General features: G+C 43.2%; 1 protein-coding gene across 1 annotated transcript; it reads right to left on the reverse strand.

The window, feature by feature from the left end:
• Nucleotides 1-22,606: 22,606 nt before the first annotated feature.
• Nucleotides 22,607-60,519, reverse strand: LOC110490198 (putative helicase mov-10-B.1). Its single transcript, XM_021563446.2, has 23 exons — nt 60,224-60,519; nt 52,034-52,133; nt 51,388-51,635; nt 51,003-51,099; nt 50,037-50,181; nt 46,612-46,882; nt 45,909-46,034; nt 45,638-45,800; nt 45,304-45,458; nt 44,472-44,645; nt 44,258-44,370; nt 39,398-39,594; nt 39,208-39,305; nt 35,923-36,020; nt 35,407-35,505; nt 35,135-35,243; nt 33,758-33,875; nt 33,345-33,536; nt 31,860-31,931; nt 29,198-29,323; nt 26,250-26,338; nt 23,745-23,863; nt 22,607-23,646 (listed from the first exon to the last, which is right to left on the reverse strand). Exons 1-23 carry the CDS (start codon nt 60,346-60,348, stop codon nt 23,585-23,587), a joined length of 3,096 nt encoding a protein of 1,031 aa, XP_021419121.2. The 5' UTR covers nt 60,349-60,519; the 3' UTR covers nt 22,607-23,584.
• Between the last annotated feature and the right edge of the window lie 429 nt (nt 60,520-60,948).

The raw sequence follows: 60,948 nt of genomic DNA on the forward strand, positions 1-60,948 counted from the left end.
AGGTGTTTCAGTCTGCCGCCACAAAGGACCCATCAGCCAACAGTAGCCTGCAGCCAGCCGCTGTTCCAGAGTTTCCACCCGCTCCTGCTACAGAGCCAAAGTTAATCAACGAGGTGGACTCTTCAGCTGCTCCTGCTACAGAGCCAAAGTTAATCAACGAGGTGGACTCTTCAGCTGCTCCTGCTACAGAGCCGAAGTTAATCAACGAGGTGGACTCTTCAGCTGCTCCTGCTACAGAGACAAAGTTAATCAACAAGGTGGACTCTTCAGCTGCTCCGGCTACAGAGCATCAGCCAGCAGTAGCCCCCGTGGTGCTCCAGACCAACATGGTGCTACAGCCCTATCCAGCCACAGGGGCTCTGCCTAACTCTGTCTTGAGGCCCAGACCAGCTACCACAGATGGGGCCTCTGCCCCAAGGTCCCATCCAGTCCTTGCCAGCAAGGTCCTCTCCGACCCTGTGGGGGATCCTCCGTCTGCTCCTTGTCGGAGACCTTCAGCGACACCTCCTGAGAGGCCAGAGCTCGACCCTGACATCTGATCCCTTAAGTCCTCTGCCCTGCAACCTCCACTAGTCCCTGCCTGTGAGGTCCACCCTGGCACCATTGGGAGCCCGAACCTGCAAGTCTTCGAGAACCCTCTGTAGCTCTAGCCCAGGGTCCACAGTCACACCCTGCCTGGGGAGCTCGGCTGTCTTCTCTGGAGAACATGTCTGTCCCTGCTGTGAGACCTCAGCTCAGCCCAATTATCAGCTCGGATCAGGCTCCTGACGCTAAGATCAGGCAGGGACCTCGTCTGGAGGTCCCTGCCTGATCCGGTTGGGCAGTCTCCGCGCTTTACGCTGTCGGCCATAGAGCTACTACCTGGCCCTGCTCTATGGGACAAGCCAGCTCCTGCCAATGGATCCCAGCGTTCTCTCTCCTTCGAGTCTTAGACTGTGTCAGCCCCAGAGACTGTTTCCTCTGACCTGTTGGACCACGTAGTTGGACCTGTCTGCCAGCCTTTACTTGCCGCAGTGTCCTACCCTTAGTTATTAGTCAGGCCATGTTGCCAGGCCTTTAGGTGGCCCTGTCCTTAGCTCCCCAATCACCAGATACTCAGGTGTCCCTGGTGCCCTACTAGCTAAGCAGTCAGGTGTTCCCCCTAGTTTCCTGCCTTAGTAGTTCGGACTGTTTTCTGCTGTTGGAACAATGCAGCATTCCAACAATGATATTCACCCCTCTCCCAGGAGGACATTCTCACCACAGTGTGCCCCTGATGGACTAAGTGTTCCTGCCCGGCTGTTACGGACAGCAGCTCTTCTACTCTACTAGTACAGAGAACCCTTTCCATCGTTTAAGTACTGGACTAGAGTTTATTTGTTATTAGTGGTTATACCTAGCCAGGTCATCTGTTGATGGGGTGGCTAGACACCCCATGACATCTAGTTTCATGCCTGTTAAGTTTGGGTAAGCTATGCAAGTAAGAGTTAAGTAAGTCAAGATAGTCAAGTTAACTATTGAGCCTTTCTTAGGAGTGAATTAATATAGTGAATTCAGGGGCGGCTGTACAAAAGGCTGTGAAGACTTTGCAGTTAACCATATCAGTAATGTTAGTTCATCATATCAGAGCTGTAGCTCCGCCCAGTGGTGAAGTGGAGCAGAGCATGCTGGGCAATCTCCAGCTCAGAGAAGATCAACTCATGAGAAGTAAAGTGAGAGAAAGTTCCAGCCATCCTTGCAGCCATTCCCACTAGTCAGATTTCATAGTGTTAGCCAAGGCCAGTCTGTGTCCTTGTTGATATGTTAGTAAATATTGAATGTCTTTCAGGTATTTATGTCTGAATATGCACTTTGCAACGATAATGTCAAATGTATGGTTATGCTAATTAGTCGTTTCTACTGCGAGCTAGCTAGTATTGTGAGGTGGCTAGCTCTGCTTTGGTTGTCAAATAATTTCGGACATTTTAACCCAGTATTTGTATAGGATAATGTCCCCCCGTGCGTCATTTATATGCCCTGTAATTCTATACGTGTATGGTACATCATTATATGAGTATTACATAGTATTTTACTGTTTAGAGGTATTCAAGTTCATTGTGCATTTGTCTGAATATGCACTTTGCAACGATAATGTCAAATGTATGGTTATGCTAATTAGTCGTTTCTACTGCGAGCTAGCTAGTATTGTGAGGTGGCTAGCTCTGCTTTGGTTGTCAAATAATTTCGGACATTTTAACCCAGTATTTGTATAGGATAATGTCCCCCCGTGCGTCATGTATATGCCCTGTAATTCAATACGTGTATGGTACATCATTATATGAGTATTACATAGTATTTTACTGTTTAGAGGTATTCAAGTTCATTGTGCATTTGTAGCCCTGGAATGAAGATGGTGCAATGCTTTGTAGTACAAGTGCAGCGTTGTGAAGGGTCGTTCGCGAACGAGTTGGCTCTAAGAGCCGGCTCTTGTAAGTGAACGTTGGGAGCCGGCTCGCATATCAGAAGAGCCGAATCTATTTATAAAAATAAATAAAAAATGGAGATATGAATAATCAAAAGATTTAAATGAATAGAATGAACTAATTCAAAGAACGAAAAAATAAATTAAATAATATAGGCCTAAATGCTCAAGCGCGCACACATTCGTTCTGACTGTCTACTCAGACAAACAGCCTCACCTGTTGTTCCTGTCAATCAGACACGCAGTGTCAACCAATGAACCAAAGATGCGTGTGGGAGGGCCGAGCCAACTCACTCACACACTTAGCAGCTAAGGCGAGAGAGGAAGGACAGCTGTGAAAACAACAGCTGGAAAATGAGTCGGAAGCACAGTAGCATCTGGATGCAGTTTAATAATGTAGACAATGTTAGAGCACAGTGTAGAATTTGCCAAAACAAAATCTCATATAAAGCCGGTTCTACGCACAACCTACACCAGCATATTCGAACTGTGCACCCAACTGTGAAGCTAGCTGTAGCGGAGCTTCGAGAAACTAGCGGGCCTGCTAGTGATAGTGGTGGAGTCAGCACCTTCACACGTGGAGATGTATCCACTCAGTCAAGTAGGCCTACTCCGTGACCCACATTAACGCAGTCTTCTATGGACCAGTGTATGCCAAAGACTATGTCTGTCCCAAAATAAGGCAACATTGATATTGCATTGGCTAAAATGATTGCCACTGATTTCCAAACATTTTCGATCGTGGAGGACAGAGGTTTTAGAAATGATAGCAATAGTCTCATTCGAATGTACACAATTCCAAGCAGGAAAACCCTTTCAAAATCACCTGATTGTAAGAGATGCTCTGAAGGTGATGAAGCCAACTGTGGACAAAGTGAAAGCAGCTGTGGAATACTTCAACCACAAGAGCACAGTTGTTGCTGAAAAACTAAAAGTCTACACAATGCCAGATGGGGATGCCTGAGCTGAGGCCTAAACAAGACTGCACTACAAGGTGGAATTCAACATTTTATATGTTGAAGCGGCTTCTTGAGTCAAAGGATGCCATCATCTCTACCCTGGCCATTGTCACAATGCACCTGCTGATGCTCTGACCCAAGAGGAAAGGGAGGTGGTGGAGGAGGTGTGCAGAGTCCTGGAACCCTTTGAGCAGGTCACTGTGGAGATCAGTGGAGAGAGGTACAGTAAGCAGTTATTACTACATCATTATTTAATCCAGTATTATATATGTATATGAGCAGTAGATGAGAATGTAGTATCAGTAGACAAAACATGAACCTGAACTAATAAGTTACTGTTCTCTCTATTCAGCTATGTGACTGCCTCAAAAATTATACTCCTGTGTAAGGGTCTGCAGCGAATCACAGCCAGCCACCAGAGAGAAGCAAATGTAACCACAGGACATGTGACAAAGTTGATGGACACCCTATGTCCATCAATGGACAGAAAGTTCCACAGAATGGAATATAATCACGTGCTATCAGAAACCGCTGCACTTGACCCCAGGTTTAAGAAGTTAGCCTTCAGTGATGCCAGAGCGATTGATGAGGCTCTTCAAATAATAACCTCAGCAGCAGGGAGGGACAGCCCCAGAAGTCAGCTGGCTCAGGAACCAGGGCAACAGGAAGAAGAGGGTTCAGATGGAGCAGAAGCACCAGCAGTAGTGCCACTATCGTCTGCTGTTTGACGAGAGAGCAACTGGGGATGCAGCACAAAGCAATCCCTCAGCAGATGTCATAATGAAGGTCCGATCTTATTTGGAGGAGCCCCTCCAAATATCTGCAGATCCTCTGATCTGGTGGAAGAACAAGGCCTCTGTCTACCCATGGCTTACTAAAGTCATGACAGGGAGACTTTGCATAGTGGCCACATCCGTTCCCTCTGAGAGGGTCTTCTCGAAAACGGGACAAATAATTACTGAGAGAAGAAACCGCATCAGCCCCTCAAAAGTGAGGCAGCTTGCATTTCTGAAAGCAAATCTCTCATAAGAGCTAAATGTGGTAAGCATTGCTGTGTGCTGCTGGTTATAACATGGCAATAAAGGAGAGAGAAAAGAGGGACCAGTTTAATGTTTTAAGTGGGATGCTGCAGTTTTGCACATTGTTATCTATTTTTCTTTGATATGGTGCAATATTCTATTATTATGTTGTTCAGATTGCATTAATTAGGAATTGTTACATTTATATGCACTTTGTTTATATACATTAAAAAGTTATACTTTAAATGCAAATGTTTAATAGCATTCTTTTTCATAACAAACCAATGCATTTTTAAATACATTGTGGTTAAGGTAGAGCATGATATAATTTAATTAGAATTGTTTTAACACCAATCATAGTCAAACTATCTGACTTGAAAAAATACAAAATATTTTTTTAAAGAGTCGTTTGGGAGCCAAAAGAGACGGCTTTTTTTGGTGAGCTGAGCCAGCCGAACGAACCGACTCACTGAAAAGAGCCGGAATGCCAATCACTAGTGCAGCGGCACCACTTTAATCTTAAATTAGTGTCACATTCACGTTTGATTGCGCTGAATGGTCCTGTATATCATTAAGTCATCACAGTCATGTTATAACCATGCATATTGTTTATAGGATATTTGTTTTGTATTCTGTAATTTACTATTGTATCTTTATTTCTCTCTTTATTTGCGGACAACACACACACACACACTTTGGCTGAAGCAAGATGCCAGACCACTAAGAAAGAGCCTTATAGCCCATCGACTACATACATTGTGCGTTGCTGTTCCATGCCTGTGCATCTTCAGCGTTATTAAACCACCTCAACTGGAATCCTACCTGTATGTCATCTGTGCCTTTACCAGCACACGGGAGCAAACACATAAAGTAAAACCTAATCTGAAGAATATACAGTCCACCAACATCTGCAAGATTTGAGTAACACTAATGTAATCTGTTGTTGAATATTGCTGGCAATAATTTTGGGGGACATTTTCCACAGTCACGATACCCACCAAAGGATAGACCGAGTGATGGGATGATTGATACCGGAGTTCCGACGTAGTTTTCAAAGCACTACTGATCCAAAACAATGTACCGAAGCTGGTTTCAAAGTAACATTTTCACGCGATCAATGACATCAGAAGCTTTGTTTGATCACGTGGTTTTGCAAACTATATTTAGCAAAATGCAAGATCCCCCTGAATTCTGCTGGCGTTCCGGGGCTTTCTTCGATTCCAAATTGCTTTCAAACACCTGTGATTTTTTCATATAGTGTCACCTGAACGGTAGCTCAGCAGGTGAACAAGGGAATGGGGTTGAATACCAGTCAAGGCATATTATGTAGAAAATCGTTTTATGTGAAACCACACCAAACATTGTTTAAACAATTCGTTTTATTTAGAAAAGTATAAGCTTATGTCTTTAGCATCGTCAATAATGCCATAGATTGTTTGACAGAAAAATGATGGCTATTGTTTTGGAATTCGTTTTTTTGTCAAGAAATTAGCTCCAATTAATAATGGCAGAGATGAAAGGAATTAAGATTGAACGATCTATCATGTAGTTATTCTCAATAGTAATTAGTGAGAATAGGTGAGTATATCTGTGCAGAAATACAGTGCATTCAGAAAGTATTCAGACCCCTTGACATGTTCCACATTTTGTTACTACACAACCTTATTCCAAAATGTATTAAATATAATTTTTTACTCATCAATCTACACACGATACCATAATGACAAAGTGAAAAGATTGTGTTTTTTTGTGCAAATTTACTAAAAATAAAAAACAGAAATACCTTATTTACATAAGTATTCAGACCCTTTGCTATGAGACTCAAAATTGAGCTCAGGTGCATCCTGTTTCCATTGATCATCGTTGAGATGTTTCTATAACTTGGTTGGAGTCCACCTGTGGTAAATTCAATTGATTGGACAGGATTTGGAAAGGCACACACCTGTCTATATAAGGTCCCACAGTTGACAGTGCATGTCGAAGCAAAAATTAAGGTTGAAGTAATTGGCCGTAGAGCTCAGAGACATGATTGTGTCGAGGCACAGATCTGGGGAAGGGTACCAAAACATGTCTGCAGCATTGAAGGTCCCCAAGAACACAGTGGCCTCCATGACTCTTAAGTGGAAGAAGTTTGGAACCACCAAGACTTTTCCTAGAGCTGGCCGCCAGGCCAAAATGAGCAATCGGTGGAGAAGGGCCTTGGTGACTAAGAGCCCAATAATCACTCTGACAGAGCTCCAGAGTTCTTCTGTGGAGATGGGAGAACCTTCCATAACGACAACCATCTTTGCAGCACTCCACCAATCAGGCCTTTATGTTAGAGGGGCCAGACGGAAGCCAAAACGCACCTAAATTACTCTGACCATGAGAAACAAGATTCTCTGGTCTGATGAAACCAAGACTGAATTCTCTGGAGGAAACCTGGCACCATCCCTAAATCAAATGAAATCACATTTTATTGGTCACACATGTTTAGCAGATGTTATTGCGGGTGTGGCGAAATGCTTGTGTTTCTAGCTCCAACAGTGCAGTAATATCTAACAAGTAATATCTAACAATTTCACAACAATACACACAAATCTAAAGTAAAGAAATGGAATTAAGAATATATAAATATTTGGATGAGCAAGTCGGAGTGGCATAGACTAAAATATAGTAGAATAGAATACAGTATATACATATGAGATGAATAATGCAAGATATGTAAACATTATTAAAGTGTCCAGTGATTTCAAGTCTATGTATATAGGGCAGCAGCCTCTAAGGTGCTAGTGATGGCTATTTAACAGTATGATGGCCTTGAGATAGAAGCGTTTTTTCAAAACCAGTTTTGAACCAGTTTTTGCTTTGTCATTATTGGGGTATTGTATGTAGATTGATGAGGGAAAAAAACTATTTAATCAATTTTAGGAAAAGGATGTAACGTAATAAAATGTGGAAAAGGTAGAGAGGGGTCTTAATACTTTCTGAATGCACTTTATTTAGGTGGGCATACTGCATCTGGCCACTACTACACCTGCACCAGTGGGTGAGATTGAAGCTGGCAGTGTTGACAGTGACACTGCACAAATAGGCAGGCACAACACTTCTCCCACCCCTGCCTTGCATGATAGGGCTTTTTATATACTAGAGCCCTCAAACTACACTCTGGATCTCAAAGCCAGTTCCACCACATTTTTTCATTGTTCCCCTCTAATCAGGGACTGATTTATATCAGAGACTGATACCCCTATGACATATTTCCCTCAGTTTTTCGAGAGGGACAGACACACTGTAATTTGTGATTCACTAAAAGGACTTTGTATTTGACTCGCGTTGTGTAGAATCTTCATTGTTCCTTACATCCCCTCATATCCTACACATGTTCAGTAGAGAAGAACATCCATAGACATGGAGCTGCTGCAGCAGCTAGACCATTTCCTACAGATAACACACACACACACACACACAGGAATGGATGAACACACACATTGTCATAATTTCCACATAGAAAGGCTTAAAGTCTGCACTGAGAACCTTATGAGATGTATTTTTGTTTATTTGTGTGTGTGTGTGTGTGTGTGTAGGGAGTGAGGAGGCATACTCTCGTACCCTTTTTCCTCTCTGAAGGGGTTAGTGTACGAGAGCTCTAACCTGCTGCTTCTGATGCTGCTCCCTCTGAGGAAGAACATCCTGAAAACAATGACCTTCCTCTTCTTTCACCGGGACACACATCTTAACCTCCATATGTGAGTGTGTCCGTGTGTATTTATTATGGATCCCCATTAGCTACTCTTCCTGGGGTCCAGCAAAATAAGGCAGTTATACATTTAAAAAAAACATTACAATACATTCACAACAGATTTCACAACATATTAAGTGTGTGGCCTCAGGCCTCTACTCTACTACCACATACAGTGGGGCAAAAAAGTATTTAGTCAGCCACCAATTGTGCAAGTTCTCCCACTTAAAAAGATGAGAGAGGCCTGTAATTTTCATCATAGGTACACTTCAACTATGACAGACAAAATGAGAAAAAAAATCCAGAAAATCACATTGTAGGATTTTTAATGAATTTATTTGCAAATTATGGTGGAAAATAAGTATTTGGTCAATAACAAAAGTTTATCTCAATACTTTGTTATATACCCTTTGTTGGCAATGACAGAGGTCAAACGTTTTCTGTAAGTCTTCGCAAGGTTTTCACACACTGTTGCTGGTATTTTGCCCCCTTCCTCCATGCAGATCTCCTCTAGAGCAGTGATGTTTTGGTCATTGTCATGCTGAAACGCCCCAGCCACATTTCATCTTCAATGCCCTTGCTGATGGAAGGAGGTTTTCACTCAAAATGTCACGATACATGGCCCCATTCATTCTATCCTTTACACGGATCAGTCATCCTGGTCCCTTTGCAGAAAAACAGCTCCAAAGCATAATGTTTCTACCCCCATGCTTCACAGTAGGTATGGTGTTCTTTGGATGCAACTCAGCATTCTTTGTCCTCCAAACACAACGAGTTGAGTTTTTATCAAAAATATATATTTTGGTTTCATCTGACCATATGACATTCTCCCAATCTTCTTCTGGATCATCCAAATGCTCTCTAACAAACTTCAGACTGGCCTGGACATGTACTGGCTTAAGCAGGGGGACACGTCTGGCACTGCAGGATTTGAGTCCCTGGCGGCGTAGTGTGTTACTGATGGTAGGCTTTGTTACTTTGGTCCCAGCTCTCTGCAGGTCATTCGCTAGGTCCCCCCGTGTGGTTCTGGGATTTTTGCCCACCGTTCTTGTGATCATTTTGACCCCACGGGGTGAGATCTTGCGTGGAGCTCCAGATCGAGGGAGATTATCAGTGTCTTGTATGTCTTCCATTTCCTAATAATTGCTCCCACAGTTGATTTCTTCAAACCAAGCTGCTTACCTATTGTAGATTCAGTCTTCCCAGCCTGGTGCAGGTCTACAATTTTGTTTAAGGTGTCCTTTGACAGCTCTTTGGTCTTGGCCATAGTGGAGTTTGGAGTGTGACTGTTTGAGGTTGTGGACAGGTGTATTTTATACTGATAACAAGTTCAAACAGGTGCCATTAATACAGGTAACGAGTGGAGGGCAGAGGAGCCTCTTAAAGAAGAAGTTACAGGTTTGTGAGAGCCAGAAATCTTGAAATAAATTCATTAAAAATCCTACAATGTGATTTTCTGGATTTTTTTTTCTCATCTTGTCTGTCATAGTTGAAGTGTACCTATGATGAAAATTACAGGTCTCTCTCATCTTTTTAAGTGGGAGAACTTGCACAATCGGTGGCTGACTAAATACTTTTTTGCCCCACTATATCTACAACACAAAATCCATGTGTATGTGTGTGTATAGTGTGTATGCTATCATGTATTTGTATGCATGTGTCTGTGCCTATGTTTGTGTTGCTTCACACTCCCCGCTGTTCCATAAGGTGTATTTTTAACAGTTTTTTAAAATCTAATTTTACTGCTTGCATGAGCTACTTGATGTGGAATAATGTTCCATGTAGTCATGGCTCTATGTAGTACTGTGCACCTCCCATAGTCTGTTCTGGACTTGGGGACTGTGAAGAGACTTCTTGTGGCATGTCTTGTGGGGTATGCATGGGTGTCTGAGCTGTATGCCAGTAGTTCAAACAGACAGCTTGTTGCATTCAACATGTCAATACTTCTCACAAATACAAGTAGTGATGAAGTCAATCTCTCCTCCACTTTGAGCCAGGAGAGATTGACATGCATATTATTAATGTTATCTCTCTGTGTACATCCAAGAGCCAGCCTCGCTGCCCTGTTCTGAGCCAATTGCAATTTTCCTAAGTGCCTCTTTGTGGCACATGACCACAAGACTGAACAGGAGTCCAGGTGTGACCTGCCTTGTTGATAGTGCTGTTAAGAAGTTAGAGCAGCACTTTTTTTATGGACTGACTTCTCCCTATCCTAGCTACTGTTGTATCAACATGTTTTGACCCTGACAGTTTTCAATCCAGAGTTATTTATTGGAATATTTAGTTTAGGTTTAGGGTTTAGTGAATGATTTGTCCCAAATACAATGCTTTTAGTTTTTTGAAATACTTAGGACTAACTTATTTCTTGCCACCCATTCTGCTCTTTGTTAAGTGTTGCAGTCATCTCAGTTGCTGTGGTGGATTACATGTATAGTGTTGAGTCATCCACATACATAGACACACTGGTTTTACTCAAAGCCAGTGGCATGTCATTAGTAAAGATTGAAAAATCTTAGTTACCTGTTAGACAGGTAACTCTTTATCCACAATATAGCGGGGGGGGGGGGGTGTAAAGCCATAAACACATACGCTTTTCCAGCAACAGACTATGGTCGATAAGGTCAAAAGCCGCACTGAAGTCTTAACAAAACTTGTGTGCTTGTGTGTGTCTGTTGTTTTAGTCTGCCCTACTCATAATACTCATAAAAGTTAGTTTTTTTTGCGAGAGATGAACGTGTTCACGGTTCTATGAAGTTGATGCTGCCTCATTGCTTGCATTAGTAACGGGTCAGCGATCAAACGACCTCCACTCATCACTGTCAGACGCTCCCTGAAACACTTCAGCGAGCAGGCCTTTCTAATCGACCTGGCCCGGGTATCCTGGATCCTTAAATGCCTTCCTCACCATCTTAAATAAGCATGCCTCATTCAAGAAATTTAGAACCAGGAACAGATATAGCCATTGGTTCTCTCCAGACCTGGCTGCCCTTGACCAACAGAAAAACATCCTATGGCGTTCTGCATTAGCATCGAACAGCCCCCGTGATATGCAACTTTTCAGGGAAGTTAGAAACCAATATACACAGGCAGTTAGAAAAGCCAAGGATAGCTTTTTCAAGCAGAAATTTGCTTCCTGGAACACAAACTCTAAAAAGTTCTGGGACACTGTAATGTCCATGGAGAATAAGAACACATCCTCCCAGCTGCCCACTGCACCGAGGATAGGAAACTCTGTCACCACTGATAAATCCACTATAATTGAGAATTTCAATAAACATTTTTCTACAGCTGGCCATGCTTTCCACCTGGCTTCCCCTACCCCGGTCAACAGCACTGCACCCCCGACAGAAACTCGCCCAAGCCTTCCCCATTTCTCCTTCTCCCAAATCCAGTCAGCTGATGTTCTGAAAGAGCGGCAAAATCTGGACCCCTACAAATCAGCCGGGCTAGACAATCTGGACCCTTTCTTTCTAAAACTATCTGACGAAATTCTTGCAACCCCTATTACTAGCCTGTTCAACCTATCTTTCGTGTCGTCTGAGATTCCCAAAGATTGGAAAGCAGCTGCGGTCATCCCCCTCTTCAAAGGGGGGGACACTCTAGACCCAAACTGCTACAGACCTATATCTATCCTACCCTGCCTTTCTAAGGTCTTCGAAAGCCAAGTCAACAAACAGATTACCAACCATTTCGAATCCCACAGCACCTTCTCCGCTATGCAATCTGGTTTCTGAGCTGGTCATAGGTGCACCTCAGTCACGCTCAAGGTCCTAAACGATATCTTAACCGCCATTGATAAGAAACAATAGTGTGCAGCCGTATTCATTGACCTGGCCAAGGCTTTCGACTCTGTCAATCACCACATCTCATCGGTAGACTCGATAGCCTTGGTTTCTCAAATGATTGCCTTCCCTGGTTCACCAACTACTTCTCTGATAGAGTTCAGTGTGTCAAATCGGAGGGCCTGTTGTCCGGGCCTCTGGCAGTCACTATGGGGGTGCCACAGGGTTCAATTCTTGGGCTGACTCTCTTCTCTGTATACATCAATGATGTTGCTCTTGCTGCTGGTGAGTCTCTGATCCACCTCTACGCAGACGACACCATTCTGTATACTTCTGGCCCTTCTTTGGACACTGTGTTAACAACCCTCCAGACGAGCTTCAATGCCATAACTCTCCTTCCGTGGCCTCCAACTGCTCTTAAATACAAGTAAAACTAAATGCATGCTTTTCAACCGATCGCTGCCTGCACCTGCCCGCCCGTCCAGCATCACTACTCTGGACAGTTCTGACTTAAAATATGTGGACAACTACAGATACCTAGGTGTCTGCTTAGACTGTGAACTCTCCTTCCAGACTCACATTAAGCATCTCCAATCCAAAATTGAATCGGCTTCCTATTTCGCAACATAGCATCCTTCACTCATGTTGCCAAACAAACCCTCGTAAAACTGACCATCCTACCAATCTTCGACTTTGGCGATGTCATTTACAAAATAGCCTCCAATACCCTACTCAATAAATTGGATGCAGTCTATCACAGTGCCATCCGTTTTGTCACCAAAGCCCCATATACTACCCACCACCGCGATCTGTACGCTCTCGTTGGCTGGCCCTCGCTTCATACTCGTCGCCAAACCCACTGGCTCCAGGTCATCTACAAAACCCTGCTAGGTAAAGTCCCCCCTTATCTCAGCTCGCTGGTCACCATAGCAGCACCCACCTGTAGCACGCGCTCCAGCAGGTATATCTCTCTGGTCACCCCCAAAACCAATTCCCCCTTTGGCCGCCTCTCCTTCCAGTTCTCTGCTGCCAATGACTGGAACGAACTACAAAAATCTCTGAAACTGGAAACACTTATCTCGCTCACTAGCTTTAAGCACCAGCTGTCAGAGCAGCTCACAGATTACTGCACCTGTACATAGCCCATCTATAATGTAGCCCAAACAACTACCTCTTCCCCTACTGTATTTATTTATTTAGCTCCTTTGCACCCCATTATTTCTATTTCTTCTTTGCACATTCTTCCACTGCAAATCTACCATTCCAGTGTTTTACTTGCTATATTGTATTTACTTCGCCTCCATGGCCTTTTTTGTTGCCTTTACCTCCCTTATCTCACCTCATTTGCTCACATTGTATATAGACTTATTTTTCTATTGTATTATTGACTGTATGTTTGTTTTACTCCATGTGTAACTCTGTGTTGTTGTATGTGTCGAACTGCTTTGCTTTATCTTGGCCAGGTCGCAATTGTAAATGAGAACTTGTTCTCAACTTGCCTACCTGGTTAAATAAAGGTGAAAAAAAATAAAAAATGTGTGTTGTCAGTTCTGTTTGATTTAATCTCGTTCCCAGACACTTTCACCCAAATGTGCAAACAGTCTGGTGGTTCAATGCGACATACTGTGGTCAGAGGGGGCTGGATTTCGGTTTCGACTGTCGGATTACTTCGGGCAAAAAAAAATAATTCTAAATTCAAACAGACTCTATGTAACTGAACAAGGACGTTTTATGAGACTCCTGGTTCCACAAATTGAGGATGAAGACTTTATCGCTAAAGTTGGTTGAAAATTACCTGTGCTACACCAAACAGTACCTTTCCTGAAACTCTCAGTAATGGATACCAAAAATCTTTGGTTAAATCACAATATCTGGTGTAACAATCTGTAGCTACAGTTCTCTACACTTTACTAGACCTGGGACACACTCAGACACACTGAACTGTACTATACTGTTCATACTGTATTTAAAAATATTTTAAATACATTACCATATAATATTCTTATTGAATACCCAGTTCTCTTTTTGAGTTAGCATTAAATAGTGCATTTTAGATTTGGAGAAATAAACATAGGATATATCTGAATGTCTAACATCTGTTTGATGCTACAGAGGCCCGTACAGCTTATGTAAACATATCATGTGAATCCATAAAGGCAGGCAACTTTCGAAGACTGATTTTTATGGTGATTCTTTGGTCTTATGCACTGGCTGTGTTTACATAGGCAGCCCAATTCAGATCTTTTTTTACACTAATTGGTCTTTTGACCAATCACATCAGAAATTTTTCGGAACTGATCCGATTGGTCAGTAGACAAATTAGTAGAAATCTTAGCCCTCAGCTTGTAAATAGTTTTGCCAACTTACCTTCACCTTGTGCAGACCTAGGGGTTGAAGGCACATGCTGGTGGAATCAGATTATGTACCCCATACTTCAAAACAAACAAAAAGTGTTGATCTGACTGGCTAGATAAGCACACCTAACATTGTCATTTCAACATTGTCAGCTTGCTGTTAGCTAGCATCACTAAATTGGCAGCTGAGAACCAACTCATCAATCATAGACAATTTATACACATTAATCATTGCTACCAACACACAAACAGAGTGAGTTAGCTATATCGTCAATGCTATTTTTAGTAACTGAGTGTTTTCCAGACAAGCATGGAATAGTTTGAGATACTCTTATTTGCTTACGTTAGCTAAAATTAGTCAAAGATGGAACAAACAAACGTTTACTCTGCCGAATGTAACAGTCTAGCAGTGACTACTATGGCATCAGTTGAGGATTTAGGTATAGGGGACATGGGCAGCCGCACAAGGCGGCATCTTGCCCGGGGGCGGCACGGGGCGCCCGCACAAAAAAAATGGAATGGTGACATTTGCACGATCGGTTTTGACGTCACGTCAATGATATCATGTCGTCAATGATATCATGTCACCGTGTGGGGACTGTGGGTTAATTAACCTCGTCGGAGTGGGCGCCCTGATTCTAGTTTGTGAGCTTGGCAGATTGCTGCCAGGGAAGGTCTCCCACTCAGAAGTACGAGATGGGGAGGGGGGTGGGGTTAGGTTGACCTCAGGTCTCCCCACTGGAAGCCTGAGGTAGGGGGAGCAGAGGAATCTATCAAATAGCTCACCTCTAACTTTGTACTGCACTAATGCTCCACGTTACGCAACTTGGGTCAAGATCTATTTCTTGCATTGTGCTTAAGAATAGGACATTGAAAGGAGTGATTTCTGGAGTAGCGTTAAGTGTGCTGGTAGAGCAAATTATGTTGAAGATTCCTGATGTTTGTGACACCCTCTGTTTTGTGCGACGCATACCCGGTGGTGCATGTGGTGAAACCGAGGAGTCACTGTCAGTCCTTTTTGTTTTCAAGCATTTTACCTGACAAAGTCATGTTAGAATATCTCAGTTATCCTGTTTAGAGCTTTTGTGCCGAATCTACTGCGGTGTTTCAGGTGCAGCGTTTATGGTCATGTCGCAACAGTGTGCGGGAGGGCATGGGGCAGAGGATTGTGTAGTTTCGGTGGATAAAGTTGTGTGTGTGTGTCAACTGTAGGGGTGCCCATGTTGCTGGGGATCGGAAGTGTCCGGTATGAGAGAGGCAGGTGGAGGTGGGCAGATTCAGAGTAGTGGGTCAAGGGTGAGGGATCCTGAGAGGATCCCTGTGAGTAGTGGATTTGTGACAGCACAGAGGGATCAAGCCAAGTGGTACCGTATATGCTTCTCAGCGTTCATAGCAATGGTTATCAACTGTACTGCAGAGATGGAGTGTAAAATCACAGAAAATATATGTTGTGGTGATATGGTGCAGGAGCAGATAGGGTCAAAGTAGTGGAATGAGGTAGTGGGTTTTTAATGAGTATAGGATTAGATGGAAGGGTGCTTTTTAAATATATATTTAATATTATTATTATTATAATAAAAATATATAATTTTGTATCACAAAGTGTAATGGATTTATATTACAGTCCAGTTGGGGCCGGTAATGCAACATATTGGAGGCCAACCTCTATTAAACCCCAAAGAAGAACACTATGAGCAGCCAAATACACAGGGAGTCAAAACGTCACAATTCTTCCAGTGAAAGGAAAACGCACAAAAGCGCTTGTTCTAGCTTGTGGTTTTCATAATGGTGATGTTTACGACAGAAACGTAATGTTGTTAATAAAGTATTCACTCTGTGCCGTGACAGAACCAGGGTGAAATGTCCCTTTTAATTCAATGTTGTGGATTAACATAGAAAAATGAATTGATTATCTGTCTTCATTGTTTAAATTTGGATATTGATTGAACAAACCGTACACTGATCCACCTCAGACTACTCATTCTTGTGATTCCTATGGTCCAACTCAAGGTGAAATAAAAAAAAGAACCCCCCCCCCCCCCTCCCCAACTTTACAAATATTTTCACATGATCCTCCCCTTGTACTGTAAAATAAATGGAATACCCTCCCCCCTCATAGAATTAACTCAAAATAATTTTAGACCACAAATAACAACTGTGTTTGTGTTTAAAAAAACATACATATCAACTGTGACACTTCAGCATTCTTTTGTGGCACAGTCGGTGCCACGAAGGGCTATGGGGCAGAAGGTTGAGGCTTTGCTGACCACCACAGACAAGCTCACACTCCCTGCCTTTCTTTACTTCACGATCAGAGCCGGTTGCAGACAATGATCAGCTAGGGGCAATCAGATGTTCAAAATGTTGATGCCATGTTTATAATTATATGAAATATATGCAACACATTTTCCACCAACAGGTTTCTGTGCCAATGCACCACACAACCAATGAACAAAACATACCGACTTTGGGCACTTCAATATCATAGTTTAGTCTCTTTCCATTCATCAATTGGCCTTTGCACAGTTTGGATTGCTTGATTGATTTTACTTGTCAGTAAAAAAAAAACATACATTGTGGGGAGAACAAGTATTTGATACACTGCCGATTTTGCAGGTTTTCCTACTTACAAAGCATGTAGAGGTCTGTAATTTTTATCACAGTTACACTTCAACTGTGAGAGACGGAATTTTAAACAAAAATCCAGAAAATCACATTGTATGATTTTTAAGTAATTAATTAGCATTTTGTTGCATGACATAAGTATTTGATCACCTATCAACCAGTAAGAATTCCGGCTCTCACAGACCTGTTTGTTTTTCTTTAAGAAGCCCTCCTGTTCTCCACTCATTACCTGTATTAACTGCACCTCATACCTGTATAAAAGACACCTGTCCACACACTCAATTAAACAGACTCCAACCTCTCCACAATGGCCAAGACCAGAGAGCTGTGTAAGGACATCAGGGATAAAATTGTAGACCTGCACAAGGCTGGGATGGGCTACAGGACAATAGGCAAGCAGCTTGGTGAGAAGGCAACAACTGTTGGCGCAATTATTAGAAAATGGAAGAAGTTCAAGTTGACGGTCAATCACCCTCGGTCTGGGGCTCCATACAAGATCTCACCTCGTGGGGCATCAATGATCATGAGGAAGGTGAGGGATCAGCCCAGAACTACACGGCAGGACCTGGTCAATGACCTGAAGAGAGCTGGGACCACAGTCTCATAGAAAACCATTAGTAACACACTACGCTGTCATGGATTAAAATCCTGCAGCGCACGCAAGGTCCCCCTGCTCAATCCAGCTCATGTCCAGGCCGTCTGAAGTTTGCCAATGACCATCTGGATGATCCAGAGGAGGAATGGGAGAAGGTCATGTGGTCTGATGAGACAAAAATAGAGCTTTTTGGTCTAAACTCCACTCGCCGTGTTTGGAGCAAGAAGAAGGATGAGCACAACCCCAAGAACACCATCCCAATCGTGAAGCATGGAGGTGGAAACCTCATTCTTTGGGGATGCTTTTCTGCAAAGGGGACAGGACGACTGCACCGTATTGAGGGGAGGATGGATGGGGCCATGTATCGCAAGATCTTGGCCAACAACCTCCTTCCCTCAGTAAGAGCATTGAAGATGGGTCGTGGCTGGGACTTCCAGCATGACAGCGACCTGAAACACACAGCCAGGGCAACTAAGGAGTGGCTCCGTAAGAAGCATCTCAAGGTCCTGGAGTGGCCTAGCCAGTCTCCAGACCTGAACCCAATAGAACATCTTTGGAGGGAGCTGAAAGTCCGTATTGCCCAGCTACAGCCCCAAAACCTGAAGGATCTGGAGAAGGTCTGTATGGAGGAGTGGGCCAAAATCCCTGCTGCAATATGTGCAAACCTGGTCAAGAACTACAGGAAACGTATGATCTCTGTAATTGCAAACAAAGGTTTCTGTACCAAATATTAAGTTCTGCTTTTCTGATGTATCAAATACTTATGTCATGCAATACAATGCAAATTAATTACTTAAAAATCATACAATGTGATTTTTCTGGATATTTGTTTTAGATTCCGTCTCTCACAGTTGAAGTGTACCTATGATAAAAATTACAGACCTCTACATGCTTTGTAAGTAGGAAAACCTGCAAAATCGTCAGTGTATCAAATACTTGTTCTCCCCACTCTATATATACACAAATCATTTTAAAAGTGACCCGGGTTGCAAAATAAAGTCCATTGTGGTCCCTATACAGTACTAGTCAAAAGTTTGGACACCTACTCATTCAAGGGTTCTTCTTTATTTTGACAATTTTCTACCTTGTAGAATAATAGTGAAGACATCAAAACGATGAAATAACCAGACCCTGGTTCGATTCCAGGCTGTATCACAACCGGACGTTATTGGGAGTGTCATAGGGCGGCGCACAATTGGCCCAGCGTCGTCCGGGTTAGGGTTTGGCCGGGGTAGGCCGTCATTGTAAATAAACATTTGTTCTTAACTGACTTTCCTAGTTAAATAAAGGTTACTTAAATTAATTGTGGAAGCCAGGTAATCTGATGCATGTTGAGATGTGCCTGTTACTTTAACTCTGTGAAGCATTTATTTGGGCTGCAATTTCTGAGGCTGGTAACTCTGATGAACTTATCCTCTGCAGCAGAGGTGACTCTGAGTCTTCCTTTCCTGTGGCGGTCCTCACGAGAGCCAGTTTTATCATAGCGCTTGATGGTTTTTGCGACTGCGTTTGAAGAAATGTTCTAAGTTCTTGAAATGTTCCGGATTGACTGACCTTCAAGTCTTAAGGATCCACCCTTTTTATAATTTTCGCCTAAAATTACATACCCAAATCTAACTGCCTGTGGCTCAGGCATTGAAGTAAGGCTATGCATATTCTTGGTACCATTTGAAAATAAACACTTTGATGTTTGTGGAAATGTGAAAGGAATATAGGAGAAAAAAACCACATTAGATCTGGTAAAAGATAATATAAAAGAAAAAACCAACCGTTCTTTTATATTTTTTTGTACCATCTTTGAAATGCAAGAGAAAGGCCATAATGTATTATTCCAGCCCAGGTGCAATTTTGATTTTTGCCTCTAGATGGCAGCAGTGTATGTGCAAAGTTCTAGACTGATCCAATAAACCATTGCATTTCTGTTCAAAATGTTGTATCAAGACTGCCCAAATGTGCCTAATTTGTTTATTAATAACTCTTCATGTTCAACATTGTGCACTCTCCTCAAACAATAGCATGGTATTATTTCACTGTAATAGCTACTGTAAATTGGACAGTGCAGTTAGATTAACAAGTATTTAAGCTTTCTGCCAATATCAGATATGTCTATGTCCTGGGAAATGTTCTTGTTACTTACAACCTCATGCTAATCGCATTAGCCTACGTTAGCTCAACCGTCCCATGGATGGGACACCGATCCCAAAGAAGTAATGATGGACTGTCGTTTCTTGTTGCTTATTTGGGCTGTTCTTGCCATAATATGGACTTAGCCCTATTTGGCAATCTTCTGTATACCAACCCGACCTTGTCACAACACAACTGATTGGCTCAAGTGCATTAAGGAAAGAAATGGAACAATTCAACTGTTAACAAGGCACACTTGTTAATTGAAATTCATCCCAGTTGACTACCTCATGAAGCTGGTTGAGAGAATGCCAAGTGTGCAAAGCTGTCATCAAGGCAAAGGGTGGCTACTTTGAAGAATCTCAAATATAAAATATATTTTGATTTGTTTAACAGTTTTTTGCTTACTACATGAATCCATGTGTTATTTCATAGTTCTGATGTTTTCACTATTTTTCTACAATGTAGAAAATAGTAAAAATAAAGAAAAACCCTTGAATAAGTAGGTGTGTCCAAACTTTTGACTGGTACAGTGCATATTTTTACCCTGGATTTAGATGAATAAATGACCATTTAAATAGGTGAAAATACTAAGGGATATTGATAGTATTAAACCTCTGTGTTACTGTATCAATGACTGTCTTAACACCAACAAAGTGTCTTAATAGAGTGTTGGGCCACCACAAGCCATAATTTCTCCAATGCACCTCGGCATCGCCTCTACAGGGGTCTGGAACTCTATTTCTCTACCAAGAGAAATTCCATATTTTGGTGTTTTGTTGATGGTGGTGAAAAACGCTGTCTCAGGAGCTGCTCCAGTGCTCAATTGGGTTTAGATTTTGTGACTAGACAGCCATGGTATATGGTTTATATCATTTTCATGCTCATCAAACCATTCAGTGACCACTTGTGGATGGGGAAATTATCATCCAATGGGTGCATAGCCATGGTAGCCAAAATAATTGCCAAAATAATGGCCTGCCTAGAATGACCCTAAGCATGATGAGATGTTATTATCTTAATTAACTCAGGAACCACACCTGTGTAGAAGCACCTGCTTTCAATACACTTTCTAGCCCTTATTTACTCAAGTGTTTTCATTATTTTGGCAGTTACCTGTACATGCCAGCACTTCCAACTGGAAAAAAAAAGTTTGAAATCAACATGTAATGTCATGACATTGAATCAACGTGGAAAACTGATTGGATTTGCAAAAAGTCACCCAATTTAAACCTTAATCCAATAACATGGTGACATTTGTTGTTGATTTCACTTTGAATTCACATTAGTTGACATCTCAACATAATGTCAATCAAAACTAGACATTGAAATTAGGTCTAATCCCAGTGGGTTCCTTCCAACATAGAAACTATGGATTTCAGTTTTATTGTAACTACCTGACATCTTTCCACCACAGTATTTCCCCTCAATTATTGAATTAGCAAGTCCTTGATCTCACCAAGTATTTGGAATTATACTTTTGTCAATTATAGATCAAATTCATATTGGTTTTATATGTTAGAATATAACATAGGTAACACATGATGGATATGCAGGAGTACATCGTATTTAAAAATTTTTGGTTCAACAGATGCAAAATCCAACATACATGACCAAAAGTATGTGGACACCTGCTTATTGAACATCTCATTCCAGAATCATGGGCATTAATATGGAGTTGGTCCCCCTTTGCTGGTATAGCAGCCTTCAATCTTCTGGGAAGGCTTTCCACTAGATGTTGGAACATTGCTGCGGGGACTTGCTTCCATTCAGTCACAAGATCACTAGTGAGGTTGGGCACTGATGTTGGGCGATTACGCCTGGCTCGCAGTCGGCGCTCCAATTCATCCCAAAGGTGTTCGATGGAGTGGAGTTGGGGCTCTGTGCAGGCCAGTCAAGTTCTTCCACACCGATCTCGAAAAACCATTTCATGTCGGTATGGACTTCACTTTGTGCACGAGAGCATTGTCACGCTGAAACAGGAAAGGGCCGTCCCCAAAATGTTGCCACAATGTTGGAAGTACAGAATCGTCTAGATTGTGTGCTGTAGCGTTAAGATTTCTCTTCACTGGAACTAAGGGGCCTAGCCCGAACCATGAAAAACAGACCCAGACCATTATCACATTACACCATTCCTCTACACTACTCTATAGGCTGGTTCCCTAGCCTCACACTAACCCTAGCAGATACATTTACATTTCCTGCCATTGTGCAAGGCACTTAACCCCCCCACAATTGCTTTCCATTCAGGGGTGCTGCACTGCAGATAACCCTTTGCCTCTCAACATGTGTTCGTGTATCTGGGGGTGTTGGGAAAGGCAGAAAACAAAATGACCATTCTATCCAATGGACAACAAAGTTGGATTGTAATCTATTCTGGTTTCCCAGACTCACATTAACAATACTCCTGGATTATTAAACCTAGTCCAGGATTTACGGAGCAGTTTAAACCTAGTCCAGAGGGCCATGTCTCAAGCATCTCAGAATAGGGCTGATTTAGGATCAGTTTTTCCTTTTACATCACAATGAGTAAAATGACATGGACCGAGGGAACCTGATCCCATATCAGCACTCCTACCCTGATGCTTGATACATACGGATCCTGGACTCAGAAACACCCATCAGGCTCTGCTGCTTGACTTCTTTCCAAGATCAACTGGATCATAATCATTAGGGAACAACATAGCAAAATGTTATGGAAACGAGTTTCTTATTAGACAAGTTCATGTAGCCCCTCCCTGTTTGATGATTATTAACATTTTCAATTTGTCAAGATTAATAAAGTATTTTTAAATGGTATTGGCTTGCGGATTCCCTGAATGAATAGCTTCTAGCAGTGGAACCTTGCAGATAGAAATGGCATGAATAGAGCAACATTTTGCCATACTGAACGCACCACGGAAGGAGAGAGAAACATTTGAAGTTAAAAGCATAATTACCTATTAGTAATTTAACAGGATCTCTGTGGTTAAAATCTTGACAATAGATCAGACATATAATGATTTATTCCAGTTTATCTTTGATTACATCAACAAGGTCAGGCACACCGGCAGAGAAATAGTTTGATGAATTTATCGAGAACTGAACCTCTAACGAACAGTAGAGGAGCAGCAGCACAGATTTTAAAGGCAGGACAGACATACAGCCATGATGATGAACTCTCTTAGGTGTAGTTTGAAGGAAGTTGCTAACTAGCGTCCATTGCATTGACACAAGTTAGCAATCGCTCGTGAAACTACTTTGTACTTCCTTCAAACTTCACACAGACATACAAATGGTATCGGACTCTAAGTAGAAAAAAGGATTGCAAAAAATCACACACTATCCCTTTAAAATGTCAAGCTTAATTGCCAAAATCACTTTAAAAAGGTCATTTCTGATTGAGCCGCGAACGCGGAACATTTCCATTAAAGGCTGCATAGCCGACAAAGGGCGATGGGATTTAATCCTGGTCTCAGTCCGTGTCTGTGAGACCACATACAACACTCATAATAATAAAACTAAACACCAGCATAGACGGAGGGTACAAAGTCATTTTATAAATTCATTCACTATCCTAGAGGACTGGTCCTGAAGGATCTCATAGGAAGTTCACCTGGTATGGAGTAGGAAACTGTTGGTCCTTGTTTTGAAATGATACAATAACATTGGCCTGGTACCAAATGTTGCTTAGTGCAGTAGGACTAGGGCAGGCGCTTTCAAAGTCTGAGACAGTGGGCCTCCATTCAGAGAACATCAAGACAACCGCGCCCCAAAAGCTGGGACACCTCTTTTTAAAAACGTATTTATTCATTATTAGAGAACTGAATACAGTTTGATTTGGATTTCCTTACATGAAACTCTGGGGGGAAAGCGTGCCTCACACTTTGTCATCCCTAGTACAGAGGTTTTCAGAGGATGTTTGTAGGGAGAATTGATTCCTGATCAGTATGGTCGTTGGGTCTCCTGTACGATGTGCGTGTCTCTCACTGCTCGTTCCTCCACTCTGGTTCGATCTGCTGCTGAACCTCACTCTCCTCCGTCTCCACTGGATGTGTGTGAGAGAAACGGTTAACTTCCAAAATTAAACATTTATTTTATATTTTGAACAGTTAAAGGGGAGGTGCGTTTGTCTGTGTGTGTTACCGTGGGGATCAGCCTGTAAGCACAGGGCAGCTAGGCGTTCCACCACCTCCTCCTCTCCCTCAGCCTGGGATGAGTCAAACCCTGTCTTCCCCCCCGCCTGGGAACAGAACTGGAGGAACCTGGAGGGGGAGAGAAGGGGGAGTGAGAGAGGGGTTAGGGTTCCTTTAGGTGATTCATTCGTACAGTTTAAGAATGCGAAATGTCAGAATAATAGTAGAGAATTTCCTGTCTTAGGTCAGTTAGGTTCACCACTTTATTTTAAGAATGTGAAATGTCAAAATAATAGTAGAGAGAATGATTTATTTCAGTTTTTATTTATTTCATCACATTCCCAGTGGGACAGAAGTTTACATACTAATTGAGTGTATTTGGGAGCATTGCCTTTAAATAGTTTAACTTGAGTCAAACGTTTCGGGTAGCCTTCCACAAGCTTCCCACAATAAGTTGGGTGAATTTTGGCCCATTCCTCCTGACAGAGCTGGTGTAACGGAGTCAGGTTTGTAGGCCTCCTTGCTCGCACACGCTTTTTCAGTTCTGCCCACAAATGTTCTATAGGATTGAGGTCAGGGCTTTGTGATGGCCACTCCAATACCTTGACTTTGTTGTCCTCAAGCCATTTTGCCACAACTTTGGAAGTATGCTTGAGGTCATTGTCCATTTGGAAGACCCATTTGTGACAAAGCTTTTACTTCCTGACTGATGTCTTGAGATGTTGCTTCAAAATATCCACATAATCTCCCCTCCTCATGATGCCATCTATTTTGTGAAGTGCACCAGTCCCTCCTGCAGCAAAGCATACCCACAACATGATGCTGCCACCCCCGTGCTTCATGGTTGGGATGGTATTCTTCGGCTTGCAAGCCTCCCCCTTTTTCCTCCAAACATAACGATGGTCATTATGTCCAAACAATTCTATTTTTGTTTCATCAGACCAGAGGACACTTCTCCAAAAAGTACAATCTTTGTCCCCATGTGCAGTTGCAAACCATAGTCTGGCTTTTTTATGGCGGTTTTGGAGCTGTGGCTTCTTCCTTGCTGAGCGACCTTTCAGGTTATGTCGATATAGGGCTCATTTTACTGTGGATATAGATACTTTTATACTAGTTTCCTCCAGCATCTTCACAAAGTCCTTTGCTGTTGTTCTGGAATTGATTGGCATTTTTCGCACCAAAGTACGTTCATCTCTAGGAGACAGAACGTGTCTCCTTCCTGAGCGGTATGACTGCTGCGTGGTCCTATGGTATTTATACTTGCATACTATTGTTTTTACAGGTGAAATTGGTACCTTCAGGCGTTTGAAAATTGCTCCCAAGGATGAACCAGACTTGTGGAGGTCTACAATTTTTTTTCTGAGGTCTAGGCTGATTTCTTTTGATTTCCCCATGATGTCAAGCAAAGAGACACTGAGTTTGAAGGTAGGCCTTGAAATACATCCACAGGTACACCTCCAATTGACTCAAATTATGTCAATTAGCCTATCAGAATCATTTAAAGACGTGACATCATTTTCTGGAATTTTCCAAGCTGTTTAAAAGGCACAGTCAACTTAGTGTATGTAAACTTCTGGACCACTGGAATTGTGATACAGTGAATTAATTGGTCTATAAACAATTGTTGGAAAAATGACTTGTGTCATGCACAAAGTGCTAACAAAGCACTAACCGACTTGCCAAAACTATAGTTTGTTAACAAGACATTTGTGGAGTGGTCGAAACTGTATTTTATATTTGAGGTTCTTCAAAGTAGCCACCCTTTGCCTTGATAACCACTTTGCACACTCTTGGCAATTCTTATTTACAATGACGGCCTACTCCGGCCAAACCCGGACGACATTGGAACAATTGTGTGCCGCCCTATGGGACTCCCAATCACAACCGGATGTGATACAGCCTGGATTCGAACCAGGGACTGCCTCTTGCACTGAGATGCAGTGCCTTAGAACACTGCGCCACTTGAGCAACAGGACCTTCATTGCACATCAGTGTGTTTTATTCAATTATTTTTATTTAGAAGTTCACTTAAGAATATGTCCTCCACTTCTTCCTCTGAAGAGCCTCCACTGGTACCTACCTTCCCCAGGTGGGGTCTCTTTCAGCACTAAAGGTTAGGGTCGGTACCCACCTGCCCCAGGTGGGGTCTCCTCTCAGCATTAAGGGATAGGACATACCTGCCCCATGTGGGGTCTCCTCTCAGCATTAAGGGATAGGACATACCTGCCCCATGTGGGGTCTCCTCTCAACCCTAAGGGTTTATTTTATTTAACCTTCATTTAACTAGGCAAGTCAGTTAAGAACAACATTCTTATTTTACAATGACTGCCTACCCCAGCCAAACCCTCCCCTAACACGGATGACGCTGGGCCAATTGAGCGCCGCCCTATGGGACTCCCGATCACGGCCGTTTGTGATACAGCCCGGGATCATTCCAGGGTCTGTAGTGACGCCTCTAGCACTGAGATGCAGTGCCATAGACCGCTGCTCCACTCGGGTTAGGGTCAGTACGTACCTGCCCCAGGTGGGGTCTCCTCGCAGCACTAAGGGGTTTCCCACCACGATCAGCAGGGCTTTGGCTCTGGTCACCGCCACGTTGAACCTCTGGACACAGAGAGCAGGAGGTCAGCACTGTCACTGTGGTGTGTGTGTAGATTAAACTGTTTATGCACAAAATGTAAATCCTTAGTGAATGCTGTGTGTTCATATTCAGTCAATTTTAGGTCCTGCGGGCTGTCCCCAACACATAATAATGCCACAAAAGTGCATTCTAATAGTGTAAAAGGCCCTTAGTTGATACTAAAAGGTTATGTTCTATACCAATTTGAAGAGAGAAAAGTTTTGTTTGATAAGATTACAGATTTCCTCAGGGGATCCCATTTAGGGTCCAAACTCCAAAATTGGGAACCACTGGTTCACAACACATGTTGTGTGTGTGCGTGCTGTGTGTGCAGTACAGTATACTGTGACACTGCCACATATAACAGTGCACAAATCAAGTGATATTATGAAAAATCACCATGGAGAAATTAGTGCCTTGCGAAAGTATTCGGCCCCCTTGAACTTTGCGACCTTTTGCCACATTTCAGGCTTCAAACATAAAGATATAAAACTGTCTTTTTTTGTGAAGAATCAACAACAAGTGGGACACAATCATGAAGTGGAACGACATTTATTGGATATTTCAAACTTTTTTAACAAATCAAAAACTGAAAAATTGGGCGTGCAAAATTATTCAGCCCCCTTAAGTTAATACTTTGTAGCGCCACCTTTTGCTGCGATTACAGCTGTAAGTCGCTTGGGGTATGTCTCTATCAGTTTTGCACATCGAGACACTGACATTTTTTCCCATTCCTCCTTGCAAAACAGCTCGAGCTCAGTGAGGTTGGATGGAGAGCATTTGTGAACAGCAGTTTTCAGTTCTTTCCACAGATTCTCGATTGGATTCAGGTCTGGACTTTGACTTGGCCATTCTAACACCTGGATATGTTTATTTTTGAACCATTCCATTGTAGATTTTGCTTTATGTTTTGGATCATTGTCTTGTTGGAAGACAAATCTCCGTCCCAGTCTCAGGTCTTTTGCAGACTCCATCAGGTTTTCTTCCAGAATGGTCCTGTATTTGGCTCCATCCATCTTCCCATCAATTTTAACCATCTTCCCTGTCCCTGCTGAAGAAAAGCAGGCCCAAACCATGATGCTGCCACCACCATGTTTGACAGTGGGGATGGTGTGTTCAGCTGTGCTGCTTTTACGCCAAACATAAAGTCTTGCATTGTTGCCAAAAAGTTCAATTTTGGTTTCATCTGACCAGAGCACCTTCTTCCACATGTTTGGTGTGTCTCCCAGGTGGCTTGTGGCAAACTTTAAACAACACTTTTTATGGATATCTTTAAGAAATGGCTTTCTTCTTGCCACTCTTCCATAAAGGCCAGATTTGTGCAATATACGACTGATTGTTGTCCTATGGACAGAGTCTCCCACCTCAGCTGTAGATCTCTGCAGTTCATCCAGAGTGATCATGGGCCTCTTGGCTGCATCTCTGATCAGTCTTCTCCTTGTATGAGCTGAACGTTTAGAGGGACGGCCAGGTCTTGGTAGATTTGCAGTGGTCTGATACTCCTTCCATTTCAATATTATCGCTTGCACAGTGCTCCTTGGGATGTTTAAAGCTTGGGAAATCTTTTTGTATCCAAATCCGGATTTAAACTTCTTCACAACAGTATCTCGGACCTGCCTGGTGTGTTTCTTGTTCTTCATGATGCTCTCTGCGCTTTTAACGGACCTCTGAGACTATCACAGTGCAGGTGCATTTATACGGAGACTTGATTACACACAGGTGGATTGTATTTATCACCATTAGTCATTTAGGTCAACATTGGATCATTCAGAGATCCTCACTGAACTTCTGGAGAGAGTTTGCTGCACTGAAAGTAAAGGGGCTGAATAATTTTGCACGTCCAATTTTTCAGTTTTTGATTTGTTAAAAAAGTTTGAAATATCCAATAAATGTCGTTCCACTTCATGATTGTGTCCCACTTGTTGTTGATTCTTCACAAAAAAATACAGTTTTATATCTTTATGTTTGAAGCCTGAAATGTGGCAAAAGGTCGCAAAGTTCAAGGGGGCCGAATACTTTCGCAAGGCACTGTATATGAAATAATTCTCAGCCCTGTTTAAATAATTCCATTTTGTATGAACGATAGATGTGGCCTAAAATGAGCACTACCGCTTTAAGAAGTGCACAAAAGTATGTGTGAAAGATATTTGTGGACTCAGCTAGTTCAGCCACACCTGTTGCTGACAGGTGTGTAAAATTGAGGTTACAGCCATGCAATCTCCATAGCTTAACATTGGCAGTAGAATGGCCTTACTGAAGAGCTCTGTGACTTTCAATGTGGCACCTTCATAGGATGCCACCTTTCCAACAAGTCAGTTCATCAAACTTCTGCCCTGCTAGAGCTGATTCTTGAAGAATATCATTTTTAAATGCCTCATGAGCTTAGTTCAATTGCGTAACCCCATCAGAAACTAAAATAGAAGCTTGTTTTACTCCAATGTTTGTAAACAATGCAAATATAAACAAACACTGTATAGCCTCAAAACACGGTTCAAACTATCATTTTGATATAACGGCTGGTCAGTCCTTGCATCCATAGCTTTGTCTATGAATTTGAGCATGGTTAAATGTATCCAGGCCCATCCTGACTGATTTTTTTATTGATTCAATTGAGGATTCTTTATGGAATATTTGTGTTTGTGAAAACTATGCGTTGAATTGCATTACTTGTAGATTGATTATAGTCATTTTTGCTGAAGCATATTTTTGTCAAGAAAAGTGTTTGTTTGTGTTGGGTTTATTGAAATACATATTACTCAATTGAAAAATCACCTACTGCGTTCCCGTTGTTTTTTTAATGCTAGAAGCCCTCTTAAAATGGTATATTAAATGTGTGTATGTACCTTCTCATTTTTGACGAAACCAAGGCTGAAGTATTGGTCTGTCTGGACGTACTTGGCGCTGCTGCGGACCGTCGAGACCAGGATCACCCTCCTCTCCTGACCCTGGAACTCCTCCACTGACCCCACCTAACAGACACGCACACATAGTTTAGCTCTGTACACAGCCCCGCACACACATGCCTCACAAAACGCATGGAAGGTGCATCACAATAGCTAATCGTAAACAACATGTTATTGACATGGCAGCACTACCGTAGCTAGCAGAAGAGAGTGTAGGGGAGATTGTTACCAAACTGTAAACCACTTTAGCTAGCTGTTAGCTAAACGTCCTGGCTAACTGTGGGGTGAAACAATAGACTTATTTAGTTTTAATTAGCCACCGCAAATATCTGTAGCCCTTACACTCACAACCCGTATATGGGTTGAAAACGTCAGACTTGGTCACTGATAAGCGCCTAAATTGGAACACAGTGGCTGTACAGTAACATGCAACACATTATGTCAGACCTCAGGGTCTCCGCTTTAAAGCGCTCTATGGGATTCAACTGACAGACGCTCTAAATGTGAGCACCAAGCACAACATTAAAATGCCCCAAAATCCCTAACGCAACGTTTTTGTTGTCTGAGAAAGGGGAATGCTGTAATTCAAGAGTACTTGATAATGAACACCACTTTGGCGTCAAACAAGCAAACCACACAGTCCAAATGTGCATTTCACCTTTCCATACTTAGAAATCTCATGTCAACTACAGTATCAACATTTAGGATTGCTCGGTTATTTGTCCCGTTGTGAAGACAATTGGCAGTGGAACACGCGCCTGAATGCTCTCATGAATCCATTCTAAGCGCATCATTTTTTTTATATCCGTTTCTCTGAACTGCCTTGTGAAAGCCTAGCACTGTAAGTTGGTATTTTATAAATTAGCTCGTCATGTTGGCAATAGAACAAGCTTTCAAATGATGACCGCCTGACCCAGATTGCGACTTATAAAATGGGCCGTTTTTGGATTGCGTAAACAACAGTATTTGTGTGATGAGGATTCAGGGTTGTGTCCCAAACAAACAAATACGTGTGCCGTCTTAAGTACCGCGACGGCACAGCTAGGCGAGCTCAAAAAAAATACAAATAAACACCTAATAGTTGAAGTCTCTTTCCTTGAATCATAAGTGCATTGAAATGATTTAGTAACTGTCCACACTTGAGCAGTGTAGCCACTTGAAGACACCAGGTAAATGTCTAATTCAAACCCTTGTCATTTAAAAAAAAATACAAATAATAATCTTATTATGTTACTGAATGTATCCAGATTATTTCTCTGAATTTGTTAGACAAATGCTGGTAGGAGCGGCCTGCCAGGTAGGATCCAAGGGTGTGCAGAGACGCCCAGACCTGAGAGGGTGGAGAGGGTGGGGAGGAGAATCTGATGGTTCACGGTGTCTAAGGCAGCAGATCTGTCACAGAGGTTGCTCGCCTCTGTCAAAGAGGAGAGCAACCTCGGTTGAGTGACCTGTCTTGAAGCTTGACTGGTTAGGGTCAAGAACATCGTTCTTATAGAGATAGCGAAAGAGTCAGATGGGACGCAGCCAATTGCTACGGGATGAGTTGATGAGGGAAGTGAGAAGGTCTCCAGAGATGGGGTCGACTGGGCAGGTTGTCGGGCTGCTGTACCTCACTAGACTGGGCAGATGTTGTAAAGCTTATTTTCAAAGTGGTTGACAAAGTGGTCCACAGAGAGGGGGGGGGGGGGGGGGGGGGGGGGGGTGGTGGAGGATTAAGAAGGGAGGAGAAGGTGGAACCAAGTTTCTTAGGGTTATAGGCAGAAGCTTGAAATTCAGTTTTAGAAAGTGGCTTTAGCCGCTGATACAGAGGACGAGAAGGTATAGAGGGAGTGAAAGGATGATAGGTCCTCTGGAAGTTTAGTTTTCCTCCTGTTCTGTAAGCATGCAATCAGTCACTCAGCCATGGAGCAGGAGGAGAGGGTCGAGCCGGACAGGAGGAAAGGGGACTGTCATAGGAAGCGGAAAGAGGAGAGTAGGGTCGAAGAGGCAGAATCAGGAAACAGGAGGGAGATTTAGCAAAAGGGAGAAGAGGAGAGAGCAGTGTGGGAGAGAGAGAGAGCGACAGCGCATGAGCATCTGGGCAGGGGCTGTGTGGGTAGGGTTGGCGGAGAGGGGGACAGAAATGGAAACAAAGTAGTGATCAGAAACCTGGTGGGGGGGGTATGCATATACTTCTCATATTTATTCTGTTTGAACCATTTTAATTTTGCCCTATCAATATAGGCCTATTACCACAAATGTAAAGAGTTAAAGATAACAGAGTGACAGAGATTCAGTAGTGAGGAGAGAGAGACAGAGAGAGAAAGAGATTGGGACAATTCCACAGAGTTTGTGTATATCAAAATGTATATTAAACCAAAAAAACTATGATTGCAAAGGTAAACAAACCATACATCTTTTTGCACAAGGACAACATTTCCACAGAACATATTACAGATACACATTTACTTGAGAAACAGAATGACGGTTTGGCTGTTGAAGTCAATGTGGTTTGTTTAACTTTGCAATCATTGGTTTTTGTTTGGCATCACTCTTACCGTGGAATTGCCCAGAGAGAGAGACAGAGAAAGAAAGAGAGATGGATTTAGTAATGTCTCCATACCTTCAGGTCTTTGATGCTGGTCGATTTGAAGACTTTCTCCAGCGTCTTCAAGGCTTTACGGATCTTCTCCACCTTCACACAGAAACAAACATTCTATATGAGCTACGGGCAGGGCTTTACAACGGCTGCCTCTGTAGCCGTCAAATCCTTGTTACCTCTATCCTTATTTCCTCAATTCCACTCAAAACACATTGGAGGAGAGGATCGGAGGTCCCTTCCTTGCACCACCTCCTCCAATGGGTTTTGAAAGATGCAGCCCAGTGGCCCTGTATGGTAAAAGGTGCACTATGAAGATATTACTCCGCCATTTCCTGGTTGCTAAAATTCTAATAGTGTGCGTAATTTCAATTTGTCACAAAACAAGCAGTCATTGAATAGAGAATCAATGTACCATCTAAACCGCTGTGAAATATATTTTACCTATCCAAAAATAGCTTTTGAAGCTGGTGTACAAAACTGGAAGTACGAGACACAAAAACAAAAACGTAAGAACAGCACACAAAGTACTGATCTTCTTAGACTGGGTTTCAATGAGAATGACAGATCTACAACTCACATTTCTACAACTCCTATTATAGCTTTATGAGTTATACTCTACATATTTTATCTTATAGTGTGTGCCAGGCCATCTATAGGGTTAGGGTTGTATATATTATATATGGTAAGAGTTATATATACACTGAACAAAAATATAAACGCAACATGTAAAGTCATGGTCCCATGTTTCATGAGCTGAAATAAAAGATTGCATACGCAAATTTTGTGCACAACTTTGAGTCGTGTTGGGGAGCGGTTTGCTGATGTCAACATTGTGAACAGAGTGCCCCATTGTAGGGTCATGGTACGGGCATTCATAAGCTACGGACAACAAACACAATTGGCAATTTGAATGCACAGAAATATCCCGTGACGAGATCCTGAGGCCCATTGTCGTGCCATTCATCCACCGCAATCACCTCGTGTTTCAGCATGATAATGCACGGCCCTATGTTGCAAGGATCTGTACACAATTCCCGGAAGCTGAAAATGTCCCAGTACTTCCATGGCCTTCATACTCACCAGACATGTCACCCATTGAGCATGTTTGGGATGCTCTGGATCGACGTGTATGACCGAGTATTCCAATTCCCGCCAATATCCAGCAACTTCGCACAGCCATTGAGGAGCGGGACAACATTCCACAATCAACAGCCTGATCATCTCTATGCGAAGGAGATGTGTCACGCTGCATGAGGCAAATGGTGGTCACACCAGATACAGACTATTTTTCTGACCCACACCCCTAACTTATTTCTAAGATATCTGTGACCAACAGATGCATATATGTATTCAGTCATATGAAATCCATAGATTAGGGCCTAAAGAATTTATTTAAATTGACTGATTTCCTTTTATGAACCGTAACTCAGTAAAATCTTTGAAATTGTTGCATGTTGTGTTTATATTTCTGTCCAGTATATTATATCCTATAGGGTGTAGTCCCACCTGTTTTCTATAGGGGGCGATGATACCGATGTCTTTGGGTGAGATTGTGGCGAGGCCCCTCTTGCCCTGCCCTTGCAGCAGCTTCTTGAGGTAATCCATCAGCACCTCGATCTCCGCCACGTTAAAGAAAGATGGACTGGAAGCCTCCCGCTCATCACGACCAGCCACACCATGGAACACCACCGGGAAATTCTGGAGGTAAAACCAATGCTTAGCAGGCTATTAAGATTAAATTAATTGAATCAAGTCTTTTTTTGGCCCACAAGATGTGCATTTCGTCCCAGAGGATGACACATGTAAGCATTAATTAAAACACAAATTTCCGAAGTGGTCCTCGATGGTGCTCCTTGTTGGTTTAAAATGGTGTTGGGATTTACGCTGAGACCTCAGAGAACGTGTGTTTGTCTGTGTACCTTCTGAGGCAGGTATTCCCAGGTGCAGTAGGAGTTCCGGATCATCTCGTTAGCAAACACCTGTAGCTCCTCCTCATAGAACAACTCGTTAGGCACCTTCAGGATAGAGGGATGAGACCTGGAGAGGGAGGGAGACAATGAAAGGAAACACAGTTTCAATTAGGGATGCTAACGGTTAACAAAAAATATATTTTACTGGTCATGCTTATCGGTCTATAGGTTAATAGGTTAATTAGCATACTTTTGTGTTACTTAAATCGTTAAGTCGTCATGTATTATTTCTCACGCACACAGCATACAAAACCTAGTTCGAGGAGCGGAATAGCCCATCACCTGTCAGACAGCGTGACAGCAGCTCCTCAAACTGCTTGTACTGGAGTGAAACGTTCCATTGTAAACCCAGTCACTGCGCAACAAATAACAATTCTCAAAGCCTTCGCGTGATAAAAACTGTGACGGCCACGATTATTGAAAACAGAAGAAGTTATTTCTCAATCTCAACTCGTTATTAAAACTCGCTTCCCATTCGCCATTCGAGTGCATAGGCTATAACATTAGATTAGTTAGTCGAGAGAGTCTTACTTTTGCCTCGATTTGGCATTCTTGTCCAGATCATCAAGGCATTGGGAGTTCTTTATGATGGCCACATTAGCAGATAATTACCGTTTCATTTGGGGGGGGTAAATAAGCGAATATATTGAGAAGTCACCTTGTCCTAGAGAGATTTACATGGTTACCAAAACTGTCATGCCAGGGTAAGCCTAAACGAAACGCAGCCCTTGTTTTAAGTGTTTCTAAAATCCCCTATGGGAAAAATGAATGTTGGAAAAACTATTGGAACCATTTCCTTGTTTGACTGCTAGGTTTTATGGGTATTATGACTCATACTGTGGTACTCTATTGGTTTTCATATGAACTTTCTTTCATTGTCCAGAAGCCAAAAGGCACAATCCTACACATATCAGCAACCCATCCTACTTGTTGCTATTAGATATGTTTCTAAAGGAGATTTTCATCTCTGTCACATATGGCACCACTCGCATTAGGTGTGCTGTTTAGAATGGTGTTTTCCCCCAAGAATTCAATTTTGGCAAAATGTTTGAAAATGACGTTTTATTGCTATATTATTGCATGTTTCCATTAAGCTCTTTATGAAAAAATGTCAGTTTCTTGTATGCATACATAATATTTTCTGTTGGTCACGTCATTTTACTGTTTGGAAAAAAATGTAACCGTTTGTTGACCGGTTAATCAGGGTCGATTAGTCGGCAGCAAAATGGACCAAAATTTGCATCCCTAGTTCCAACGCTTGTCCTTTTCTCCCAAAGTGCTTGTGCTGGCCTCATTAAACCAGCCTGATCAGAAGAGCTTACATACCTGTAGTTTCTAAGTAGTTTGGTGACGTAGCAGTTGTTGAACACTCCATTCTCCTCCTCCTTCTGATACAGAGACACATCCTTCATCAGCCTCTCCAACAGAGACACACCTAAGAGATAGATAGGGAGAGAGCGAGTCCTCAGAATCATAGCAGCTTCTACAATCTGCTCTTCTATGTCAAAGGATTTTCAAGGAGTGGGGAGAGGAATAAGAGGACGAAGAATTTGGAGGAGGAAGTAGAGGAAGAAGGAGTGAAAAGAAGAGGAACTGACCCATGCCGTGTTTCAGAGCCAGAGGAGACCTGAGGATGGGTCCCAGCTGTTTAGGGTCTCCAGCTAGAACCACCTGACCCGTCTCTGGTTGGAGCAGCCCTACACACACACACACTTAAATTATTGGGCTTGTTTGACATTGCAGCCGACAGTGCAGGTGACTGCCTGATCTTCAAATCACCTTCCATCGTAAATAGATAATCATTATTATTTGTAGATCAGTCAGTCACAATTTACCCATGATGCAATAAGGCAATAGGGGGTGGGGTATTTGGCTAAGGGCTTATCTTAAGCACAACACAACGCCAAGTGCCTGGACACAGCCATTAGCCGTGGTATATTGGCCATATATCACATACCCCTGAGGTACCTTATTGCTATTATAAACTGGTTACCAACTTAATTACAGAAGTAAAAATAAATGTTTTGTAATACCTGTGTTATACGGTCTGATATACCACGGCTTTCAGCCAATCAGCATTAAGCCCCCTCCCCCCTCATCCATCCCTCTCTCACCAGCCAGTGATATGATGGTCTCCGTTTCAACGGCGTGTCCCGCCTCGTCAACAAACACGTGACTGAAATGACCTGGAGGAACACCACCTGTCACCAACCTGGAGAACACATACACGAGACAGACAGAGAGGACAAAAGTTAGCTTAGCATTAGTGTCTCGCTATGGGGATTCCCAGTACTCTATGGCAGTGGCCACCTACCGGTCGTTGACAATTGACTGGCATCTTCAAGGCACTCCTAGTCGATCAACACACCTTTCTGTAGAAAAGTCAACTATAAAGGCTTGCTGTCCTATTTTTGCTTTTTTAATTCATCTTGCGCTTTTGGCAGTAGGTGCACTTGATTCAGAAGCCATGCGTGCCGGGTAGGTAAAGTGTTCTCATGTAAACCATTTAATTTGCCTGAAGGGACAAATTCCGCCAACCGGGTGGACCTGGAGCTATGGCTAAATCAAGTGCGTCTACTGTGCTGGCCAGTCGGATAGCTCAAATCACTGTGCCTAGTACAACTTCCACGACCCCACAGCAAAATCTGATACGAGCCTACGTGAGATTTGATAATACAGCAGAGCTTCAGTGAGTTACTATTTGAAGTTTTTAATTCAGCAACTGTTTTTATTCAACAGTTACAAAACAGTAAATGCGCTTGTCCCTACTTCCCCTCGTGCTGCAGCTGCAATTCATTATTAGCTACAATGTAGCGATAGGCCTGCATTTGTATCATTAGCAGCTCGTTGTGTCTATTTTAATATCAAGGAATATTTCACTTTTTCTGGTCATAGGAACATGAATTTGTACGAGGCAGAAACATTTGCGGTGCCATCAGGTGGAAGACTGTGCCCCCCCCCCCTCTCTCTCTGGTCAGTCTCATGTGAGGAAAGGAGAGAGCAGGGACAGTGAGAGGGAGACAGTCTGCTGCTCTCTCCTTTCCTCTGCTGAAACTGACCATCAGATGCAGGTACCATCAGTCCAGTAAAATAAAAAAGCGAATTATTTCAATTTATACTCAGCTGTGCCTCGCAAGTGATGCAACAACTGATCTAGTTTGTCATCAAAGCTCGAGTTTTGAAATATAATATGGTCTGAGAAGAACAATATTGGCAGGCCAAGCATATAGCCAATATGCTGTGATAATGTATTAGGCTCATTCCTACAGAACTGTTTTTATTAGGTTAAATGTTGCATATGCTTACAGTTAAGTCATGTTTAAAAATCTAATCTGAACAGCAGATCTGGGCTTGCTTTCTGACTGCGAAAGTGATCTGGACTCAGAAAAGGTTGGTTACCACTGGTCTATGGGGAACTCAGGTGTTAGTGGCTAGTGCAGTGGTTCTTAACCTTGTTGGAGGTACTGAACCCCACCAGTTTCATATGCGCATTCACCGAACCTTTCTTAATTGGACAAATAAAATGATTTTTTCAAATTCAAAACAGGTATATATTTGACTGGTGCACAAAATGAACCGTGCATCAACATCACTGTGTTCAAAGAACAAAATCATCAAAATCTAAGTGCGTGGCAATTGCTTGCTTCAGTTCCGCGGGTACAGAAATGTCTCCGATTCCAGATACATCTTCGATCTTACTTACACAGTCGTCCAGCAGGGGAAAGTTTGCGAAGTTATCGTTCTCTGTTCGTCGTTTCCATAACGGTAGCCTTTTTTGAAAAGCCTTCAGGTTTTCCTCCGCTTCGATGATGTTGACTCCACCGCCCTGCATCTTTTGATTGAGATGATTGAGAGCTGCAAAGATATTGGCCATGTACGCTAAAATGAGAATGAACTCAGAATTTTTGAAGCAATCTGCATGACAATGTTGGTGCTCTTGCAAAAACAGGGCTAATTCCACACGCACGGCAAAAACACGATTCAGCACCTGTCCCCGGGATAACCACCGAACGTTAGAATGGTACAGAAGTACCTCGAATTCAGAGCCCATTTCTTTACACAGCTCACTGAAGATGCAATGCCGCAGAGCACTAGTTCGCACATAGTTCACGCATTCCACTACAATTTTTAATACTTCTGCCAGTTTTGGAGGCAAGGTTTTTGTTGCCAACGCATGCCTGTGCAGAATACAATGCGTAACCATGATGTGTGGTGCATCGGCTTTCACTAGCGCACCAAAACCAGACTTTCTTCCCAGCATGACTGGAGCTCCGTCCGAACAAACTGCAGAAACCATATCCCACGAAAGATTGTTGTCTTTGAAGAAGTCATCCACAAGTTTCTTCACATCGGCTGCCTTAGTTGTTGTTGTAAGAGGCTTACAAAATAAAAAAATTGTCCTTTATCACGTTGTCTTTCACATAGCGCACGAATACAGCAAGCTGGCTTAGATTGGAAACGTCTGTGGTCTCGTCGAGTTGAAGGCTGAATTTTGCCGGGCTTGAAATCAGATCTGCAACTACTTGAGCCAAGATGTCGTTGCTCATGTCCTCTATTCTGTCGCTGATGGTGTCATTTGAAAGAGGAATTTGGGATAACTTAACTTCAGCCCCTTTTCCCAGCATGATATTCGCCATCTTCAACACAGCTGGTTTTATGAGTGTTTCACCAATGGTGTGTGGTTTGCCCTGCTTTGCGATCAGGTAAGCAACTTCGTACGATGCTGTGAGGATCGGTTTGTTGATGGGTACAAAGCCGAGAACAGGCAGAGTAGCCTTTTCATCGAATCTGGCTCTCTTCACCTTGAATTCAGCGAGTGTTGTGTTCTTGTATTTTCCATCTCCATGCAGCTTAAGGAAGTGTTCTCTTAGTTTTGCCGGTGCTAGACTAGAATTGCTCAACTTGGCATTGCAAATCATGCAGTTAGGACACTGACTCCCATCACGTTCCGTTATACATGTGAATCCATATTGTACATATTCGTCCGACCACTTTATTTTTTTGCTCGACATAGTAAGTATGAAGGGATTAAAATATTAAGAAAGAAATCACAAGACGTACCATCACGACAGTCACAAGTCGACTACTGAGCGCACCAAATTCCCTGCAGCACAGATAGGCCAAGCGATGTAGCGCGATCACATGCAGCCAATGATGGCCAAGCGGAGCGTGTCATCACGAATCATATGAATCGGATGTGTGTCTTGACCGCCGCCGAACCCCTGAAACTGACTCACCGAACCCCTGGGGTTCGATCGAACCCAGGTTAAGAACCACTGGGCTAGTGTATATCCTTACTGTCCTGCATGGAGCAGAGTGGTGATTATGATCTTGCGTTACCCTAGTGTAGCATTTTCCTATGGTGATCTCCAGTGTTAGCGACTAGCGGCTATCCTTACCGTCCGGCAGTGATTAGGGTGGTGACCATGATGCTGTACTTCATCAGTTCCTCTTTACAGGGAAACACAAAGCAATCCTGACCCAGGTTACAGCAGTCCTGAAGAGAAACACACACACGAGAGAGGTGTTACACACACACACACAAAATACAAACCTCACACTGATGTACACACACTCACTCACACACACCCGTATATCATTGGGCACATCTTCAGGGTTACGGGATGCGGCGTACATCCGGAACAGCTTCCTGTGTTCCAGGTGTTCTAGAAGCTTCAGAGCCAGCAGGTCTGCCGCGCTATTGGACGGAGCGCACGCCAGGATGTGGGCGTGACTCTGTGTCTTCAGCACCTGTTTGATGGCTTCGACCACTGTCACAGTCTTACCTGGGGGGGGAACAAACACACACAGCGTTAGTAAGTAAGTCGGAACTGCTCATAAGGCATGAGACCATCTCCTGTTTCTGTAGCGCGAGGCAGCTTGATGTACAATTACACTCCCGGGACAGGAAGCAAGCCGCTGCAATAGTCTAGCTATCTCCTTAATCTATCCTTAATGCTGAGTGCCAAGCAGAGACGCATCGGGTCCCATTTTTACAGTCTTTGGTATGACTCGGCCGGGGATCAAACACCCAACCTTTCAATCTTAGGGCAGACACTAACCACAGGCAAAAATAAAATATACTGAACAAAAATATCAAATGCAACATGAAACCATTTCAAAGATTTTACTGAGTTAGTTCATTGAAGGAAATCAGTCAATTGAAATAAATTCCTTAGGTCCTAATCTATGGATTTCACATGACTGGGCAGGGGCATGTGTGGTCCTGGGAGCCATGGGTGGGCATAGGCCCACCAACTGGGGAACCAGGCCCAGCCAATCAGAATAAGTTTTTCCCCACAAAAGGGCTTTATTACAGAGAAATACTCCTCAACACCTCCCTGCCCACCTCCTCAGATGATCCTGCAGGTGAAGAAGCTGGATGTGGAGGCCCTGGGCTGGCGTGGTTACACGTGATCTGCGGTTGTGAGGCCAGTTGGAGGTACTGCCAAATTCTCTAAAATTACTTGTGGCTTATGGTAAAGAAATTAACATTCAATTATCTGACAACAGCTCTGGTGTACATTCCTGTAGTCAGCATGCCAATTGTATACTCCCTCAAAACTTGAGACATCTGTGGCTTTGTACTGTGTGACAAAACTGCATATTTTAAAGTGGCCTTTTATTGTCCTCAGCACAAGGTGCACCTGTATAATGATCACGTTGTTCAATCAGCTTCTTGATATGCTACACCTGTCAGGTGGACTGATTATCTTGGCAAAGGAGAAAAGCTCACTAACAGGGATGTAAACAAATTTATGCACAAAATCTGAGAGAAATACGCTTTTTGTGCATATGGAACATTTTTAGGATCTTTTATTTCAGCTCATGAAACATGGTACAAACTATGTGTTGCGTTTATATTTTTGTTCAGTATTAAAGATGGTGATGCTGAGGAGGGCGCACGTTTTGCCGGTTCCTGCTCGACGTAGCTTTTTTTTATGGCTATTTTTGCATGAATTATTACTTTACCCCAACCAAAAGGCCTGGATGAATGGCGATATCTGTACAATGCTGAGAGCCTGTACTGCAGCATTGAATGTCAGTAGAATGAACACTGATGAGATGGCATGCGACGCGCACAAGGCAAGCAGGTACGAGCTCTGCAAATCCATTGATGATGCAAAAAGACAATACAGACTTAAACTTGAATTGATTTCCGACAACGCAGACTCGCGTCGCGTGTGGCAAGGACTACAGACTACAAAGAAAAATCCAGCTAAGGCGGTATGCATTGAAGCCTCCCTCCCACACGAGCTTAACACATTCTATGCTCGCTTCGAGGCAGACAACACAGAGCCATCCATGAAGACTCTCGCTGCTCTGGACGACCAGGTGCTTTCGGTCTCTGAGGCTGACGCGAGGAAAACTATTAGACAGTGAATCCTCACAAAGCAGCCGGCCCAGATGGCATCTCTGGTCGTATCACCAGAGTGTGTGCTGACCAGCTGGAGGGCGTCCACAGAACATGCCATTTCCGTCGCTATTCACACATCTATCTGGACCAGAGGAACATCTTTGTGACAATGCTGTTCATTGAATACAGTTCAGCATTCAACACTATTGTTCCCCCCCAAGCTTGACACCAAGCTCAGAGTCCTGGGTCTGGACACCAATTTCTGCAACTGGATCCTGGACTTCCTGACGGACAGAACACAGGCTGTGAGGATTGGCAACAACACCTCCTCCACACTGACTCTGAACCCAGGGGCCCTGCCCATGGGTGTGCCCTCAGTCCTCTACTGTACTCCCTGTTCACCCACGACTGAGTGGCTTTGCACGACACCGACTCTATCATCAAGTTTGCTGACGACACCACGGTTGTAGGCCTGATATCCAAAAACAACGACGAGTCAGCCTATAGGAGGTGGTAAGTGAACTGCCATGGTGATGTCATGACAACAACCTCTCCCTCTATGTCAGCAAAACAAAGGAATTGATTGTTGACTTCAGGAAGCAGAGGGAACATTCCCCGATCCACATCAATTGGACTGCAGTAGAGAGAGTCACATGTTTTAAGTTCAGAGGTCTTGTCATGGACAACACCACCACTGTTGTCAAGAGGGCGCAACAGTGTCTCTAATTCCTAAGGAGGCAGACCGGTTGCATCATGGCCTGGTACAAGAATTGCTCCATCCACAAGGCCCTCCAGCGGGTGGTGAAGACGGCCCAGTACATCACTGGGACCGTGCTCCCACCCATCCAGGACATCTATGCAAGACGTTGCTTGAGGAAGGCACGCAGCATCATCGACCCCACACACACACCCAGCCACGAGCTGCTCTCTTCCTTACCATCAGCAGCCATCAGACTGCTGAACACTTGAACTGGACTGACCACCTGTTCGGATTCTCCACACCTTAGCACACATGCACACACATATATACATTCATTCTACACACACACACACACACCACAACCAGACTCTTATTATACTGCTCTATTTATATACTTGCCCACCATCCTCCCCTTCCCCAATATACATGTAAATATTGGACAATAAATCATGCCTTCCCGTGTTATCCTTATGCTAAAATGTATTATTCTATTCTACAGACTTTATGTTCATATTATTATATTTTATTATTTCTAATTCTTTTGCATTTTCTAGAAGGAACCTGCAAGTAATCATTTTGTTGTACGATGTATATACAGTACCATGTGTATCTTGAACATATGACTAATACAACTTCAACGGTGTTGGTTAACACAGTGTTAACACACACACACACACACACACACACACACACACACACACACACAGACACAGTGCCTTCGGAAAGTATTCAGACCCCTCGACTTTCACATTTTGTTACGTTACAGCCTTATTCTAAAATTGATTAAATAGTTTTTTCCTCATCAATCTACACACAGTTTACAATTGGCTCATTCATCCCCCTCTCCCCTGTAACTATTCCCCAGGTCGTTGCTGTAAATGAGAATGTGTTCTCAGTCAACTTACCTGGTAAAATAACGGATAAATAAAATACATTTAAAAAACACAATACCCCATAATGTCAAGGCAAAAACAGGTTTTTCTAAATTGCTAATGTATTAAAAAGAAAAAAACTGAAATATCACATTTACAGAAGTATTCAGAACCTTTACTACTTTGTTGACTCATCTTTGGCAGTGATTACAGCCTTGAGTCTGCTTGGCTATGACGCTACAAGTTTTACACACCCATATTTGGAGTTTCTCCCATTCTTCTCTGCAGAGCCTCTCAATCTCAGTCAGGTTGGATGGGGAGCATTGCGGTACAGGTATTGTCAGCTCTCTCCAGAGATGTTCGATCATGCTCAAGTCCGGGCTCTGGCCGAGCCACTCAAGGATATTCAGAGACAAGTCCCGAAGCCACTCATGCATTGTATTGGCTGTGTGCTTAGGGTTGTTGTCCTTTTTGGAAGGTGAACGTTCACCCCAGTCTAATACCCTGAGCGCTCTGGAGCAGGTTTTTGTCAAGGATCTCTCTGTACTTTGCCACGATCCTGACTAGCCATCAAGTCCCTGCCGCTGAAAAAAATCCCCACAGCATGATGCTGCCACCACCATGCTTCACCATAGGGATGGTGCCAGGTTTCATCCAGATGTGACATTTGGCATTCAGGCCAAAGAGTTCAATCTTGGTTTCATCAGACAAGAGAATCTTGTTTCTCATGGTCAGAGTATTTAGGTGCCTTTTGGCAAACTCCAAGTGGGCTGTCATGTGTCTTTTACTGAGGAGTGGCTTCCGTCTGGTCACTCTACCATAAAGGCCTGAATGGTGGAGTGCTGCAGAGATGGTTGTCTTTCTGTAAGGTTCTCCCATCTCCACACAGGAACTCTAGAGCTCTGTTAGCATCACCTCCCTGGCCAAAGCCCTTCTCCTCGGTTGCTCAGTTTGGCCAGGGGGCCAGGTCTAGGAGACTTGGTGGTTCCAAAATTCTTCCATTTAAGAATGATGGAGGCCACTGTGTTCTTGGGGAATTTTTTTGGTACCCTTCCCCAGTTCTGTGCCTCAACATAATCCTGTCTCTGAGCTCTACGGACAATTCCTTCAACCTCATGGCTTGGTTTTTGCTCTGACATGCACTGTCAACTGTGGGACCTTATATAGACGGGTGTGTGCCTTTCCAAATCATGTCCAATCAATTAAATGTACCACAGGTGGACTCCAACCAAGTTGTAGAAACATCTCAAGGATGATCAATGGAAACAGGATACACCTGAGCTAAATCATAGCAAAGGGTCTGAATACTCATGTAAATAAGGTATTTTTGTTTTTTAGAAATCTGCAAAAAAATTCTGTTTTCTCTTTGTCATTATGGGGTATTGTGTGTAGATTGCTGAGGACGTATTTAATCCATTTTAGTATAAGGCTGTAACATCAAATGTAGAAAAAGTCAGGGGGTCTGAATACTTTCCGAAGGCACTGTATATTAACTTAGCACACAAACACACGTGTTTTACCTGTCCCAGGTGGCCCAAACACCAGGTAAGGAGCCGGTCGGGAGGATCCAGCTACAATGTTCTGGACTGCTGTGTACTGTTCTGGGTTCTGCTCTAGAGCCCTGTCATACAACCTAGGGAGAGGGGGAAGGGGGGTTAGGGTTAGTGTGTAAGGCTCAGTGTTCAAAGGTCAAAAAGGAAGTGTGGGTCGGGCAGATGGGTGGTGTGAGCTCACAAGAGAGGTTGTTTTTTGGGTGGTTGGATAGTTGGGTCTCCAGAAGGGAACAATACGTTCCCCAGGTTGTGTCTGTCAGCCAGCTCTGTTGCTCTCTGCTGAAGCCTAGTGGTGAGACGGTTCACCGTGAACTCCACATCAAACTTCAGACCATCCACGAAGGAGGACAAAAACCTGGAGGGAGGTGGGGGGGATAGAGAGACAGAGACTACATTACGATTCTCGACCCTTCTCCCCCGAAGTGTACTTGCCAGGCTATTCAGACTCCTTAATCCGTTCAAACACAACACCACACCCACGGGCGTTTGTTTTAGACCCCTCCCTGAACGTAAACACATTTGGGCTGTCTGATTGGTTCCAGAAACCGATGGGTTGGGCCAGTGCCAGAACACATGTGGGTAAAGCTGCATTTTCCTAGTATGCAATTGGCTTTGATACTGTGATTGGTTAGAGACGATCCAATCGCTGATGACTTTGTTTTCACCACAATCGACGTCACAAAACAACTTCCAATGGATGGCAGATTCAGACTCAATTCTGTAACAAACGTTTGAGCAATTCCTTTTAGTGTGAGAGGTCAGCGTAACAGTGTACACTTGTCCACTCCACCTCATGGGTTTAAAATAAATTAACTGGTATAAGGAATAAGGTTGAAACTCTCTCCAGCCATGCTTTCACTAATCCAATGCTTGAGGGGGAGTGTACGAGTGCACACTTTTGAAGACAGTCGAGAATCGGAATGTAACCAGAGAACCATGGTAACCATGAAGAGAGCGAGCTATTGACTTATAAGATCCCTTCAGGAAGCAGCCTCCTCCAATCATGTCCTTACCTGCTGTTGAATCCCAGTTTGACGGAGTCCAGCTCCACACGGTGGACGTAACCACGGTATTTGACCACGCCCCCCTTATTAGAGTCACCTGACCTTGTCACCAGGATGGCGTCGCCCCGCAGGACAGACGGACGGCTCTCGGACACACCTGGTACCTGCAAGAGCACACAACATACTGGGCTGGAGATAAACCCTGCACCATCTAGTAGAGGATGAACTACGTTCCTAGTGTGTGTGTGTGTGTGTGTGTGTGTGTCCGGACCTGCAGCACCGTTAGTGTCTTGTTGGTCTCGTCTCTGACCGTGTGTGTGTGTACATCTGTGTTTGTGTGTACCTCTAGCACCAGTAGTTTCTTGTTGGTCTTGTCTCGGACCATGGGAGTATTGGGCTTGTTGTATCTCTTAATGTCCACCTCCATCTGTAGCTCCTCTAGATACAGCAGCAGCTGGAACCGTTTAGAGTAATTCTCTCTACTCAGACCTGACTCTAGGATAGACCTGGGGGAAGAGGGGGAGGGAGAGAGAAAGAAAGAGACCTTCACAGCACCCATATTGTACACTGGCAGAGTGGTCTAGGATTACAGAGGAGGAAGAGGAGGCACTCACTGGGCATCCAGTGAAAGAGTAGAGGAGGAGGCGTGTCCTTTGAGGAACTTGATCAGATCTCTGACATATCCTGGAACCTTGTAGTCGTAGAGACGCTCCACGGCTGCCAGGTTGTTGGCTGAGAGACTGACGGGGAGAGAGAAGGAGGGGCGGAGAGGAGGAGAGTGGTAGAACAGGGTGAACCATGGAGAGAGACAGGGTTAGTTTTTTTGTAGCAGAGAGAACAGTCAATTACTCATAACTGGTGTTGATCGCTGAGCTGTAGTCAATGAATAGCATTCTCATAGGTGTTCCTTTTGTCCAGGAGCGAAAGGGCAGTGTGGAGTGCAATTGCGTCATCTGTGGATTTGTTGGGGTGGTATGCGAATTTGAGTGGGTCCAGGGTATCCGGGATGATGGTGTTGATGTGAGCCATGACCAGCCTTTCATAGCACTTCATGGCTACCAACTTGAGTGCTACGGGACGGTAGTCATTTAGGCAGGTTACCTTTGCGTTCTTGGGCACAGGGACTATGGTGGTCTGCTTGAAACATGTAGGTATTACAGACTCAGTCAGGGACAGGTTGAAAATGTCAGTGAAGACACTTGCCAGTTGGTCCACTCATGCTCTGAGTACACATCCTGGTAATCCATCTGGCCCTGTGGCCTCGTGAATGTTGACCTGTTTAATGTGTGTGTTACCAGGTGTGTGTGTGTGACCTACCTCTCAGGTGGTTCCCCGTCCTCTACAGTGTAAGGCAGATAATCCGTAGCGCTGATGATAGCTCTAGGTCTGTAGGGCGCAGTTGGGGCCAGCTCCCTGGCCAGCCCTGTCACATACTGGGCCTCGATGAACCGCAGCAGGTGGAAGGCAGGAGAGGAGGAGGAGGAGGAGGAGGAGGAGGAGATGGAGGTTTTAAACTCAAAGACCAGAGTGGCTGGATAGAAACCCAGGAGGCTGGACTTGAACTGGAGCTGCACTTCATACTGGTCACCTGGGGAGGAGAGAGAGGGAGGGGGAGACGAGAGGGAGGGGGTTTAGTAACATATTATAGAAAGAGAGCGTGTGTGTGTGTGCACCAGCATGCGTCAGGTTCCCTGGGCCTTTCTTTTGGCCCAGACCTTTTGATGTCTGTAGATCGGTAAGGTGTTAGCAATATGGTGGAAACTTCACCACTTACATCTGTCCAGACCCTACAGAACTGTAAACATTGAAGGGTTGGGACCAAAATGAAGGCTGAGGGAGCGATTTGGGCTGTGCAACTCTTGCCTGGGCGGAGCTGTAGTAGGTCGTTGCGGGTGACTGCGGGTCTTGTTTGGTGCTAGCTGTAGAGGGTTGTTGCGGGAGACTTTGCGTGTGTGCGTGCCTATATACAGTGTATATTATATACTGTAGTTAGTATATATTTAATATATACCACAGGAAGACTTAGGAGCCCACTCTCAATGAGGGTAGATAGCCTGCTGCTGCCAGCCTGCTAATGCCACTCTGCTAATCATCAGATGGAGGAAGGATGCCCACATGGGTAGTTGGTTAAGTAACTGATTCATTAACATATTTAAATGAACTGCATAATGAATAAATGTGACTTGCCTTTTGTGTGACAAGGGCTGGCCCCAAGCCCGTAAGGGGCCCAAGAGGCAAAACAAATACAAATGTCACAGGAGCCCACTCGCAATGTTCAAAATACACCAGAGAACACAGAGTATCAATAATACAAAAAAAGTATTGTGGAATAGGTTTTATCACAAGCACATTCAGGTATCTGACAAAATTAAGGAAACAAGGTGTTGTGCCACCACGAGCTACCAGAAGCTATCAGAGCAGGTTCAATGCACCATGGCATAGTTTAGGTCCACCTGTAGAATCTATGCCAGGAAAATGCAACCCACATCGTGACATACTCTTTATATTCCTTGTTTACTCAAGTATTTCCTTTACTTGGGCAGTTAACAGAATGCCTACAGTCTGGAAGGCAGCATGTGCGCCAAATCAAGTCAAATCAAATCTTATTAGTCACATGCGCCGAATACAATACCTACAGTGAAATGCTCACTATGCAAATAGTCTGGGTAGCAATTTGACTAGATGTTCAGGAGTCTTATGGATTGGGGGTAGAAGCTGTTTAGAAGCCTCTTGGACCTAGTAGACTTGGCGTTCTGGTACCACTTGCCGTGCGGGATCTTATTAGTCACATGCGCCGAATACAATACCTACAGTGAAATGCTCACTATGCAAATAGTCTGGGTAGCAATTTGACTAGATGTTCAGGAGTCTTATGGATTGGGGGTAGAAGCTGTTTAGAAGCCTCTTGGACCTAGTAGACTTGACGTTCTGGTACCGCTTGCCGTGCGGTAGCAGAGAGAACAGTCTATGACTAGGGTGGCTGGAGTCTGACAATTTTTAGGGCCGTCCTCTGATACCGCCTGGTATAGAAGTCCTGGATGGCAGGAAGCTTGGGCCCAGTGATGTACTGGGCCGTTCGCACTACCCTCTGTAGTGCCTTGCAGTCGGAGGCTGAGCAGTTGCCACACCAGGCAGTGATGCAACCAGTCAGGATGCTCTCAATGATACAGCTGTAGAACCTTTTGAGGATCTGAGGACCCATGCCAAATATTTTCAGTCTCCTGAGGGGGAATAGGTTTTGCCGTGCTCTCTTCATAACTGTCTTAGTGTGCATGGACCATGTTAGTTTGTTGGTGAAGTGGACGCCAAGGAACTTGAAGCTCTCAACCTGCTTCAATACAGCCCCGTCGATGAGAATGGGGGCATGCTCGGTCCTCTTTTTCCTGTAGTCCACAATCATCTACCTTTGTCTTGATCACATTGAGGGAGAGGTTTTTGTAATGGCCTCCTCCCTATAGGCTGTCTCGTCGTTGTCGGTGATCATCTGCAAACTTATTGATGGTGTTGGAGTCGTGCCTGGCCGTGCAGTCATGAGTGAAAAGGGAGTACAGGAGGGGACTGAGCACGCACCCCTGAAGGACCATGTGTTGAGGATCAGCGTGGCAGATGTGTTGTTACCTGCCCTTACCACCTAGGGGCGGCCTGTCAGGAAGTCCAGGATCCAGTTGCAGAGGGAGGTGTTTAGTCCCAGGGTCCTTAGCTTATTGATGAGCTTTGAGGGCACTATGGTGTTGAACGCTGAGCTGTAGTCAATGAATAGCATTCTCACATAGGTGTTCCTTTTGTCCAGATGGGAAAGGGCAGTGTGGAGTGCACAAGAGACCACATCATCTGTGGATCTGATGGGGCGGTATGCAAATCGGAGTAGGTTTAGGGTTTCTGGGATGATGGTGTTGATGTGAGCCATGACCAGCCTTTCAAAGCACTTCATGGCTACAGACTTGAGTACTACATGTCGGTAGTCATTTAGCCAGGTTACCTTAGTGTTCTTGGGCACAGGCACTGTGGTGGTCTGCTTAAAACATGTTGGTACCACAGATTCGGACAGGGAGAGGTTGAAAATGTCAGTCAAGACACTTGCTAGTTAGTCAGCGCATTCTCGCAGTACACGTCCTGGTAATCCATCTGGCCCTGTGGCCTTGTGAATGCTGACCAAATATAGGCTACAGCTTGTTGCGTTGTGGCCATAGATATATAATCCATAGAAGGGTTTTGTAACCTCTTACCCTGGCAATTTGACTGTTAAACTCATGGGTGCATTAGCAATGGATGCCAGTCCTGATTTTAATCTGAACTGCCATCTATGGATTATATTTCTATGGTTGGTTGCAGCTGTCGGTTTGCCTTTTGCAGATTTCAAAATACAATTTTGGGGAAAACAGTTTGGAAAGCAAATGGCTACTGCTGAAAAGAGAAGACAAATCTGTCTGTAGGACCAATTAGCATCTAACGGCAGCACTCGTTTCAAAGTAGCTCATCTTGAGCTAGGCTATTGCCAAGAGAAGCACGTCGGCCATGACCAAATGGCGAAGGTGAAGCCTTTGGTGAGTAAAAGTGTGACACTGGAAATTGTATTTGCTAGTCTACTGTAGCTTATGACCTAGACACTATATATATTGCCTCCTAATATTGTACAATCTGTGTTTCGCTTCATTGGCCTGGGCTATTGTTTGTTTGAATTCAAGACTGAAATGTCTTAATCCAGCCCTGCCTGTGTGTGTGTGTGTGTGTGTGTGTCTTGCCTGGTCCCAGCTGCAGTGGGTTGTTGCGGGTGACTTTCTGCTTGTCCTGTAGGTTGAAGCAGGTCATCCGGTGCAGAGCAGAGTAGTAGGTGAAGAAGAGAGGACTGGGGGAGGAGTTCTCCAGGAACAGACGAACTACGTACACCTGGGGGGAGAGAAGGAGAGTTTGTTAGTTTCTCCTGTAAAGTCATTGAAAGAAAACGGCTACTAATTGTATCTCGGATCTGGTCTTAGAGTAAAAATAGACTTACAGATGTGCGACGACTAACTACCGTCTCTTATATGTGAATTAGAGTTCAGAGCAGTTGGACCTCGTGTCGGGAGCCTTTTGTACCCAGTCTCCCCGATCTTGCCGCCCGACCTGCTATCACTTTAGACTTGCATGCGCCGCGTCTGACCATTAATCGCACCTGTATAAATTGCACGTCGGCTTTGTGGGGAAAGTCTCTGGTGTTGGGTGCTGCGCGTTCCCCTGTGTCCCCAATTTAAATGATGCTAGGGAAATGCTGTTTTCATAACAAGTGGGAAACTCGTAAAATACTACTTGTAAACTGGGAGAAACGAGTTCTGTGCGCTCACGTGCTTTGAACTCGTCGAGAGTGGCGATTGGCTGATATGGCAAACAAGCTGCATCAACCATAAACTAAAAGTACAGCTATTATGTTGGCAAACTAATTAGTGTTCTAAAACAATATGAATAAATTATAAATAATGTTTTGTTGTTGCATTTAACTGCCAAAAATGCTGTTATCAAGGTAATTTCCTTAGTATGTGACTTCAGAGTTCAGCATGTGGGAAGAGTTCAGAGATGATAGACGAGTTTCCCATTAGTAATTACCAGTTGGAGGGGTATTTAAGTGGATTTTTCCCAGTCGTATGCTGGTATTAACAAATTTACAAGATGTTATGAAAGTAGCATTAGGGTCAGAGTTAGAGTCAGGGTTAAAGGTCAAGGTCTGGTCTTACCTCGGTCTCACTCTCCAGACTGAACTTGATCAGACCGTCTACAACAGGGTGGTCAGAAGTGATGCGTACACCGCCACGGTCAGAGATCAACTCCGCTCTGAGGAGTTAGGAGTTAGGTTAGTCACATTACAGAGGCCCAATCCCAAATGGACCCCTAGACCCTATGCACATGCCGAGATCTGAGAGGATTTGAAAGGTGTGAGCAATATGATAATAGCTTCACTTGCTTACTGAAAGGCTAGGTGGATGCTTAACCATATTGCATATACTCATCACATCCTGTCAGTCCATAGGGCATTTGGGATTGGGCCACCAAGGATCGATAAGGACCTGATGAATGAAGAATAAAGGTAAAGACAAACAGCTCCATGTCTGGACCAATCACCTGTCAGACTTGAACTTCCTGAGGATGTTATTGGCCAGTCTCCAGTCTCTCCTGGGGGTGTGTGATGTCTGGGCTGGGTCAGATGAGGGCGACACACACACCCCGCTCACACATGCCCCATTCTTCTGCCCCACTCCATTCACCTTGCCTCCATTCTGAACAGGACAAGAGCTAGATGCCCCCTGCTGCTTCTGGCCACGCCCCTTTCCCCGGGGTCCTTGCCACTGGTCCTGACAGAAATCCCTCACCTGCAGACCAACACACACACAGGGGTCAAATTCAACCCTCTGTCTCTTTAGTCTAGTGCCATGTCTATATCTGCTATCAGAGCAGAGTCATTTGGAAAACACATTTCGGTCTTCTTTTTTTGGGGGGGGGTTTGGCTTTGACAATGTTGACTTTGTAACATACGGAAACACACGCCAGAATGCGGTTGGTATCGATTGCTAGATTGCAACTGGTTGTAAAAGCTGAGCTGGAGAGGGTGTGGGCCGATCATGAACCAGGACTTTGGACACATGCACGCACAACTGGCGAGCTGTTTTAGGAACACAACAGTAACCCACTACCTACACCCTGCCCAAAGCTACCAGGCTAGGGCCATATGATAATATAAGTCTGTACCAGGCTAGTGTTGTAGGCCTACCTTTGGTTTGAAGTGCACCACTCCCGAGTAGACTTTGGCATTATTGGACAGCTTGAGAGCATACAGCATTGAACTGAAGTTAGGGTCTCTCACTCCATCCCTAAAAGAGAGACAGGTTCAAATGCAGAAGTCTTCATCAACACCTCCCATCCATTCAGACAAGTCACCAATTCTGTGCCTTTTGAGAAGTGTTGAGTTCAACTCGTTTTAACATTCCTTCGTGAAGAGCACATTTAACTTCATGAAAAAAAACGTGTTTCAAATGTTCTCTCCTAATGTGGGCTTCTGACTCCTCTCCTACGTTTAAAATGTGGATTGACCAGATTGTTGACTTTCTTCCTCTTGAAAAGCTCAATTGTGACCTCCGCAAGAGACAATCCAAGTTAGTTAGACTCGGTCTCCACTACTCAACTATATTTCAAACTGGACAGAGTGAATCTGGTGATTAAGGAAATATGTCTATATACACACACACACACACACACACACACACGTGGAAAGTGCTGTAAAACTAATTATGTTCTCGTTACCTCAGCTAAAGCTGGCAATATCTAACATGATCACTGATAGTGCTACTGCAATGTTGACTGAAAAACAAGAAAACTTGGAATAAAAAAAAAAACATGTTTTCACATCTCAAGAGGTAAAAAAATAAATAATACTATAGTAAGTGCCTATAATTAAGTGATAATGCCCTAGAAGCCGGTGTTTGGAGGATATATTGGCATGGGTGTTAGGCCCGAGACGAAGCCTCCCGACACCTTCATTAGGCTACAATGGGACAGCTGGAGGTCAAATCTGAATATTGAAACAAATGTCAAAGAGACAGACAGCAAGGTTTATACAAATCTCCGCTGTTGAAAATGAAATGTTAGGTCTAAAAGAAATATGAGATAATGTCTAGATGCTTTTTATAGTGGAGATCAAGTTTATAAAGTGCCTGGCTGGGCTGATGAGACAGCAGATTGCGCAGTCAGATGGAATAGAGCAAATAGGCATTTTAACATCATAAATTTATCCCGTGGTAACTTATGGAATAGACACCGGCTTGAAGCTATTGGTGTACAACCGGGAGTGGCAATTGAATACAAGCTTCACCCATAGGTAACCACAAAACACCAGCATATGGACAAATGATGTAAAAGCAGATGAGCTGGTTCTAGTCTAGGATTTGGTTATTTTGAAAAAAAATATATATATTTTTAAGGAATTTTCACCATATTAATACGAGAGTTCAGTTCGTGTAACAGGTTTGAACTTAAAAATGAGGGACAGATGTAAACTTAGCAATAACATAAAAACGCAACAATTTCAAAGATTTTACTATGTTACAGTTCATAAGGAAATCAGTCAATTTAAATTAATGAATTAGGCCCTAATCTATGGATTTCACATGACTGAGCTTTGGTGCAGAAGAATGGTAGGAATAGTAAGCAGAGTGAGTTGAAGACAGGAGGAGAAATGGAAGTGAATGAAGGCGAAGTATCAGAGGTGGTAGGTGTGGTGAAGTTCTCGGAGCCCGAGGCTTGCAACATGGTCAGGATAAAGATGAGTCTGACAGTAGGAGTAAGGTTTTTGGAAAAAGTGGACTCAGGGTGTGTGAAAACAGAGTTGAGTGCTGTGGAGTCGGTGAGGGTAACCAGAAGTGGTCTTGTGATAATTGTTTGTGTTTCTGCTGGTCAGAGGGAGTAGGCGCTCCATGTTAAACGAATGGGGGCAAGAGATGTGAATTGTTTTGCTCTCAAGAAAATGGGCGTCATTGAAAGGAGTGATTACTGGGGTAGTGGTAAATGTGAAAGCTGACCAACTGAAGGGGAAGATTCCCGGTGTTTGTGATGCTCGTCGCTTGGTGCGACGCAGACATTGTCTGTTCTTTTGAGTTTTGATGTTGAATATTTGCCCGACAAAGTGATGTTAGGATATATAAATAATCCTGTATGAGCTTTTGTGCCGAATACATTATGTTATTATAGGCGTCAAGCTTATGGGCATGTGGCAGCAGTGTGTAGGAGAGAGGTTCCTAGGTGTGAGAAGTGTGCAGAAGGGCATGAGATAAAGGAATGTGTAGCATTAGGGAAAGTAGTGATACAGTGGCTTGCGAAAGTATTCACCCCCTTGGCATTTTTCCTATTTTGTTGCCTTTACAACCTGGAATTGAAATATATTTTTGGGGGGATTTGTATATTTTGATTACATAACATGCCTACAACTTTGAAGATACAAAATATTTTTTATTGTGAAACAAACAAGAAACAAGACAAAAAAGCTGAAAACTTGAGCGTGCATATCTATTCACCCTCCCAAAGTCAATACTTTGTAGAGCCACCTTTTGGAGCAATTACAGCAGCAAATCTCTTGGGGTGTTCTTATCAGCTTGGCACATCTAGCCACTGAGATTTCAAGGCAAAACTGCTCCAGTTCCTTCAAGTTGGATGGGTTACGCTGGTGTACAGCAATCTTTAAGTCATACCACAGATTTTTAATTGGATTGAGGTCTGGGCTTTGACTTGGCCATTCCAAGACATTTAAATGTTTCCCCCTTAAACCACTCGAGTGTTGCTTTAGCAGTATGCTTAGGGTCATTGTCCTGCTGGAAGGTGAACCTCCGTCCCAGGCTCAAATCCCTGGAAGACTGAAACAGGTATCCCTCAAGAATTTCCCTGTATTTAGCGCCATCCATCATTCCTTCAATTCTGACCAGTTTCCCAGTCCCTGCCAATGAAAAAAATCCCCACAGCATGATGCCGCCACCACCATGCTTCACTGTGGATGGTGTTCTCAGGGTGATGAGAGGTGTTGGGTTTGCGCCAGACATAGCGTTTTCCTTGATGGCCAAAAAAATCAATTTTAGTCTCATCTGACCAGAGTACCTTCTTCCATATGTTTGGGGAGTCTCCCACATCCCTTTAAGCGAACATCAAATGTGTTAGCTTGTTTTTTTCTTTAAGCAATGGCTTTTTTTCTGGCCACTCTTCCGTAAAGCCCAGCTCTGTGGAGTGTACGGTTTAGAGTGGTTCTATGGACAGATACTCCAATCTCCGCTGTGAAGCTTTGCAGCTCCTTCTGGGTTATCTTTGGTCTCTTTGTTGCCTCTCTGATTAATGCCCTCCTTGCCTGGTCTGTGAGTTTTGGTAGGTGGCCCTCTCTTGACAGGTTTGTTGTGGTGCCATATTCTTTCCATTTTTTAATAATGGATTTAAATGGTGCTCCGTGGGATGTTCAAAGTTTCTGATATTTTTTTTTATAACCCAACCTGATCTGTACTTCTCCAGAACTTTGTCCCTGACCTGTTTGGAGAGCTCCTTGGTCTTAGTGGTGTTGCGGACTCAGGGACCTTTCAGAACAGGTGTATATATACTAAGATCATGTGGCACTTAGATTGCACACAGGTGGACTTTATTTAACTAATTTTGTGACTTCTGAAGGTAATTTGTTGCACCAGATCTTATTTAGGGGCTTCATAGCAAAGGGGATGAATACATATGCATGTACCACTTTTCCATTTTTCCCCCCCAAACAAGTCATCGTTTTGATTTCACATCACCAATTTGGACTATTTTGTGTATGTCCACTTCATGAAATCCAAATAAAAATCTATGTATATCTCAATTTATATTACATGCAACAAAATAGGAAAAATACCAAGGGGGTGAATACTTTTGCAAGGCCCTGTATGTGTTAACTGTAGGGGTGCCCATGTGGCTGGGGATCAGAAATGTCCCGTGCCAGAGAGGCAGGTTGATGTTCCCAAGATTAGAGTGGTGCAGAAGTTGTCATATGCTGAGGCAGTGAAGAAAGTAGAGGAAGATGGGTCAAGGGGGAGGGATCCTGAGATGGGTGGTGTGAGTAGTAGATCTGTACCAGTACAGAAGGATAAACCAACAAGGTACATGTTTCAGTAATAACAGATTTTTTGGCACATAGCAATGGTTATCAACTCTACTGCATGGATGGAACGTAAGTCGCAGAAAATAGAGGTTGTGGTGGCATCTGCAGAGAGGTATTTGGGTGAGCGATATTTGATGTCAGAAGAGTTACAGTGTGTCAAGTGTGTCCCATCCTTTCAGGCTGTTGGCCTGACGTAGGACTAAATATATTTAAATTGTGGAGTATGGTATTTATTTATATATTTTCTGTGAGTGTAGTGGTAGATGGTAGGTAAACATCAGCTAAATCGAGTGCTGTGTATATTATGGAACGCCGTTTGGGTCTTTGCGTGTCAAAAAAGATACAGTTCAAACAACACAAGACTATTTGACGTGTCAAATAATCTTGTTGACCAAACTGGACTTAATAATTTAACACCTAAATATATTTTTTACGTAGTTATAACAATATCACTCGTATTTCATATGTCACAAGGACTCATCGATACATATCGACGCTGGTAAAGTTTTGCCCTTCCCCAAGCTCTCGACAGTGATGGTCATAAAAAAAGCAGGCAAGCTATTATAGACCCTAGACGGATGCAAACAATGGCCTTCCCCAAAAACATAGCACAACGACAATCTGTTTCAGTAGCTATAGTTAGCTAGCTAACTTAACTACCTAGCTAGGTATCACCATCATCTAAAATATCCCTAATTTATAAGACAGTTCTTATTTGATTAACGGTGGTTGGACCCATCTATGTGAAGCTAGCGACAATAAGGATTAGCAACAACTGTGGAATTTGCGGTTAGCCTTCAGAGTAAAAGTACATTATTGACAGATACAAATAGTGGAATTATGCCATAATTGAATAGATCATGCTACAACGAGGTTAGCATGTTATATAAAATCAACAAACGTCTATGTTATTTTGACAAAAATCTGTTGAAATCACACCCAATCGCAGAAAATACTTAGAATTGCATCGGGGGTCAAACTTATTTCACTGTACAGCCTTACCTATAAATTGTGGATCAATGACATGGGTATCAGTCTACTCAGTGATCACCAGAGAACCTTAGCATCGTAGCTCTGCGGGATTCTGAAAGCACTGTGAATTGAGCCACATGTATTGTACCAGTCAACCAACAATGTGTATTGAACACTACTCCAGAGGGAAAACAATGCAACGTGGATGTTTCGGAGTCTGAGAACTTTGGGAAAAAGTACTTGGGTACTGAGTAGACTAATACCCCATTTCAGTGATCCCCAATCGAACCCTATTCAACATTAACTAGTCTAAATATGGCATGATTCCACAAATTGTAACCTTCTGCGTCTCTTTCAACAAGGGACTTTTAATTTGAAGGCGAATCGCAAATTCCACTATTGTGGCTAACTTCACAACACATACCCCGGTCGGATCAGGCCCCACTAGCCAGACGAAGCTAGGTGGCTGCTTATAATGTTAGCTTTGGGAAACAGGGTTAAGTAGCTGGATAGCTCGTTTTTTTTCTTCGTGAACTGAAGTTCAATTCCAATAGGCGAACAACAACTGGCTACCTAGTGAATACTTACTCACAAGGATTCCTAAATCATTGCTAAGAATATTGAAAATGACTGCAGTTTCTACTGGTAATTGTTTTCAGGCTGGTTGCAATTTGGTGCTAGCAACCCCAGAAGTTGCTAATAACGTCAAAGATATTTGCCTTTAAAAAAAAACAATTTAATCCGGTTTGTTTGGTGGCGGTTGGCTTGCACGTGCAAATGCAACACACACAACAACCTATAATATAAGTGTGTTATTTGACGTGTCGAATATTGTATCTTTTTGACAAGCAAAAACCTAAACGGCGTTGTTGTTGGTTTGTCGAAATATAACGTCGTGCTTGGATCAGCTGCATTTTACTTCAGGTAACATGATTGTGTTATTTGTCTAGCTAATCTGCTAGCTAGCTATATATTTGTTCCACTCAGTGTCTGGAGGCCAAGCAATGGCTGTCTATGCCAAAAAGCTAACTTTGTGCAACAGGAAAAAAATCTGATTGTGACCTCTTGCATTACATCTCTAGCTAGCCAGTAATATAAGGTAACTACCTAGCTACCGTTAGGTCGCAACTTTTGACTAGCAAATTATACTAGCTCGCTAACTTGAATAACTAATTCTGAGAGACACAATAGCTACAGCCATGCATTGTGGGTAAGTTACCATAGCTGCTTGCCCAGTTAACCCTGTAATGGACCCTAGCTAGCTAGCGAACGTTAGCTAAATAACTAAGGAGAGGGCTAGCTAGCTACATTTTATAAGGCTTAACGTTAGATACTGTATCTAGCTAGCTAGCCTACCGAAATGCCAACCAATCATAAGCCTAATGTATGAAAGTGGCATGCATCTGTCTAGTATTATATTGATGAAGACTAATAACTTGGACGATTTGGCTTAGATAATTTATTAGGTGCTGCCTAGGCTAGCAATTCATCTCGAGTGTTTGGGGGTTATAATCAAATTGAAATGTCCCATCAACATTGTGCTGATAAACAAATGACTGGAGAAGAGTTGAATGTGTTGTCCTTTCCCCCCCCCAGACAATGATGCTTGATGACAGACATTTATCCTAGGGTGGACTACAGAGTCAGCTTGTGTTGTCAGGCCTGTCTATCCCTCTCTAGATGGACAATATGCTGGATAAAGATGTGGATGACTCCATAGAATGTAATACAACTTTATAATCCATTGGTGAGAATGGAAAATGTCTTCTCCCCTTCCCAACACAAACAAATACACAAGTTGAGTCAACAGCAGTGCAGAGCCCCAGGGTGGAGGGGTGCTGCACTGCAGGGTGTTGGGAAAACCAGAAGGCACATTTCTGTTCTAATGTACAATAAAGTATCTGATCCCGCCATGTCATTGTCACAAGGTCTCCTTGCACTTCTCTACACCCACAACACTGCTTCTATTGCACCAATGTACAAGTATTCCTTGTATTGTACTACACTGCCATTACTGAATGTATGGCTACTATTTAATTGTGCTAAAGTATCCTGTATGTTCAGAACAAACGTTAGGTTTTACTATGCCCACGTAAATATGACAAAGACTAATGTCGTTATTACATTGCCTACTTTGAGTATTGTGAATTACTTGTTTATTGTGAAAGATGAATTCACATATGTTTACTTTGCCAACCAACGAGAGAGCGGAAACGAGAACTAAAATGATCACTTTGCACTTGAGATGGGTTAAATGAAGTACTAACTGAAATCTGGAAACAGACAGGCCTGTAACATCTCACTTGTAGCCTAATATGAAATTAACTCCTGCATAATTAAGTATTTATTGCAGTACAATGATGCACCAAATGTTATTTATTTTCTCTGGGGAAAAGGAGTGGAGCAATACAGTAAGTTTATTTATTTCCGTACCTCGAACAAATGCAAATATGGGTGTGTTATTGTGGTCGAACATTTACATAACAGCTCACTGTTTTTACCACGTAGAATATGCATCAATGACGAAGTTCATTCTTATCAGAAACATTTTTGTTTTAACTGCTTTTAATCTCAACATGTTTGCAAGGGAAGAATATTTAGGCTACACTGTTAAGCGCTATTGCGTTCTCCCCGGTGCCGTCGAGAGGATCAACTATGAAAGAGAACTTTACAGATGTCAGCTAGCTGGTTGCATTATTTCTGATGTATGCATTGTCATTACGTCTTCTAGTGCAAGTTAACAGAAGAGGCGTATGCTAGGCCTGCGGTTTATCTGACTAGACAAGTTGATTTCAATAGCCTATTACATTTCGGAAATTAATGTGGCTTAAGGGTCCTCCCCCCCAACACCCATGTGAAAAAAAGTTGTCCCACCGTCTCTTCCTTTCATACAATGAGGCTAGTCCGATGCACAAGGCCCGTTGCTTCTCGCCACTATCCAGGCTAAGTAGCCACGTCCTCTGAAGTATCTGGTCTGCTAGTTCTGCATTGACATCGCCATACACTAACTATAGGTTACATGTAACCCTGTTTTACGTCTTTATAAGTAGACTTTGTTTACTTTTCTTCCTGTAACATGCACTTGACATGTTAAGTTATAGGGGGCTGCTAGCAGGATGTAGTGGGGCCGCGCGTTCAAAATTCATTTATGGTTTTACGTTCCAAAAAAGGTATTCTAGAAACAATTGCCAAACTAGGGCTTTACAGTGATGGTGAACATTTCGAGAAATGTTGGGGGTTAAAATCTTACTATAAGTCACAGAAGGTGCACAAAGGGAGTTGTCAACAAGTCTCCAAGTTTGAACAAATCATCGATGAAGATAAGTTTACCTGTTTCGAAACTCTGAGTTGTAGATGTCTCGGAGGTCACTTTTAAGTTTGGTTGATGCTCGATTTGTTTCATTCAAGAATTCATAAAAATCCAGTCCAATTTGGCAACGCGTTCTTAAATTCATGGTGATATCCGATTGTGAGCAGCTGGTGAAATAGGCTACTTTGAAAAAATATAGCTATTTGAGTTTCATTGTGCAGAAAACATAAGTGATCATGGAGCCACTGAGGAGGATCTGCGGAAATCCTGTCAGACTGAAGAAACGAAACCGGACACATCACTACTCGGGGGGCGGGGAGTTTCCTATCAAAGATATTTACAACTTTATAAGGTTACACCTAATAGGGGAATAATAATCTCATACTCTGCAAAAGTTTAAAATGAAGGGAAAAGACAAATAAATCACCAATTTAGGAAAAGCCCATAAACATCTTTACAAGGTAAAGAACCAAAAATATCTGAACTTCAGCTGAAATATGATATTTTACTTTTGAAGAGAGCCAACAACTACAGGTTAAACTCAAATAATGCATATTATTCAATGGCAAATAAACCTGGTAACCTCATTGTTCTAGCTGTGCTTCTGCCTTCTTGAACTCCAACTGCGCAATAGTGAGCAATAGTTTCTCCACGGTCTAGCTAGCTTTCGTTGTGGGCTAGTTTGCGGCCCTGCAGCAGGTGTTATCAAACAGGATGTTTTTGCTCATTTGTTAGCTTCTCCCTT

This window comes from Oncorhynchus mykiss, chromosome 15 (assembly GCF_013265735.2).
Source record: "Oncorhynchus mykiss isolate Arlee chromosome 15, USDA_OmykA_1.1, whole genome shotgun sequence".
Lineage (NCBI taxonomy): Eukaryota > Metazoa > Chordata > Actinopteri > Salmoniformes > Salmonidae > Oncorhynchus > Oncorhynchus mykiss.

Bases quoted from the DNA above. Each gene is read 5' to 3' on its own strand.
- LOC110490198 (XM_021563446.2), bottom strand. From the start codon at position 60,348: ATGAATTTAAGAACGCGTTGCCAAATTGGACTGGATTTTTATGAATTC. The intron at 44,646-45,303 runs GTAAGGACATGA...ACCTCCCTCCAG, and splicing joins AAACTGGGATTCAACAGCAG to GTTTTTGTCCTCCTTCGTGG. The intron at 33,876-35,134 runs GTATGTAAGCTC...CTCCCTCTCCAG, and splicing joins AAACTACTTAGAAACTACAG to GTCTCATCCCTCTATCCTGA.